Source organism: Natrix helvetica, assembly GCF_964273705.1.
Source record: "Natrix helvetica genome assembly, chromosome: W".
Lineage (NCBI taxonomy): Eukaryota > Metazoa > Chordata > Lepidosauria > Squamata > Natricidae > Natrix > Natrix helvetica.
The window spans coordinates 29,995,652-30,064,269 of record NC_138555.1 but is presented as its reverse complement, the minus strand read 5'-3'; the positions used below and the strand labels follow the sequence as shown (position 1 = coordinate 30,064,269).

Genomic DNA, 68,618 nt, shown 5'->3' with positions numbered 1-68,618 from the left:
TGGCCTCCTCTAGCAAGCTATTCAGAACAAGTTTGCTCACTCACCCCCGCCCATCCAGAAGCTGCTCGATCGCTCGCTTCCCCCGCCCATCTGCACTATGCTAGCCCTGGCAACTCACTGATTGGCTGGCTCACCAATCGCCCCGCCCGCCTCTAAGAGCCCTATCTAAACCCAGTTAACTTTTTTTCTGCTTGGCTTTCTATAGATAGGGCTCTTAGAGGTGGGCGGGACGATTGGTGAGCCAGCCAATCAGTGAGAGCAGGGCTAGCATAGTGCGGACAGGCGGGGGGAGCGAGTGATCAAAGGGAGGCCATTTCGCCTCCCTTCGCTCCCACTTTGTCTTGATGAGGTCGCTGCAGCTGCGGGCACGGACGGACGGAGGAAGCCAGAGTGGTGGGGAAGCCCGAGCGGGGCGGGCGAACAAGAGAGCTGCCTGATCCTCCATTGCTCGCCCACTCGCCCGCCCGGGCCACTTTGGCTACCTCTGTCCGTCCGTGCCCGAAAGTTGCAGTGACCTCATCAAGACAAAGTGGGAGGCGAAGGGGCCTCGGTGCCCTGCCTGATCCTCCTTCGCTCGCTCGCTATTTTGCCTGCATGGGTTGCCTCGACGGAAGCCCTTTACTGGCGGCCGGACCTCCCCTCCCCGGGGCGACAGCACATCCATGATCACCATCCCAGTAACGCTGCGGCCGCTCGGCCTGCGAAGAGAGGGAGGGAGTAAGAGTGAAGGGTGAGGGAGAGCAGCAGGGGCTCTCTGCAGGGGCTCTGCATTCCCCTCCCCACCGGAGCCTTCCCAGAGGAGGTGGGGCTGGGGAATGTGGGGTGGGGAGGCGCTGTCTGGGGTGGGACTAGATGACCTTTGGGGGTCCCAACCGGCCCTTCTGACTCTGGAGACCAGAAGCAAGCAAACACACACACACACACAGAGCAAAAGTGTCTGGTTTTGAATATAATCCTCCCTAGTGCTTGGGGAAAAAATAAGAGGAACATTTGTATATACATTTTTAATTAACTTGGAAAGAAAATTGCTAAAATCACTTTTAGTTGTGTTCTGCATTAAGAATTCATGCAGTAGCATTTCTTGTTGAATTAGCAGAGTAATATTTACAACAGCCAGCTAAGATAGCTTTATCTGTCTTATAATGTGAGTGGGTAGAGGATTTAGGCATAAGTGCAATGTTTGCCTGTGATTATATAATAAATTCACAGCTTTTACATTTGAATTAGATGCCATTCAATTCATGTTTAACCTATACTTGATATACTTGTATTCAATAAATAAGGTGTTAATTATGTCAATGGAAGAGATAGGAAACTGCATTAGTGATATATATGTCAATGCGTTGATTTGTACTAAAAATGTTTAGTTTAAAGAAGTTATAAGGAATCACAAATATGAGTGTGGAAAATGTAACGTAGTTGTGGATGACCCTTTGCATGAGTTGTATTGGGAAAAATAAATAAATAAATAAATAAATAAATAAATAAAAAATAATAATAAATGATTCCCCAAAGAGGTAAAAGGCTACATTTTGCTAGAGTTATTCTTCCAAACTGTTGAGGAGGGGGATTGGACTCCATTGTCTATATTTCCCTTTCCATCCCCATGGTTCTTTAGTGAAAATTATAACCCAAGAACATATAGATCTGCTAAAATGTTCCCATTCTCACTTTCCAAATTGGGAATCCCTAGGTACCATGCAATAATCTCATCAAATAATTCAAGCAAATGTTGGTGACATTGAACTGAAGCCAAAGTTCAAGAAATTGTACCAAGAGTTTTAGTTACAGAAAGAAATTTCTGATCGCTATCCTGCACTATGGACAGTGGTTAAGAAGCTCCTTGTTGCATTTCCAACATCATATTTGGTGGAACATGGCTTCAGTGTGGTCTCCAAGCAAAGAAAATGACTCCAGATTACTGAATGTGGTGATTTAAGACTCCTGCTAAGTGACTTAAAACCAGACATTGGGAAACTGGTATCACTTCATCAAGCCCATCCATCACATTAAGAATTTACTGAACAGTGAAGTAGTTACTAAATTTTGCTAAGTTTACTAAGTTACTAGTTACTAAGGTTCTTGATAAATGACTATCAGACTTTGAAAACCTGGTATCACTGGATCATGTTCAACAATTTTGTTGAATTAACTAACTACAAAGATTTTCAAATTGGATTTTGAATAAATGTGCAATTAATTGTTACAGTTTTGAGTTTTACTGTTACTATCTTTATTCCTTCATGCAAACCACCCAGTCACATGACTCCCCCAGCCACGCCCATCAAGCCACGCCCACAGAACCGGTCGTAAAAAAAATTGAATTCCACCACTGGGTGGGGGGCACTGAGGATCAGTCTGTAGCACCAAGGGGGCGGTGGACTGAAAAAGTTTGGGAACCACTGAGGTAGACCATAACCTACTACTAGATAAAGTAGAAGAATGTGGGTTGGACAGCATCACCACCAGATGGATTCGTAACTGGCTGACCAACCGCACTCAACGTGTAGTCCTCAATGGAACTGCATCTACATGGAGGGAAGTATGCAGTGGAGTACCCCAAGGCTCTGTTTAGGCCCAGTACTCTTCAAAATCTTCATCAATTATTTGGATGAGGGAATAAATGGGGAACTCATCAAATTTGCAGATGACACCAAGCTGGCAGGAATAGCGAAAACTCCAGAAGATAGGCTTAAGATACAGAAGGGTCTTGACAAATCTGAACATTGGGCACTATCTAATAAAATGAAATTCAATGGTGAAAAGAGTAAGGTTCTACATTTAGGCAACAAAAACGGAATGCACAGGTATAGTTTGGATGATACCTTGCTCAGTAGTAGTAACTGTGAAAGGGATCTTGGAGTCCTAGTGGACAACCATTTAAATATGAGCCAGCAGTGTGCAGCAGCTGCCAAAAAAGCCAACACAGTTCTAGGCTGCATAAATAGAGGGATAGAATCAAGATCACGTGAAGTGTTAATACCACTTTATAATGCCTTGGTAAGGCCACACTTGGAATACTGCATTCAGTTCTGGTCGCCACGATGTAAAAAAGATGTGGAGACTCTAGAAAGAGTGCAGAGAAGAGCAACAAAGATGATTAGGGGACTGGAGAGTAAAACATATGAAGAACGGTTGCAGGAACTGGCTATGTCTAGTTTAATGAAAAGAAGGACTAGGGGAGACATGATAGCAGTGTTCCAATATCTCAGGGGTTGCTACAAAGAAGAGGGAGTCAAACTGTTCTCCAAGGCACCTGAGGGTAGAACAAGAAGCAATGGGTGGAAACTAATCAAGGAGAGAAGCAACTTAGAACTGAGGAGAAATTAATCAGTGGAACAGTTTGCCTCCAGAAGTTGTGATTGCCCCAACACTGGAAGTCTTTAAGAAGATGTTGGATAGCTATTTTTCTGAAACGGTATAGGATTTCCTGCCTAGGCAGGGGGTTGGACTAGAAGACCTCCAAGGTCCCTTCCAACTCTACTATTGTATTGTATTGTATTGACTTGGTTATACTTTCCCAAATATTCCATTATATTGATGATTTGTCTTATATTACTTTTCATTTGTCTCCCCTGTATAAAACCAGACTGATCATTGTGAATCGTTTGTTGCGCAATTGGCATTAACCTGTTTACCAATATTTTAGCAAAAAAATTATAATCTGTATTAAGTAATGAAATAGGCCTGTAGTTTTTTGGCTGGGTAGGATACTGATCTTCTTTTGGAATCAATGAAATAAAAGCTGTTTTCCAGGATGGTGGAACCCTGCCTTCCATTTGGATTTTATTAAATAGTTCCCTAAGAGGTTCCATCATTTCTAGTTGTAACTTTTTATAATAAACTGCTGTCAAGCCATCTCTGCCAGGAGCTTTACCGATTTTTAACTGCTTAATTGCCAGGAAGATTTCCTCTGTAGTTAGAAGTTGATTCAATCTTCCCCTTGCTCATCTGTAAGGATAGGAATTTTCTCTTTCTCCAAATATCGGTCTATATCTGACCCTTGTATTTTGTCACCAGCATACAATCTGGTGTAAAATTCTAAAAAAGTCTTTTTAATCATATCCTGTTGAAAAACCTCTTTCCTTTTGTATTCTACTTTCTCTATATTACGAGATCTTTGTTTTTTCCTTAGCATATATGTTAACCATCTACCTGGTTTATTGGCATTGCAAAAAGTGTTATGTTTAGCATATAGAAGATTAGTGGCTATCTGGTCTGACATTAACATATTAAACTGCCCTCACAATAAAGTAATTACCTCTTTTGTCTTCTTATCATCTGGTTTAGACATTAACTCCTGCTCTTTCTTTTTTAATCTCTTCCTCTAATTCCCTTTGTTTCTCCTTTTGTCTGCGCCTATAAATATTATTCAAATTTATTAGAACACCTCTCATGTATGCTTTACTTGCGTCCCAAACCATTTCCATAAATATCCCCTTATGCATATTAAAAGCAAAATATTCTTTCAATAGTTTTTTACATTCCGTAACATTTTTCTCATATCTAAATAGATTTTTATTTAATCTCCAAAACCTCCTAGGCCGGTCTCCATATTCAAATTCCATCCAAACTGGGTTGTGATCTGTTAAAGTTATCGGGTATATCTTAGTCTTCTTCACCCTGGAAAAAAAGTCATTTTTAATTAGTATAAAATCAATTCTGGAAGAGGATTGATGCCTATCAGAAAAGAAAGTGAAATCCCGTTCTTTAACATTCCGTTCTCTCCAGATATCTCTCAGTTCAAAGTCATCCATCAAATCAAAAAAGGATTTAGGTAATCTTGTTCGTGTTTGGGTATTTTGCAGAAGCCTCTTCTTTTCTTGAACGGGATCCAGTACTCCATTCCAATCGCCCAGTAAAATGCAGGATCTGTAACCCCATTGTGTTAATTTAGTGTGAAGCTACGAAATGCGATCCCAGTCTTGCGTTCATCAAGTATTTCTGATCCTATGTTCTAATGTGTGTTTCTTGTAAGCAAATTACATCATTTTTAAAATGTTTCAAATAGTGAAATATTTTTTTCCTTTTTTGTGGTGAGTTTAAGCCATTGACATTCCAAGTTAGAAATTTAGTTGTCATCTTCAGCACACTGAAGCTTTTTAAGTGCTGCCTGGAAATCTTGCTGGGATTTCACCTTCGGTCTAGCTGCTGGACACATCTTTAAAGGCACTTGCAATTTTCCCCTCCAAGACAACTGCCTGTTCTTTTAGTGCATTTTGTAAATTATTTTGTAGAGCCTCCAGTTTGTGTTTGTATTTCCACCGGAGGTAGTAAAAACTGCAACTTTTGCGACTGTGCTGGCGAGCTGCCAGCACTTTTTGAAACATTGAATTTTAACATGAAATGTTATAATAAAAATTAATTTGAATTTTTTTTTAATTTAGAATATTTTGCATAAAATGAAGTAATAATAGTTATAGTCAAATAAATGATTAACAATGATAATATTGTATACATATATATATTAGATTGATAATATATCGAACAGGCTCAAGCTTAATCCCTCCAAGACTGAGTGGCTGTGGTTTGTGCATCACGTACCATCTTTGATGATTGGGGGAGAAATTTTTGCCCCCTCAGAGAGGGCCCACAATCTGGGAGATCTCCTGGATACGCGGCTTAGTTTAGAAGAACATCTTACAGCCGTGACCAGGGGGGCCTTTTACCAGGTTCGCCTAGTACGTCAGTTGCTCCCCTTCCTGGATCGGGATGCCCTGTGCACAGTCACTAACGCCCTCATCCTTTCTCACCTGGCCTACTGTAATGTTCTCTACATGGGGCTGCCCTTGAAGAGCACCCAGAGGCTCCAGCTGGTCCAGAATGCGGCCGCACGGGTTGTCATGGGGGTACCTAGGTGCTCCCATGTTACACCCCTTTTAGGAGGCCTGCACTGGTTGCCGGTTGTTTTCCGGGTGCGATTCAAGGTGTTAATTATGATCTTTAAAGCGCTCCATGGCTTAGGCCCAGGGTACTTGCGAGACCGCCTACTGCCACCGGTAGCCTCCCACCATCCAGTACGATCCCACAGGGTTGGCCTCCTCAGGGTGCTGTCGGCCAGGCAGTGTCGGCTGGCGACCCTCAGGGGGAGTGCCTTCTCTGTGAGAGCGCCTTCCCTTTGGAATGAGCTGCTCCCGGAGCTTCGCATAACCCCCAACCTCCGGTCCTTCCAGCGCGCCCTAAAAAGTTGGCTTTTTCAGCAAGCAAGCCTGGCCTGAATAGAATAAAATAAATTATTAATTTTAAATTGTAAATTTTAATTTACCTAAATTTGATGAAAATTGTCAATTGAAGGTTATTGGATTTCCTATTTAATCTTTTTAAACTTTTGTCATATGTGTTTTTATGTTGTACGCTGCCCTGAGTCCTTTGGGAGAAGGGCGGCATATAAGTCCAATGAAAGCAAACCAAACCAAACCAATAATATGAGATTTTATATAATTTGTAAGTGAGGACTATGGAGAGGATGCACAAAGTTTTGTAACCAAAAAGAAAACAATTTTATAAAATATGGGACTTATCAATTGTTAGACAAAAAATATGGAAGTGAAATATGCTAGATAATTTTATAAAGATGTATTACTACTGGATGGATTTAGGATGATGTAATGAAATGCCATAATATAAATGTATTCAAAATTTAGAATATCTCACATACAATGAAATAATAATGGTTATAGTCAAACAAATCTTTAACAATGATAATAATTATATACATATATATCAGATTGATAATACGAGATTCCATATAAATTGAAAGTGAAGACTATGGTGAGGCTGCACAAAAGTTTTGTAACCAATCGACACAGTGTACGAAACTGGAAGATGGTTTTATGTTTTATGTTTGTCTGTGCTTGTTTGTTTAAAAAAATTATTTAAAAAAGCACAATGACTATATATATATGTATGCATATATGTTATATGTATGTAACTTTTTTGTTACATTTTTTATTAAAAAGGAGGAGAATACAGGTTAAAATTAAATATGTATATTGAAAAGGAATTATAAATACCATCAACATAAAATGGAGAGCCTCGTAGTCTCTCTTGGTTGTGCTTTTCCACAGTCACCATTTCTTTGTATGGACATAGATATCTCTGAGTTGTTGTTTTTTTTATGATGCCTCCGAAGAAACCACCTGGGAAACCAGGATCTGCCCCAGCATCTTCAACATCCAGGCCTATTGGACAGCAGTCACTAACATCGTTTCTACAACCTAAAGCCCCTGAAGAGGAATCAGTAACTCATCAGCTGCTCCAAAAGATTTTAAAAGGGCAGGATGAACTGAAAAATCAATTGAGATAAATGAATGAACAACTCAGAGAAAATCAAAACCAAACTGCACAAAACAAACAAAGATTGGACGTTCTGGAGGAGGGAACAACTGAGATGAGGGGGGAGGTGACGGTGGTCCAGAGAGGAAATTTAGAACTTGAGAACCACATGATAAAAAATGGAATTTGAAAGGATGTCTTTTTTCCTTAGATTTCAAAACGTAATTGAGACTGACAATGAAGACTTGAAGGAGATCATGACAACAATGTTAGCTGAATATATTAAAAAAGACAAACAGCAGTTAGGATGGGATATTGACTTGGTTTATAGAGTTAATTCAGCTTATGCTAGAACACACAATGTTCCAAGAGAGGTTCATATTAAATTTCTTAGAAAGGCTACAAGAGATGAGATTCTGGGGGCACAAAGGGGACAAACATTAAAATATAAGGACAAAGAGATAGCCATCCGGAAACAAATCCCGAAGAAAGTAAGAGATAAGAGGAAAAATATTCACTACTAGCAAAAAAATTATTTGATAAGGGATTTTGGTTCCGGTGGCTTTTGCCAGAAGGTATGTTGATTTTCTGGGAGGGCACCAGAGTTAGAATTAATATAATTATGGAGGCGGAGGCCTTCATGGAAAAAAACAAAGCTCTCCTGGACAAAGCGGACAGTACACAAGAGATGAAGGAGGGAGGGGCCGATGCTTTGCTGGCAGGCGGGGGGGAGGAGGCAACAATGAGAAAACTCAGATCACAAAAGTAAGTTAGAAAAAACATTGCAATTGCTGATACAATGAATCCTTTTGTTAGATACAAAGTAAATGATTGAAATTATTGAGAGATATAATGTAAAAATAAGCTGTCAAGATCTAGTTAAGCAATAACATTTTGTTTATCATTTTCTAAAAGTTATGAGACTTGGGGGGAATACCATTTCCTGCACAATGTAGCTGTCAAAATTTGTACCCATACCCTTTACCCCTTTCCTTAAAATTTTGTAAAACCAATAAAAAATAATTTCAAAAAAAAACATAAAATGGAGCTTGCTCAGAAGCTGAAATACACCAAGTTAATGAGATGAAGAGTGGGAAGTAGAGGAGAGAGGTAAGGGAAGAAGAGAGGGATAGGAGAGAGGGCGGGGGGGAGAGGAGGAGAGAAAGGAGGAGTGGTAAGGGGAGGGAGGAGAAGGAGAGAGGAAGGGGAAGTAGGGGAGGGAAGGATGACAGAGGGAAGAAAGGAGGTAGGGAGGGGGAGGAGAGACGGAGAAGAAAGTGATGGATAAGGTACAAATATGGTGTATGGAGAGCAGAATTGGTTTTTGGAAGTTGTTGGTAAGATGAATTGATGTAAACATTTAATAATACAATATGATGTTGGTTATGTAATAGTATACATGTGATTATATGTTATGAAAATGAAAAAAATTAAAACTTTATATATAAAAAAGAAAGACTGGGCCAATCTACTTGTGTTTCCCCAAAAATAAGAACCTGTCTTATATATTTTTGGCACCAAAAAAGGCACCCGGTCTTATTTTCGGTGGGGGGGGGGTCGTCCACTGACTCACCTCCCTTGCCTGCGTCGCCCCCAGCCTCCCTTTTGCTTTAATAAACCTTCAGGAACGTCTTTGGCTTCGGATAGTTGCAGCCAGGCCTCGCACCTCTCAGCCCATTTCTTCTGCAGCCAGCAGGTCTTTCCTGAAGGCCTCTATGGCTGATAACAGAGCTCCAGATCAATCCAGAGCTCTGTTATTGGCTACAGAGGCCTTCAGGAAAGACTTGCTGGCTGCAACAAAAGAAATGGGCTGAGGTGTGCGAGGCCTGGCTGCAACTATGTGAAGGTAAATAGTAGGGCACCTCCACTCCCCCTTCACCACCCTAGTTTAATTTTTACCCATGCACCCTCGAGTGGGCGGGGTCTTAATTAGGGCTTATTTGGGGGGTAGGGCTTATATTGGGCACACATCAGAGGTGGGTTTCTCCCGGTTTGGCCCGGTTCGGCTGAACCAGTAGTGGAATTGTGGCATGGGTCGCAGAACCAGCAGCAACCCAAACTCACCACACCCCTGAACCAGTTCCCCAATCTCCTTTTTTTAAAATATTTTTTTTAAATAAACAAAAACATAAAACACATACAACTTTCTTCCATTTAATATAGTGTGTCGTTTGGTTACAAGATTTTGTGTGTCCTTTCCATGGTTACCACTTGCAATTATATATCAAATCACAAATTGTTCATTAGATAAACATAAGTACATTATTTTTTATTTTTTTATTTATTAAAATTTTTAATAAATTTTACAATTATCACCCCCCCTTACCCTCCCCTCTTCCCACCCTCTCTCCCCCCGACCTCCCAGAGCAAAATACAGGGTATAAACATTTAACAACCATATGCTAACATAAGCTAACTAATTTTAACATGTTACTATTCTTGTGCTTTAACTCCCCCTTTATTAAACTAACTTTGAATAAATTGTAATGTTCTTTATGCCTTCATTCATAAGCTAACTGAAATTTTTTAGTCCGGTATTTGTTTTGAATATAGTCAATCCATCTTCTCCAGTCCAGCTTGTACTTCTCATCTGAATGGTCCTTCAGATACGCTGAGATTTTGGCCATCTCTGCTAAGTTTACTACTTTTAACGTCCATTCTTGGATAGTAGGCAACTCTTCCTTTTTCCAGTATTGCGCCACCAACAATCTTGCTGCCGTCGTTAGGTTCAAGATCAGATTAGTCTCTATGACAGTACAGTCTGAAACTATGCCTAACAAAAACAACTGGGGTGTGAACTTTATCCTCTTTTTCAAAATATTTTGACTAACCCACCATATTTTTATCCAAAATGCTTTAACTTTTTTACAAGTCCACCAAATATGGTAGTACATGGCACCAGCACAGTCACATCTCCAACATTTAGATTGTTGGTTCGGATACATACAGGCTAGCCTTTTTGGATCTAAATGCCATCTGTACAACATCTTGTAGAAATTCTCTCTCAAGTTCTGAGCTTGTGTAAATTTTACATTTCTTACCCAAATCTCTTCCCATGTTTCCATCATTATTGGTTCTTCAAAATTTTGTGCCCATTTTATCATACAATCTTTAACTAATTCTGTTTCTGAGTCTATTTCTATCAATACATTATACAACCTTTTTATGTGCATTTGACCCTGGTCCCTGATTTGTTTTATCAAGTTATCCTCATTTTGAATAATACCGGATTTCTGGTCTTTTTTCCATCTAGCCTGTAACTGACCATACTGGAACCAGGTTTGAATTACCCTTTCATCTCTTAATGTATTCAAAGATTTCAACTGCGGTGCACCTCTATCCATACTAAGGAGTTCTGCATATGTAGTTTGATCTTGTTTTTGTTCTATACTTATATTCTCTATAGCATGTCTGGGCACCCCCCACATAGGTATTTTGTCGTTTAACCTATATTGATATTTTTTCCAAACACGCAGTAAGGCATTCCTTAAAATATGACTTTTAAATAACTTGTCGGCCTTCTTGTCGTATATTAAATAAGCATGCCAGCCATATACCAAATCATAACCCTCAATATTCAATATTCTATCCTCTGTTAGGTTAATCCAATTGCTAATTGTCGCTAAAACTGCTGCTTCATAGTATAATTTTAAGTTAGGCATTTTTAAGCCTCCTCTTTCACGTATATCTTGCATTATTTTAAGTTTTATTCTTGGTTTCTTTCCTGCCCAAACAAAGTTGTCAATACCTTTCTGCCATTCTTCCAAATTTGCGTCTTTTTTAAGTATTGGTATCTGTTGTGGCCCAGCAGGCGCCGTTGCTGCTGCCACCAGACTCCGAGAGTGAGGGTCCCTATGAGTCGGCTCCAGAGGAGGTGGGGGACCCTGGACAGGGTTCCGACGCTGAGCAGGGATCGGAGAGTCTGGTCGGCCACCAGGAGGCGCCTGAGGCATGGAGCAGCAGTGAGAGCCAGAGGAGCGGGGCTCCCGATGCCATGCCTTGGAGCAGCAGGGAGGAGTCACGAGACAGTGAGTCAGAACTGAGCAGGGAGTTCCTGGACGCTCGTTACCGCTGCGCCCATAGACGCAAGGAGCGTGGGCGTAATTATCGGCGATAAGAGCTCTCAGCTGCTGATCAGGAGGCTCCTCTCCAGGTTATAAAAAGGGTTGACTGTGCATACGCCCTTTGCAGCAGTCAACAGATGACTTATGCCAGAAGTTCTAGTCTGGAATTCTAGCAAGCTGGATAGCTGCTTTCGTGTTTTGTTTTTGTGAGTTTTGTCTTGGTGGTTTACTGCCACGGAACCTTCTGTTTGTTTGTGCAATAAACCTTGTTCCCTTGTACTGTTCCGGAGTGTGTTCTGTGTGGGCAAAGGAGGAAGGGGGGTCAGAACAGGTATCATTTGAAAGAGGAACAGAAACTTAGGCAAAACATTCATTTTGACTGCTGCTATCCTTACCAGCAAAGACAATTGTAGTTTTTTTCCAATTATTCATTTCTCTCTGTATTTTATGCCATAATGGTTCATAATTGTACTTATATCATTTCCCATTTGAGGTTGTAATATAAATTCCTAAATATTTAACCTTTTTTACTATCTCACATCCTGTTACTCATTCTAATTCTTTTTTTTTTTTTTTGGTTTGTAGTCATATTTTTAGCTATCATCTTTGTCTTCCCTAGATTTACTTTGAACCCAGATACTTGACCATATTGGTTAATTATGTTCATTAGACCTATAACTGATTCCCCCGGCTGACTTAAAGTTACAACCAAGTCATCCGCAAATGCTCTCACTCTATATTCGTAGTGCCTAATCTTAATTCCTTGTAGTTCGTCAGACCCACGTATTCTGTTCAATAACAATTCCAGGGTTAAGATAAACAATAATGGAGACAAGGGACACCCCTGTCTTGTTCATTTTTCAATTTTAAAAGATTCTGTTAAGCCTCCATTACCATATTTTTCGCCTTATAAGATGCACTTTTTTACTCCAAAAAAGAGGGTAAAAATCTGAGTGCGTCTTGTAAGCCGAATGTAGCCACTGGGTCATCTGAAAATGGGGCAGGCAAAGAGGGGGCTGCAGAGATCGTGATGGCTGGAAAGGAGAGAGGTTTCGCTTTCAGAGCTCCCACTCGGCTGGGCTCCCGAGAGGGCTTAGGCAGTGGTGGCGGTGGCAGCGGCTCCTCACATTGCTGGGGCGCTGCTTTAAGCTGCCCTCCTCCTGCAAACGAAAGGTGCCTCAAGGCTTTGGCTCCTGAGACCGGTGCGCTGCCATCCAAAATGCTGGTACCACGATCGCTGCAGCGCCCGCTTTACCTGCCGCTTCTCGGGCAGTTCCAGGCGGCAGAGATCGTAGTAATAGCATTTTGGATGGCAGCGTACCGATCTCAGGAGCGAAAGCCTTTGAATCAAGTTTGATTGTGTCCCATCTACCGTTCTCCACCCCCAACCCCAAATCTCTCCGGATCTGGAGAGATTTGGGGTTGGGGGTGGAGAACGCTAGATGGGACACAATCAAACTTGATTCAAAGGCTTTCGCTCCTGAGATCGGTGCGCTGCCATTCAAAATCGCTGCAGCGCCCGCTTTACCTGCCGCTTCTCGGGCGGTTCCAGGCGGCAGAGATCGTAGTAATAGCATTTTGGATGGCAGCGCACCGATCTCAGGAGCGAAAGCCTTTGAATCAAGTTTGATTGTGTCCCATCTAGCGTTCTCCACCCCCAACCCCAAATCTCTCCGGATCCGGAGAGCTATCCAGAAGTGAGCACCTGTGTAAATAACTTTTCTCTTATCAGTCCTGGCTGAGCCAGTAACCTTGGAGAGCAACCTTTTCCAAACATTCATTCAAACAAAAAATAGAAACAAAGTTTCAAAGCCTCTAGGTGGCAGTGTTACTTATCCAAAACTTTCCCTCTCTGTACTGCCTTATTAAGAGAAAATAAAAAATAAAAAGCCAAATGAGAAAAAGGAAAATAGTACAATGAACTTTAAACTGCTGTATATAAAAAAAGACTCTTAAACAGTGGAACAGTAGAACTTAGTTATCAAACAGTCCAAAAAATAAAAGGCAGAAAAATGGAAAAGAAAAAAGCCCGCTCCATTTAACACTACGCTAAATAGAAAGTCCAGTCAGGCTTCCGACAATAAAAAGGAGAAAAAAACCTTACACTTTGACTGTAGCCTTATATTCGCCGCTTACTCTCTCTCATCAGTCTTTATTTTAGATTAGTTCTCTTCATTTAGGATGTTCTCATAAATCAGAAAAAAGGTAAAAATCTCACCATGAATGACACACTCTCTCCTGCACTTTCACTTCTGAAGCTGTCAGCAGTTTCACCAGATTTAATGGCTGCTTCCTAGCCGCTGGCAAGAGGGCTATTTCTGGATCACCAGAGACTTTGTGGGTGTCTCTGGAATCAGCAGGATATGCCCCTTCCTATCACCGTCTCTTCGGGAGGGTTTAGGTCCAGTTGGACCATCCTGCAGCTGGAATTTCGGCAGCAGTACCGGAGCCCCGAGATTGATCGTCGTGTCACTGCGATGTCAGCTTCCGGAATCCCAATCCCCAATCTCTTATGCTGTTGCAGTGAACCAGTACTGACCGGTATAGGAACCCACCCCTGGTGCACATGTAGAAATCAAGCTAAGACTTACTTTCTGAATAGGTCGTATTTTCAGGGAAACACGGTATTCATAAGCAAAGAGACTCCAAATAAGCAACACAATAGGCAAGCCAAAGTTGACAAGATTAGCTCAGACAAACACCTAGGATTTGCACTTCCTCTTTTGCCTTTAGATCCAGTCTTGACCCCTACATGACCCCATAGGAATCTGGCAAGAGCCATTAAAATATTAAAGGTCACATTCTTACAAAGGAACAGGCATCTCAATCACAAAGCCCCAAAGAATGTATAAAAACCCACCTACTCTCAACCCCATTTTGTCAGCCACCCCAAAAACATGCTGCTGTCACTAGTTTCTGGCTATTCTGACTTTGGTGAGCAACTGCCTCAACCAAAGAAGTGAAGCTCTGGAGAGAAAGGAAGCAGAAGTGGATGTCTTAATTGCCCAGGCAGCCGCCTGATGCGTTTTGTGGCAGGCCTTTTCAGCTCGCTTGTCCTCCACCTTGAGCCCTTCAAGAAGGTCAGGGGGAAGGACAGAGGAGGATGTGAGCATGGCCACAAAGGGGGCAACTTCAACAAGTTCTCCAAGCTAGCATCTAAAGTGTACAGCTTCCTGTCACTACCACTAGGGGTGGCAAGGGTGCCCGGCTGCACCCACTCTTTCTGCATTACATTTAGGAATAACTTTGGAACAGGAACTATTGAGGTTAAACCGGCTCCTCAAAGAGACCCTCACTGAGGTCCGAGGGATCTGGAGGAGGTTGCTCAGGGACAGAAGAACCCAATCGGGTTGAGGCTTTGGCCTTACCCAATATACTCTTGAAATTGGCTTGTTTAAATAAACCTGCGAATGCAGGTTTGTCAGGGATGGTTCCTTCATCCCCCGAAAACTCGGGTTCCTGCCCTGGGAGAATGTCCTCCTTCCAATCTGAATTGGAAACAGATACCATCGAAAAGAGAACAGAAAACATGGAAAAAATAAAAGTAGAGGTGCCCTGACGATTGCGCGGTGCCCCGCCTGCCGCCCACACCCTCCTGCCTCCAATAGCCTGCCGGGCAGTATGCGCCCGGGCAACCCCAGGACCCCTGAAACTGCACTGGTGAACCAGAATCCAACCAATATTATTTAACTCACCAAGCCTGCTCTCTGGGGGAAAAGGAGAAAAGGAAAAAGGAAGAAAAAAGGTACTCAAAAAACAAAAAGAAGAGTCCAAGTAATCTGCAGAGGACTGAGAGAAATAGAAACGCGTCCACTGGGCTTGAACTGAATTGAAAAAAAACTGGCAGTCAAGGCAACCAGAGGCGTGGCTAAAGTTTCAATTCAGTCCTGGGCAGATTGACTGAGTTTAACCCATTATTGGACTCTCCAAGCAGCGTACAGGAAAAAGGAAAAGTGCTCCAACCACAGAGGGATGGTTTTGGAGAACACCCTTTAAAATATGTGAAAGCTTCCCACAGGGCATCAATGTTCTTATAACTGCACTCAGCAATTATCAGCAAAGAATCAAGGATAAGGCTGATTACTAAACTGGATGACCACATTGATTTAATGCAGTTGCCAAAGAAGCTCTAAAACAATGATCAGCTATTGCAGAATCTAGGAATAAAGCCATATTTGGATAGAGTTTAAATTGTATGCCCTTTTTTCCTGCCCTTAGTTGGTTTCTCACCCTGGGTTATGAAAGGGACGTGAACTGTGTTTTTATAATGGTCTGATCTGGTCTTGGAATCTCTGCTTTCAGCTGTGCTGGCTTCAGCCTGCTTCAAAGGGAGCCTGAGTAAAATTAATCCATAATCATCTTCCTTTAGCAAATTATTTTTACTTTCAGGGAATTACTTCATTTGGGCTTCTGAGCTGTATTAAGAATCTCTTTACCCATCCCACAGTTGGGAAATGAAACCTGATAAACATGGAAATCTGCCTTCAAGCTAATATTCTGGGGGAAAGGTAGTTAAATGCCAGATTGTGACTTAAGTTTCTCCCTAGGCTTAGAGCAGTGGTTCCGGGCGGTGGGATGACTTAGGGGGGTGCTAAGTGGCAAAGGGGGGCGGCAGTGGGGCACTAAGAGGATGAGAAAAAAAAGATCATGTATTGTGTTGGCTGCAGAGGGCGTCGTCCCTAGGTTGGTAGCTTCCCTTTAGCTAATTGTCAGATGGAAAGGAGAAACTTGCCGAGCAGAAGATGGACTGTTTAAAGCCCATCGGCACGGGCAGAAGGACGAAATTACCCAAACAAACCTGGAAATAGCTGCGAGTTTCCCTTTAAGCAACGTCACCACCCGCCCCTCCAATCACTGCCTTCCTCCCAGGAGAGGGGTGCACGCTGCTTCAATCGCCCGCCCCCCAACACCGCCGGCATCTTAACCGACCGGCTTGGCTTGTGAAAAGGTTTTTTCTTTTTAATGGTCGGTGTGTGGGGAGATTGTACACGGTGTTGTTAGGGGGGAAAAAACCCCACCAATCGAATTCTAGTTGAGTTTGCGAGAGAGCTCTTTGCCACTGGTTTAAAAAACGGTCACATATTTCGTGCCATCCTTTTCCTTTGCATGGAGACGCTGCTGGGTAAAAGTAACTGGGGGGAGGGGGTGATGAGCAGAAGTACTGTTGCTCCCTTTTGGTGGTGTGGATTTTGGTTAGAGAGGTTTGGATTACCAGCAGGAGGGAACTCGCATTGCAATCTTCCATTTCTACCCTTGGAAATACCGGTGTTGTTAAACTCATGGGAGCTTTCTTTGATATAGGTATAGTGTTCTGACCCCCCCGCTCTCGTATACCAAGTCACTCCGACACAAAGTCTCTTCAAGATGTTTATTGACATACAGGTTCAACCTTGGCAGCAATCCAGCCTGCCAAGGTCAAGATAGCACTTTGGGCAGCAATCCAGCTACAGCGACACCCCTTGGCAGCAATCCAGCTACCAAGCTCCAGATAACCACCTTAGCAGCACTCCTGCCTGCCAAGGTCCAGGGAACAGATTGGCAGCAATCCAGGTAAACCCTTTGGCAGCAATCCAGCCTGCCAAAGTACGACACAGATCTGAGAGCTTCTCCAACTCCAATGATCAGTTGATTCCTGCAAAGGGTGTGTCCACAAGCAGTCCCTTTATAGTCTGGAGAGGAGTCTAATGATCAGCAGCTGAGAGCAATTACCTCCTGTAATTGCTCAATTGCTCCTTACGCTGGGTAGCACGCCAGTAACGAGCATCTAATAGCTCACTGCTGATGTCTGACTCACTGTCCCGTGACTCCTCCCCACTGCTCCAAGGCATGACATCAGGAGCCCCCTTCCTTTGGCTTTCACCACTGCTCCATGCCTCAGGCGCCTCCTGGTGGCCAACCAGCCTCTCTGTGCCCTACTCAGAGTCGGAACCCTGTCCAGGGTCCTCCACATCCTCCTGAGCCGACTCAGAGGGACCCTCGCTGTCAGAGTCTGGTGGCAACTCCAACGGCTCCTGCTGGGCCACAACAGTATAGTATACTGTTCTGACCCCCCTCTTCCCCCGCAATCACAGACACACTCCGAGCCAAAGATACTTCACGAGGTTTATTGCACAGACAGACAGATCCTTGGCAGCAATCCAACACAACTCGACCTTCAGAACCCTCCGGCACTGATACGCAATAGCAGGTATCCAGCCTGCCACGCTCACAAGACTGTACTCCCACAATAGTTCCTGCATTGACTTCTGCAAAAAGGTGTGTGCACAAACAGTCCTTTTATAGTCTGAAGAGGAGTCTAATTTTCATCAGCTGAGCGCAATTACCTCCTGTAACTGCGCAATTGCTCCTGACGCCGCTTAGCGCACTGGTAACGAGCATTTAATAACTCACTGCTGATGTCTGACTCGCTGTCCCGTGACTCCTCCCCACTGCTCCAAGGCATGACATCAGGAGCACCCTCCCTTTGGCTTTCACCACTGCTCCATGCCTCAGGCGCCTCCTGGTGGCCGACCAGCCTCTCTGATCCCTGCTCAGAGTCAGAACCCTGCCCAGGGTACTCCACATCCTCCAGAGCTGACTCATAGGGACCCTCGCTGTCGGAGTCTGGTGGCAGCTCCAACGGCTCCTGCTGGGCCACAACAGTATACTATATGTATATACTACTATAGTATAGGTCAGGAGACCCCAAATTTGGCAACTTTAAGACTTGTGGACTTCAACTCCCACAATTCTCCAGCCAGCATAGCTGGGAGTTGAAGTCCATAGCTGTCTGGAGAATTCTGGGAGTTGAAGTCCACAAGTCTTAAAGTTGCCAAGTTTGAAGACCTCTGGTATAGGTTCTCCTGCTTGAGCAGGGGGCTGGACCAGAAGACCTCCAAGGTCCCTTCCAGCTCATTTGTTCTAATCTAAAGTTTATTAAAGCTCCACTCAATGCTGGCTGCAGGTGGATTTTCTTTTAGGATATATGTTTAGTTTTTGAAATATCCCCATTCCCATCCTCTCTCCTTGCGGAATTACTGGTTTTGAATAGTTGGTTCGGCGAGCAGAAGTTTAGCCATTGAAACCACGTGACTTCCGGTTCCAGCGGCTGATCGCGACGGGCAAGCTTTGCTTGCCCCACGCTCTCCTGGTGGGCCCCTCACTCCTTGGGGGGCACAGGACGCCTCGTAGAGGCTCCTGCCGAAGGGGCGGCACCGTGGGGATCCCCTGAGTCGGTGGCGGCCGGGGGGGGGGGCGCATCGCCCTAGGCACCAGGAAGCATGATGGGGAGGCGCTCCGGCACCTTCGTGAGGAGGCTGCTGGAAGAATGAGCAATCCGAAGGACGCAGTTGCGGTGCGGTGAGGTGGAAACTTCTCCCCATTCCTTTATTTGCTTTTAAAGAAACTGCCAGCTATACCTAAAACTGCTTTCAACTTTGTTTGGAGAAGCGTGGCTGGAGGGAGGGGGATTCCCCCCCCCTCGGACAGGCGGCTGTAAACTGTATTTGCTCTCAGCCCTGGAGGAGGAGGAGAGAGAGAGCCAACCAATGACTCCACGCTCATAGCAAGGGCTAATTTTGGATCATTACCCTACAAATGAAATGATGATCTGAAAACTTTTGGAACTTTGAAAACTTTCTTGTATGCCTCTTAACCCCGAAGCTGGCAGGGCAAGATGGCACACTTCCGTTGTCTTTATAAACACTGAAAACTGACTCCACCTACAGAACTTCAGGCTTCCTGTCTTTGTCTCCGTGCTACTCAGACAAATCTCTTATTGGTTTGAACTCCCTGGAATAAGGACTCTAATACCAGAAACTGTGATCAGGAAAATCTCCTTCTGCCCGGACCTTTAGTCTCTTGAACTCTCTTGGTGGTTTCCCCTCCCTGATTGCTCTCTCTCTGTATTGACTTTGAACTCTTTATTGCTCATACAATGCCACCTAAAAAACCACCCCCGGGGAAGCTGGGCTTTGCTTCCTCTGCCCCGACATCTGCAACATCCAGTCCCAGTACACAATCAACGATAACATCCCTGATGCAGCCTAAAACTACTGAGACGGACTTTCAACAAATGTTTCAACAAATCTTAAAGGGACAAGAGGAGATAAAAAGTCAACTGATGCAGATGAAAGAAGAGCTTAAAGAGAACCAGGACCAGACCAGTAAAAATTCACAGAGACTGGATCTTTTGGAGGGGGGGACGGCTGAGATGAGGGGAGAGATGGAAGGGGTGCAGAGGGGGAACAAAGAACTTGAGATCCACCAGATGAAAACAGAATTTGAAAGAATGTCTTTTTTTCTTAGATTTCAAAATGTGGTTGAGACAGATGATGAAGATTTAAGGGACATTATGACAAACATCTTGGCTGAATACATTCAGAAAGAGAAGCAACAGATGGGGTGGGAATTAGACCTGGTTTATAGAGGAAATTCAGCATATGCTAGAACACACAATGTACCCAGGGAAGTACACATTAAGTTTCTTAGAAAGACTACAAGAGGTGAAATTCTGAGTGCACAAAGGGGGCAAGTTTTGAAATACCAAGATAGAGAAATAACCATTCTGAAACAGATCCCCAAGAAAGTGAGGGAGAAAAGAAAAAATTATTCGCAATTAGCGAAGAAACTTTACCAGAAGGGGGTGTGGTTCAGATGGCTGATGCCTGAAGGTATGCTAATATTCTGGGAGGATACAAGAGTTAGAATTAACACAACCATAGAGGCTCAGGCCTTTATGGAAAAAAACAAAGCACTCCTAGATAAACCAGATGATCTTACAACAGACATACAGGACACGGGAGGGGCTGGAGCTCTGCTGGCGGGGGGAGAAGGGGCAACACCAAGGAAACTCAGATCACAAAAATGAACAAGAAAATTTGCTTGATATAAATTGATTGAAACTACTATATGAATTTATATGCTGACTAAATATTGTTATTTTGTACTGAATTTTGTTTAAATGTATACCATGAGTATGGGGGGAGGGGACACCTGCCGCATATTGCAACTGCCAAAATTTGTAACCTTTTCCAGCACCCTTTTCCTTTTTATTTCCAAAAAACCAATAAAACTTTGTTTTTTAAAAAAAGAAGAAACCACGTAAGCATTTAAAGGCAGAATGTTTGTGTTGTGCAAAATAATTGGCAATCTGAAGGAGATAAGATTATATTGTATGCCTTTGTATGTGTGGATATGTGCACACATAAATTTTGCAGCAGGGTTAACAATGACCAGAGCACCTCTTGGTTAGCATAGCCAATAAGAAACTTGGCCAATAATATTAAGGCAAGTATGAGCAGTTATCTGTCCATGGTTGCTTAAAAAAAATGACACCAGAGTTTTTTGCCATTTTTGGATGGGGACTGGATGAAAACAGTAATAAAAATCTTAAAATTGAGATTTTTTTAAAAAAAAGGAAAAATAGATTGTACTTCAGTTTTGCTTAGATGTGTGATGTGGGTCAACCATTTTTGATATTTAGACCACCAAATCTTAAAGACTATGCAGATGGTTTGGAAGGGGTTAGTAGTAAGGTGACCAACTTTTTTACAATGAAAAGGGGGACAAATAAATTGGAAAAAATATATCGTAAATAAAAGAAATATTTTATTCATTGCAACAATAATACACTAAAATATGATATATGCATAATAAAAAACATTTGCAACATTTTATATTGTAATTATGCTTACATGCCTGTTAATTATTATTTAAATGAGTACTTTTCCATTGAATTAATATTTTTTGTCAATGTATCATCTTCTAACAATATATTGGAAATATCTGAACAAGAAATATCCTTCATATTGAATTTTACGGCAAGTGCTGCAGCTAGAGTATCAACATTCAATCTCAATTTCTCACTTGTCGAAAAATCATTGGCAATTGAAAAAAACTCTTTCAACTGCTGCATTAGTTCCAGGGCAGCACAACGTAAATTGAACAAGTATAAATAAATGTTCACATGGAATATGTTCATTTTTGAAATGGCTGAAAATATCCACCCATCTTTTATCAATTTCAACATGTTGATTTTCCCATTGTATTAATTTTTCAGAATTTAAATATACATTCAGTCTTCTAATTTCTTCAAAGAGACAATTGTCATCTATTTTAATGTCTAGCATTTCTTTAGATAAAAATTCAACACAAGATTCAATATCTGTTCAATATACTTGTGATGAAGTAAAAAAAAACACCATTTAAAAACTGTTTAATAAAACGTGAATTGTACTTACCTCTGTATAATTGAATATTCACTGAGAAAGAAATAATTACCGTGAGTCATTCAATTGCCGACGTGCCGTGAGTCTACTGCGTGCGTATGTGCCGTGTGGTGTTTCGGTAAGAAGTAAACAAAGCCACTTGCACGCGGTGCGCTCTCTCAAGGTCTCTCGTGCGGAGCGCATGCGTCTCATAATCGCGTCTTATACCGCACTGTACCGAGTCTTGACGAATTGTCATGTCAAATACAAATACGTCACATAACGCACAACAGATTAGTCTTCAAATATCGAAAAGGAGGACATGTAGGAGGACACTTTTCGAGGGAGGACAGAACTTACAAAAGAAGGACTGTCCTCCCTAAAGGAGGACAGTTGGTCACCTTATTAATAGCAAAGCTAGTGTTGATAATGTGGAAATTAATGAAACTGAAAATTACAATGATGTTATTGCAGGGATGTGACTATCCAGCTAAAGTTGTTTCTCTGACATTCTAAGACTTATATGTCTGAGTGATATCAGGATCTTCTTTTGATGGAAATTCCAGATTGGGTGATAAATCCATTTTCAGATACTGAGGAAGTTGGGGTAGTGGAGGAACAACTCATAGAGCTGCAAAATGACATTGAGCTGAAGCCAAAGTTTAAGAAATCGTACCAAGAGTTTTGGTTACAGAAAGAAATTTCTGATCGCTATCCTGCACTATGGACAGTGGTTAAGAAGCTCCTTGTTGCATTTCCAACATCATATTTGGTGGAACGTGGCTTCAATGTGGTCATCCAACTTCTCTCCAAGCAAAGAAATCGACTCCAGATTACTGAACGTGGTGATTTAAGACTCCTGCTAAGTGACTTAAAACCAGACATTGGGAAACTGGTATCACTTCATCAAGCCCATCCATCACATTAAGAATTTACTAAACAGTGAAGTAGTTACTAAATTTTACTAAGTTTACTAAGTTACTAGTTACTAAGGTTTTTGATAAATGACTATCAGACTTTGAAAACCTGGTATCACTGGATCATGTTCAACAATTTTTTTGAATTAACATTAACTAAAAAGGTTTTTAAATTGGATTTTGAATAAATGTGCAATTAATTGTTGCAGTTTTGAATTTTACTGTTACTATCTTCCTTCCATCGTGCAAACCGCCCAGTCATATGACCCACCCAGCCACGCCCACCAAGCCACACCCACAGAACCGGTAGTAAAAAAAAATTAATTCCACCACTGGGTGGGGGGCACTGAGGATCAGTTTGTAGCACCAAGTGGGTGGTGGACTGAAAAAGTTTGGGAACCACTGGCTTAGAGGCAATAATTCCCTCTCAATAAGAATTGTGAGCCTATTGCAAGAATGCATTGCCAATTTGGTCTAGTGATTAAGGTGCTGGCTTAGAACTCAAGAGATCATGAGTTCTAGTCCCGCCTTAGGCATGAAAGCCGGCTGGGTGACTTTGGGCCAATCACCAGGAGATTGTGAGTTTAAGTCCTGCATTATGCATGAAAGCCAGCTGGGTGACTCTGGGCCAGTCATTCTCTGAACCCAACCCATCTCACAGGGTTGTTGTTGTGGGGAAAATAGGAGGAAGGAGGAGCATTAAGGTATGTTCGCTGCCTTATTTATAAAAAATAATAAAGGTAGGATAAAAATCTAATCTAATAAATTAGAAAAACAACAACATAAGGCTAGTGAAATAGCTTCTAAATCCTGATTTGCTGGTTTTGTACAACTGCTCACAGAATGTCTTAAATGTTTCAGAATGATTGGATAGAAATAAAACACCCAAGCCTTAGCGTTAACCCTTAACCACAGACATACTATTTTGGCTACGCTATTATAGACATGAGGTCATAATGACCTCAGTAGCAAAAAGACATGTTTTCATGTCTTCCATGGTTGGATCTAAAAATTGATGTATAGAGCAGTAAAGCAAAAAATGTATTGATCTCTATCAAACCCACATCACACAGGTCACTTTTTGTTTCTCCATTCTTGAACTTCAATCTTTCTTCTCTAATTTTTACATTGGTCCACTGAATGATGGCGCTAATAATTTCTTTAGAAAATAATAATTTCCAAATTTCTAGGGGAATAGGTGAATTCTAGCTGCTGGCCATAGTCCAGGTAATTGCACAACAATATTGTGAGTAACAGTTCTGGATCTAATGCTTCCAAAAGGTGCAGAAGACCATTTGAATTTGTTCTTGCCATATAAATTATTGCATGATGTAGATTGTACCTGGTCATCAATTTCATTGGGAGCTTCATCATCGCTGATGTCAGAATTGGTGGCGGGGCTCCTCATTGGCCATTACAAAATTTTCATCACAATCCGATTCCACTTCACTCAGATCACTCTTTGCTTCTCCATACCATTTTAGAACAGTTTCTTTGAAGTTTGTGTCACCAAATTACACTCTTCTTGGTGGAAAACATGGCCCCAACATTATACAAAAAATATGTTAACAAAGATCTGCGGTCAAAACAACCAAAACTCAAATTCAAATGCCTCTACAGAAAAAACCAAATAACTGATGCAAGTGTGATGCTGTATACACTCTTATTGGTGGGAAAACAAAAGCTATTCGCAACCGGAATGGTCCATTTCTAAAAACAGGGGTGTTCTGAACATTTTGGAAAACTGTTGCAGTCACTATTATTATTTATTTTATTTATTACATTTATAAACCGCTCCCTCTCCCTGAAGGGACTGGGGGGGGTGTACAACACACAGCTAAAAACCACATACAAAATACAATATCGGATACCCATAAAACAAAACAATATAAAACCGTTCTAAAACAAAAATTAAAAGCATCTAAAAAATCTATCCCCAGGGATTAAAATACCGGCCAGAAGTGTTGGAAATTAAAACTACGGTTAGGCCAGGCCGGCTAAATGGAACAGGTGGGTCTTTAATTTCTTGTGGAAGGAGCGGAGATCGCTAGTTGTTCTAATATCGGGGGGGAGGTCATTCCAGAGGGTCGGGCCCATCACAGAGAAGGACCTACTCCTGGGCGCCGCCCGCTGGCATTGTCTGGTGGACAGCACCCGGAGGAGCCACTCTCTGTGAGAGCGAATTGGTCGCAGGGATGTATGGGGTAGGATGCGCTCCCGCAGATAACTAGGTCCTGTGCCATGGAGCGCTTTGAAGATGATAGTCAGCACCTTGAAATGCACCCGAAAAACCACAGGTAGCCAGTGCAGCCCGCACAGGAGAGGTGTTACATGGGACTACCTAGTACATCCCATAATTGCCCGCGTGGCCGCATTCTGGACCAGCTGCAGTCTTCGGGTGCATCTCAAGGGAAGCCCCATGTAGAGAGCATTGCAATAGTCCAGACGGGACGTCACCGTCGCATGAGTGACTGAGCGAAGGGTGTCCCGATCCAATAGGGGGCGCAATTGGCGCACCAGGCAAACCTGGTGGAACGCCCCCCTAGCCACGGCTGTCACATGGTCATCCATCGACAGCCGGGCATCCAGGAGGACGCCCAAATTGCGTGCCCGCTCCACGGGGGCCAGTTGTTCGCCCCCAATGGCCAGTGATGGAACCCACTGGTTGAATCGGGGCGCCGGTAACCACAGCCACTCCGTCTTGGAGGGGTTGAGTTTGAGTCTGTTGCTTCCCATCCAGACCCGTACGGCCTCCAGGCACCGAGACATCACTTCGACGGCCTCATTGGGGTGGTTCGGGGTGGAGATGTACAGCTGAGTATCATCAGCGTACAGATGGTACTCGACCCCAAAACCACGAATGATCTCACCCAGCGGCTTCATATACATGTTGAACAGGAGAGGCGAGAGGACCGACCCCTGTGGCACCCCACAAGTGAGCGGCCTCAGGGTCGACCTCTGCTCCCCTGCCAGCATGCATTGCGTCCGGTCGGAGAGGTAGGAGGAGAACCACCGCAAAACGGTGCCCCTCACCCCCAGCCCCTCCAGTCGATGCAATAGGATACCATGGTTGATGGTATCAAAAGCCGCTGAGAGGTCTAATAGGACCAGGATGGAGGAGCAACCCCCATCCCTGGCCCTCCAGAGATCATCCACCAACGCGACCAAGGCCGTCTCCGTGCTGTGACTGGGCCGGAAACCGGACTGGCGCGGGTCTAGATAGTCAATTTCCTCCAGGTGGCGTGGGAGCTGTTGCACCACTACACTCTCTACAACCTTCGCAAGAGACGGGACGGTAATTAGCTAACTCAGTTGGATCCAGAAAAGGCTTCTTGAGTAAGGGCCTCACCACCGCCTCTTTCAAGACGGCTGGCAAGGACCCCTCACTCAATGAAGCGTTCACTAGCTCCTGGAGCCAGCCTCGTGTAACCTCCCAGGCTGCCAGTATAAGCCAGGAGGGACACGGGTCCAGTAAACATGTAGTGGCTCGCAGTCGCCCACGCAACCTGTCCATATCATCGGCGGCAACAGAGTCAAACTCCTCCCAGAATGGTCCCTCAAGACTCGGCTCTGACGTCCCCTCTAGACTACTGAGGGGGACCCATCCACTCCGGATTTGAGCAATTTTGTCCTGCAGATATTCCCCAAATTCCTCTGCTCTACCCTGCAGAGGGGCTTCCCGCGGCCTCTGTGAAAGGAGGGAGCGGGTCACCCGAAACAGGGCAGCAGGGCGGTTATCTGCGGACGCAATAAGAGTGGCACAGTATCGACGTTTGGCCACTCTTAATGCCACTAGGTAAGTCCGTAAATAGGCTCTTACCTGTGTTCGGTCCGATTCGGAGCATGAAGATCTCCATCTGCTTTCTAGGCATCTCTTGTGGCGTTTCATCACCCTTAGCTCCTCAGTAAACCAAGGGGCCAGGGTGGCTCGCTGCCGCAGGAGAGGCTGCAAAGGCGCAACCCGGTCCAAGGCCCCGGCAGCCGCACTATTCCATGCGGCCACCAGGTCCTCCATCCGGGAGCGGGTCAGGGCTACAGGAAGTGGCCCAAGCTCCGTCTGGAACCTATCCGGTTCCATCAGGCGCCTGGGGCGGAACCATTTAGGACATTCTGGTTCCGCCTCCCCGCGGTGGGGGGTAGCGCCAGGGAAGTCGAGCCGGAGAAGTGAGTGATCTGACCATGACAGGGGCGTAATGACTAATTCCCCTATTCCCAGATCACTCGTCCACTGGCCAGAGACAAAAATAAGGTTCAGAGTGTGGCCACCCTCGTGTGTGGGGCCCTGAATTATTTGGGTCAGGTCCATGGCTGTCATGGAAGCCATGAACTCCCGAGCTACCTCGGATGATTCACCTATCGACAGCAGGTTGAAATCCCCCATAACCAATAGTTTGGGGGTCTCAACCGCCATCTCTGCGATCATCTCGAGGAGCTCGGGCAGGGCCGCTGATGCATAGCGAGGAGCCAAGTATACAATCAGCAAGCCCAACTGTTTCCCTGGGCCCCACCTCACGCACAGAGACTCACACCCGGATATCTGTGGCACAGTGAACTCTCTCGGCTCCAGTCCCTCCCTTATAATCACCGCTACCCCACCACCGCTACTCAGGGCCCGCGGCTGATGGAATGCACGGTAGCCTGGTGGGCACATTTCCACAAGGGGTAGACCCCCCTCGTGGCCCAACTAGGTCTCCATTATCCCTGCGAGGTCCGACACCCCCTCCGAGATCAAATCATTAATGAGGGGGGCCTTATTGACAACGGACCTCGCGTTGCATAACATCAGCCTCAGGCCCTGGCTCTGTAGACCCTGGCCACCTAGAGTGCGGGGGTTGGGACAAATGACCGGTCGTGTCCAACGACCATGGTCACCCAACCGGTTACAGAATCTTCGTCTATCCACGCACCCACCCCTCCCTACGACCGTTAAGATGGGAAGACCCTCTAATGGAATGTCATTCTTCTCCCCCCCTCCCCAACTCCGCTCACTCCCCTATTAACCATACCTGTCCGCCTGGCCCTAACCCCTTTCTTGGCCTGATTAGCCCCCTCCCCCACCCTGGAACCCCCTAAAAAATTTAAATAACATTTAGATAAAACTTTTGTTAAAAACCCCCTGAGTCTCCGCTTCCTCCACCTCTCTAGATTGATAAATCCGTCATCAAGGTGGGCCCTCGAAAGGGCGGAGGGCCATACCTGCGAGAGGGGGGACTCCCACAGTAGAAGCAGGTCTGACCTCGGATATATGACAATTATGGCTTAAGCAGGGCCTGGGGTCCATTTTAGGTGCTGTAGATGTTTGAGTCCAGTGCAGTGTAGCAGGCCAGGGCTTGGGTGCGGGTGGTAGATTATCAGGTGTCAGAAACCACAATTCTTGGTGGGGGAATGGAGGGCTGGTCAGATCTTCAAATGGGGCTGGTGGATGGTCCGCGTTGGGCAACAAGAGGCAGATGGTCTGTGGGTGATAAGCAGGGGTGGATAGTCAATAAAACCCCTTCATGTTCGGCATCTCCCAGCCGCCGCTCTGAGCCGCTCCGAGCCTAAGCACCGCTCCCGCTGGCCTCCAGCACCAGCTTCCAACGCCCCCGGCCGGCTTTTAACCTCCCCGCAGCTCTGTGGTTATGGGTTAATTAGCTAAACTGGGAACTGCCCAAGGAATTTATATTATTTCCCTTGCTCTAATCTACCAACTACCCTCCTGTAGAAGAAGGAAAAAATACACCTCCACCACTTCAATACTTTTATTTATATCACACACACACACACACACACACACACACACTGTACACGCCTAACGTTTCCCTTCCCCCTTGCACTGTATATTTCCCCTCTGTATTTCTCTTAATACAGACTCTCTCTGGACAACAGAGCCAGCCATAGTTCTCCCCTCCCCCCCCCAGTTCCTGCTTGCACACGGTCCCTGGCCTAACGGTGTCCCAGAGCTTCCACCTTTTGCCACAGGAAGTTAACATGTCTGAACTGTGGGTGTGTGTCTCTGGCAAAAGCACCACCTCCTCCTTCACAACTGATGTGCCCCTGGAGGTGCCTGGCATGGCAATCCAATGGTTGAGAAGGTAGAGGCAGGTTTGGTGGAAATTTAACATTTCTTAGGCCCCACCCCTTACATACAGTTGTCCAAAGATGCTGGTTGGCTTTCAATCCCAGCCATTGTCCTTAATCATGTGGTTCAGTTCAATTATGAATTTGCCCTCCTTGTATTTCTGGCTAATCTTAAAGGCCTGTTCCTGTAGAAGAAGAGGAGGAGGAGGAGGAGGAGGAGGAGGAGGAGGAGGAGGAGGAGGAGGAGGAGGAAAGGAAGGAAGGAAGGAAGGAAGGAAGGAAGGAAGGAAGGAAGGAAGGAAGGAAGGAAGGAAGGAAGGAAGGAAGGAACGATACGGGTGGAAGCCAGCTATTAGTGGTGCAGTTGTTTTAGGGAGGGAGATGAAGAGGAGGGCACAAAGCAGGCGACTCACATATTTCCATCCAAGGGTGGTCTTGCAATTTTCACAGTATATATCAGCTACAGCATGCAGGCCCGTCAGCAGAACACGTTCCTCTGTTGGGCCACATCCAACATTCACTCTGTATGGAGCCAAAAGAAAACACAGTGTCATCTAAGTTTTAACAGGGCACATACTGTACGTCCCACTCATTTTCCTAGTATGAGTTCTACTTTGCCTTGAAATCACTGACAAGAAATCAATCAAGGGATGAAATGAAATGAAATCAATGGAATTGTTCTTAGGAGCTTGACCCATTGCTGCCAGAACAATGGTTCTATTCCCTTTGTGGGTGCTTGACACAGCCCAGGGTTGGGTTGGTCTTCAAGTGGGGAAAAAGGTGGGATTTGATTTGATTTCTCCAGTTCTTTTAGGTTGGTTTGGAAGCACAACAGGATAAGATCAAGCCCAAAACTTTCTCACAAACTGGATATGAAGATGGAGATTATTCCAGGATTTGAATTGTGTCCAGCTTCAGAGTCACTTAGTGGCTTCAGAAGCACAACCCAATGAGAGAGGTCAGCTAACAACTCCCATGTGAAAAGGAGGGCCAGGGTTTCTGTTCTGGGGTCTACTAAGGTCTTTTGAAGTACAGTGCCACAGAGACAGGCTGGAGCTGAGGAGAAAGGAGACCAAAAATAGTTTCTAACCTTATGGTGAAAGTCAATTGTGCAATGCACAGTCGCAAACAAGAGCCTGCATATTAGGAGAGGGTCTGGTTAACCTCCAGGCTGTGGCTCTGCTATCAAAATAGCAAAATCTTATGAATACCTAGTTTGGGTGTCGGCAACCCACAGCTCCAGAGTCGCAGGTGGCTCTTTGGGCCCTCTGTTGCAGCTCCCTGTCCCATCACTAGCTGGCCCCGCCCCTCACCCTCCCCTCCCAGTCACTTCTCAGCTGGCCTGAGAAGGTAAGGGCAATGATGGGGGATGGAGAAGCGACCAGGGCTTTATTCTCCGGTGCCTTACTCTTTCTGGAGCTTCTTTGGCCCTTGTTGGTGCTGGGCATGCCTTGGTCGCTTGGGGGAGATGTGCAACCTGCTCTCTGCCCCAAGACACTGGCCTGACGCTGGCCTCACTAACACAAGGGCTGGTGGGGTGGGAATGGAATCCAAGAGGAGGGGATGACGGAAAGGGGGATGGGTCTGCAGCGCCCAGCCACAGCTTTAAGAAGCTCGGGGCAGCAGGAAAAGGGGGCTGGCCCCTCCCACCCCGGGGTCAGGCTTGGAAAAAGCCGGAGGGCCCTCGCCAAAGACGCTCACTCATCAGCCGGTCTCCCCCTCTCTCTGTAGCTCTCTCTCTCTGTGTCTTTCTCTACATCTGTGTGTGTGCGTACGTGCATGTGTGTGTGTGTGTGTGTGTGTGTCTGTATCTCTCTTGCTCCCTGTCTCTGTGTCTCTTCTCTCTCTCAGAAAGCCGGTGAGCTCTCCTTGGGGCTCTTCACTACTCCTTTTCTTTCTTCTTTTTGGAAATTCGGGCTGGCTGAGGAACGAGCGCAAGCCATGGTGGAGGCTTCTCTGCTCCTCGTCTTCCTCTCGTGACCCCCCTGGCCAGCAGCGGGTCTCCCCAGTCATGTGCACACTCCCGGCCCCACCACAGCCAGCCAGGGGGTTGCGAGAGGAGAAGGTGGAGGAGGAGGAGGGAAGCCCTTACCACAGATTGCGCTCATTCCTCAGCCAGCAAAGATTTCCAAAAAGAAGAAAGAAAAGGAGTAGCGAAGAGCCCCAAGGAGAGCTCGCTGGGCTTTCCAAGAGAGCGAGAAGCTCCCTTTCTTCTTGGCAACTTTTTGGAAATCTGGGCTGGCTGAGGAACGTGTGAGGGGTGCGGTGGAGGCTTCCCTCCTCTTCCTCCTCCTTCTCCTCTGGTGCGCACCCTCCCAGCCCCACCACAGCCGGTCAGGGGGTCACAAGAGGAGAAGAAGGGTCACCAGAGCCTTAGTGCAGGAGCAAAGCAGCTCTGTACTTGCCTTCGCGCCACATTTGTGCTCAAGACAGCCTTCGCATCCTGCTGCTTCGGGCTGGAGCTGGCGCCCACACAGAGAGAGGGGGAGAGAGAGAGACACACACAGAGTTTGATACAGAGAGAGGGAGGGGGAGAGAGAAAGACATACACAGAGATACAGAGAGGGGGAAGAGAGAGGAGACAGAGAGATACAGACAGAGGGGAGAGGGGGGAGAGAGAGACAGAGACAGAGATACAGGGGGAAAACAGATGGGAGAGAGAGACACAGAGAGAGATAGAGGGGGGGAGAGGGGGGTGTTAGATTCGGGCAACGAGAGAACAGACTCCGGACACGTAGTGACTTAACAGCTCTTTATTATTAGTAGTAGTGATCCAGCTTGCTCTGTGGTCTGAGGGTTCCCATTTTATAGGGATCGGGTACGCCTCTCGACCAATCAGAGCGATACCTGTTTCCCGCCGTAGCGGCGGACCAGAGAGGAGACTTGCCGTGATATATGTTAATATCTAACACCCCTCCCCTCTTAGATGGAGCATTCCGGTTAGTTACATAGTCTTTCAAATAAGTGGGTGTTTGTCTCACCCGGGTGGAACGCCGTAGTTCGGGTTGAACGGGAGTGGTTGCAGGATAGGTTTCGCCTGTTCTTTCAGCTTCGAGTTCGGGGGTCTGCAGGCTTTCATTGCTTAGGCGTAGTTCCGGTTCGCGATTGACCGCTGGTTCTAACCTTGGCTCAATGGTGTCGTTTTCCTCCGTGTTTGGGCTCTCGGATGGTTGACTTTGTGCTGGCAGATAGTTTTCGTTCTCGGTTCGTAGGTCTGAGTGTGCCAGACGACCCCGTAGTTGATCTATGTGCCTTTTCCAATTCCGTCCATCTTCTAGCTCCAGCAAATATGAACGTGGACCCGTGATGCCAATTACCTTTGCCGGCATCCACAATGTTCCCCCTGCATAGTTGTGGGCGTATACTGAATCCCCTATGCTAAAATTCCGAATTTTGCTTGTAGAGTCTGGGGGCGATGTGGCAGAGTAATTTGGGTGAAGACGGTCCAGGTGAGACCGTAGACGGCGGCCCATGAGTAGTTCAGCGGGGCTCCTACCCGTCGTTGCACTGGGGGTAATATGCTGAATTAAGAGGTAATGATCAATGCGTGTTTGCCAATCACCTGGACCCATCCTAGCGAGGGCCTCTTTTGCGGATCGCACCATTCTCTCCGCCTGTCCGTTCGATGCCGGATGGAATGGCGCGACGAGGGCATGCCGAATTCCCTGACCTGCTAAGTACGTTTCAAATTGCATGGCCGTGAACTGGGGCCCGTTATTGGGACCAGGAGGTCGGGCAGGCCATGAGTGGCGAAAAGTCGCCGTAGTACCTTAATGACTGCCTCTGCTGTAGTTGAAGTCATTAGGACTACTTCTAGCCATTTGGAGTATGCATCCACAACTATAAGAAAGGTCTGACCTTGGACTGGCCCTGCGAAATCGATGTGTATTCGCGACCAGGGTGCTTTAGGCCTCTCCCATTCTGTGGCGGGTGCTTCAGGGGGTGCTGGTCTAGATTCTTGGCACGGATCACAAGTGGCCACCCATTCCTCTATCTCTTTGTCCATGTTTGGCCACCAAACGTAACTTCTTGCTAACGCCTTCATTCTAACGATCCCCGGATGCCCAACATGTAACGCTTCTAACACATTTCTACGTAACGCATAAGGAATAACGACTCGATCCCCCCACAATAAACAACCTTGTAACACTGAAAGTTCATCCCGTTTTGCCCAAAACAGATTGAATTCCGGGCCCACGTTTCCCTTCGGCCACCCCCTCCAAACCCAGGTTTGAACTTGCTTTATTACATTGTCCCTAGAAGAGAATCTGGCAACGTCGCAGGAAGAGACCGGTCCTGAGTCCAAACAGTCAATTAACAGAACCGGTACCTCGGGAGTGGGGTCTGGCAAAATATCCGGGAGTGGGCAACGGCTGAGTGCGTCTGCATGTCCTAGAGTGGAGCCCGGTCGATGTATCAGCTTGTATGAGTACGCAGCCAGGAAAACAGTCCACCTGGTCATGCGTGGAGAAAGGGAGACTGGTGTGGGGCGGTTTCCCGCCAAGAGTCCCAACAGCGGTTTATGATCTGTAATTAGTTCGAAATTGCGGCCGTAGAGGTATTCGTGGAAACGTTTAACTCCAGCCACTGCAGCTAACGCTTCCCTGTCCATCTGGCTGTAATTCCTCTCGGCCGACGAAAGAGTCCTGGAGTAGAATGCGATGGGTGCTTCGTTCCCGTTTGGCATCCTGTGGCTGAGGACTGCGCCGACGCCGAATGGGGATGCATCGCAGGTCAATACCAGTGGTAGCGTCTGGCTGTATTGCACTAGCAGCGAGTCGGTGGTGAGCAGGCGCTTGACTGCGGCAAAAGCTGCTGCTTCGGATCGTCCCCATCTCCATGTTGCGTTCTTTTGGAGTAGTCGATGTAATGGCTCAGCAACGGTCACCTTCTGTCTCAGAAAAACGCTGTAGAAGTTAAGTAGTCCGAGGAAGGCCTGCAACTCGGTCTGATTTCGTGGTGTGGGGGCGTCCTGGATCGCCTTAATTTTTTTTGAAGTGGGGTGTATTCCCTGACCATCGATTCTATATCCCAGGAATTCTACACTAGGCACGTTAATTTGGCATTTCTCTTTTTTGAGGTGGAGACCCTTCTCTCTGATTCTGGCCAAAACAGTTCTGAGTCTTTTTAATAGTTGCTCCTCGTTTGCAGCGGACACCAAGATGTCGTCGAAATAGGGGACGACTCCAGGTATCCCTTGCAAAAGCCGTTCCATGACGCTCTGGAACAGGCCAGGGGCAATACTCACACCGAATTGTAGCCGGTTGCATTTGAATGCTCCTCTGTGCGTCACTATAGTTTGGGCCTCCGCTGTGGCGCTATCCACGGGCAATTGCTGGTAAGCTTGTGCCATGTCTAGTTTAGCAAATATTTTTCCTGGCCCCAACGAATGCAATAAGTGTTGTACTACTGGCACAGGATATGCGCTTTGTTGTAGCGCGACATTAATTGTGCATTTATAGTCCGCGCAGATGCGGACTGACCCGTTTGGTTTGACTGGGGTCACAATGGGAGTTTCCCAGCGCGCGTGATCCACCGGCTCAAGGATTCCTTGCTCTACTAATTTATCGATCTCTTTATCTATTTTTGGGCGGAGTGCAAAAGGCACTCGTCTCGGTTTGAGTCGGATTGGCCCCACTTTTGGGTCTAAATTGAATGAGATAGGTTTACCCACATACTTACCAAGACCGGGGCTGAACACATCCTCGAACTCCTTAAATATCTGTTCAGCGCTGCTGTACTCCACTGCGTTGATCCCGGTGACTTCTAACCCCAGGGCTTCAAACCAATCTAGTCCTAGAAGGTTCTGTAACGGCGTGCTGGCAATGGTCACGGGCAGCTGGGCTACGATGTCCTTGAAATGAATTTGGAATGTACCTTGGCCCACGATGGCGACTCGGTTCCCTTGGTAGTCTCGTAGTAGAATGTCTGGTGCACGTAGTTGGCTCTTTCTGAGGCTAGGGATAGCCTTTTACATGGAGGCCCATGAAATGATCGTCAGGGACGATCCTGTGTCAACTTCCAGCTCGCAAGGAGAGCCCTCCAAGAGGACTGTGACTTTCAGCTTTTTAGGCCGCTTGGTGCGGACCTGACTTATTGTGGTGAGATAGGTTCGCAATTCCTCTCTCTGGGTCAACTCTATCTCTGCATCAGTATCCTGGCAATACTCTCGTTGAGCGTCCTGGTAGAACGCTCTTTCAGCTCTTTGTGTGTAATCTCTCTGGGAATACGCCCTTTCAGCTCTTTGGGAATTTTCTCTCTGGGTAAACTCTCATGTGTTTCTCTCTGGGCACCCTTTTTGATTTCGCCAAGCCCCTGGGTTGGACTTCTGTTGGCGGTACATTGGAGGCTGCCGTGAGGAGGCAGGGACTTCGCTCCGGCACACTCGTGCGATGTGCCCAAGTTTATCGCAGTGCGAACAAACAACGTTCCTGAAGCGACAGGTAGACCGGGGGTGGTTCCCTCCGCAGCTTGCGCAGGGTGGCAAACGGAAACCGGATCTCCCCCCAGGCCTCATGTGACTGCTCCGCATCAGGTGACTTTCCTCGAACTCGGGATCCTCGAAATCTGGATTGGTGTCCTCATAGTGGACTCTGGCGTGTCTGGGTGCTGGCTGGCTCGCGTTGAACCCGCGTTGTATGGTTTCCGATGATCTTTCCGCTGATTCGGACGCCCTTGCTTCGTTTAGCGCTATTTGTAGGGTTAAATTTGGATTTGCCAACAGTCTTTTTTGTAGCGAAATGTCCCTTAACCCACAAACAAGTCTTGCCAGGATATGCTTGTCCAGATCCCTGAACTCGCAGTGAGTCGCTGCTTTACGTAGGGCTGCAACATATTGGTTGATTGATTCTCCCGCCTTCTGGTTCCGCGTGTTGAATTCCTGGCGGCAAACGTGGCGGGAAGGTTTTGGCGCGTAATGAGTTTGCAGCGTCTGTTGTAGCGCCGCCCATGATACCGCTTGTATCGGTGTAGGCTCGGAGAGGTCTCTGGCCGTGTTGAAAACTTCTCGCCCACAGTAGCTGAGGAAAATGTTCTTCTTTCGGGAATCGGTTATTCCCGTGTATTCGTTTGCTTCGAGAAAACACTCGAAACGAATCATGTATGCCTCCCATTGGTCGTTCATCGGGTCGAACGGAGCGGGAAGAGTGTGCATCGCCATCTTCTCTGCGTTGAATTTGCCGCGCTGCGATGGCCTGAGATGGCTGCCGGAATTTCTGCCAAATTCCTGGGCTGGATCGAATCCTGGGATTCTGGAGGTAGCTTTCTTCGTCCTATCTGTCTCTCGATCCCATCCTCGTCGCCAATGTTAGATTCGGGCAACGAGAGAACAGACTCCGGACACGTAGTGACTTAACAGCTCTTTATTAGTAGTAGTAGTGATCCAGCTTGCTCTGTGGTCTGAGGGTTCCCCTTTTATAGGGATCGGGTACGCCTCTCGACCAATCAGAGCGATACCTGTTTCCCGCCGTAGCGGCGGACCAGAGAGGAGACTTGCCGTGATATATGTTAATATCTAACAGGGGGAGACACACACAGAGAGAGACGGAGAGAGGGGGGAGATAGAGAAGAGAGACAGACAGAGAGAAGGGAGGGAAAGACAGAGAGAGAGCGCGATACAGAAGGGGGAGACACAGAGAGAGAAAGAGATACAGAGAGGGGGGAGAGAGAGACACACACAGAGAGATACAGAGGGAAGAGGGGGGAGAGAGAGATATGTCAAAAGGGGTTTGTGGTTCTCGGTGTTTTTTAACAAGGGTTATCTGCCCTAATGACCGGCTGGGTAGGTGTGGTGTTGTGGATGCCAGGCAATAGAGAGCTGATAGACGGAGAGAACAGCTACGCATTTAAAGAGATGATTGGATTCAAGTGATCGTAATCAGGCTCCTCTCAAGGCTATTTAAGGAGGGACTTTCCGACAGTTGTTTTGCAGGAATCAACTGATCATTAGAGTTGGAGACGCTCTCAAATCTGTGTCGTACCTCGGCAGGCTGGATTGCTGCCAAAGTGTTCTGTGTACCTGGATTACTGCCAAGGTTTAAACTGTATGTAAATAAAACATCTTGCAGAGACCTTGTTTCGGAGTGATTTGGTATATGAGAAGGGGGGAGTCAGAACAGATTGATTCCTGCCCCAAACGAAGCTCCATTAAGCTGCAATGGAGCGACTACAGGCTGAAAATGCCCAGTTGGCTCAACAGATTGCTTTGCTGGTTGGTCAGGTCTCTCAGCTCCAGGGGCTTGCTAACCCTTCCCCCCCCCCCCCAGCCAAGGAGGAAATGCCCAGTGGCTACACCAGACAAGTTCGATGGCAAACAAGCTATGTTTGCAGCGTTCTTGGGACAATGCCAGCTGTTTATCAGCTTGAGAGCGGAGGACTTTCCCACCGACCGGACGAAGGTAGGATTTATTATCAGTTTGCTCTCAGGCACAGCAGCTCGTTGGGCTACTCCATTGCTATCTCAGCCTAGCCCTTTCCTGGATGATTTCCAGGGTTTTTGTAACCATCTCGGGCTGATGTATGATGATCCCATTAAAGGGAAAACAGCCACTATACTACTCAAGTTGCTGCAGCAGGGCCGTGGCTCCTTGCAGGATTATCTCAGCGAATTATGTCAGTTATGCGGCCCAGGTACCCAGCTCGCCAAAGGTGGACCTGCCGCCGGGTTTAGCGGAGTTCGCGGATGTCTTCAGCGAACAGGAGGCGGATCAACTGCCGCCACACCAGCCTTATGACTGTCCCATCGACCTGGTACCTGATGCGAAACTCCCTACAGGTCATCTGTACTCCATGTCCGAGCCAGAGTTGTCCGCATTGCGGGACGTTCTTGACAAGAACCTCACCCGGGGGTTTATCCGGCCTTCATCCTCGCCCTTGTCTGCCCCAGTTTTGTTCGTGAAAAAGAAGACTGGGGATCTGAGACTCTGTTGCAATTACCGGCGCCTGAATGCCATCACGGTACGTAACCGTTACCCGCTGCCCCTGATTCCTGAGTTGTTGGAGCGGCTCCGGGAGGCAACGGTGTTCACAAAACTGGACTTGCATGGTGCTTACAACCTGGTCCGAGTCAGGGCGGGGGACGAATGGAAGACGGCCTTTGGCACCCGGTAGGGACATTTCGAGTACACAGTCATGCCGTTCGGGTTGACCAATGCCCCGGCAGTCTTCCAACACTTCATGAATGACAACTTCCGGGACCTTTTGGATCAGTTTGTCGTCATTTACCTGGACAACATCTTGATCTACTCGACATCCCGGAGGGATCATCAACATCACTTGCGTCTGGTCTTGCAGCAACTCTGAGAACATTGTTTATTTGCCAAGCTGGAGAAGTGTCAGTTCTGGCAGACTACTATCGAGTTCCTGGGGCACCGTATCTCCCCTGAAGGAATTGCGATGGAGCCGGGCAAGGTGGAGGCGCTACGTAGTTGGCAACCTCCCCGACGTATGAAGGATGTTCAGAAATTCCTCAGGTTTGCCAACTATTACCAGACCTTCATTCCCAGCTTTGCTTTCTTGACCGCGCCCCTCACTCGGCTCCTGCAAAAGAAAGTGCCGTTTTGCTGGGGGCCCACGGAGCAACAGGCATTCGTGGCCCTGAAGCGTGCTTTTATGAGGGAGCCAATCCTGAAGCACCCTGATCCCCATTGTCCATTTGTAGTGGAGGCGGATGCGTCTGACATCATGGTGGGGGCGGTGTTACTGCAGGCTCACGCCCCTGATGCTTACTACTACCACACGTCCCTTGTGCTTACTACTCTCGGAAACTCAATCCTTCCGAGCGCAATTACACCATCTGGAGTTGTTGGCTATCAAGGTGGCGTTCGAGGCCTGGAGGCATCACCTGGAGGGGGCCAGGCATCAGGTCGAGATCCGGACGGACCATCGGAATTTAGAGTTTTTGACCACGCCGCGTAAACTGAACTAACGCCAGATCCGGTGGTCTCTGTTCTTTGCCCGGTTCAATTTTAAAGTGACGTACATTCCTAGTGCGCTGAATCAAAGGGTGGATGCCCTGTCTAGGAAACTGGAGTACTCTGACCCTGCAGACTCACTTCCACCCCGGACTGTTCTACCCGTCGATTCCTTCACTGCAGTTCATGAACCCGTGGACTTATGGTCTCTGATACGGGATGCGCAGTGGGACGACGAGTGGGTGGAACAACAGCGTGCAGAGGTAGGGCCGGCTTCCCCGTGGACCTTGGACGATGACCTTTTGAGGTATCAGGACTGGCTCTATGTGCCTGCAGGGCCCCTCCATGGACTGGTTCTCTCCCAGTGTCATGACACTCCAGCAGCGGGACATTTTGGCCTTTTCAAGACATTGCACCTGGTCTCCCATACTTTCTGGTGGCCCCACTTGCGACATGACGTGCAGATGTACTGCAGTGTCGACAGGCCAAGTCAGCAACGGGAGCTCCTCCAGGCTTGTTGCAGCCATTGCTGACCCCGGACAGACCCTGGGGGGCCGTGTCCATGGACTTCTTGACGGAACTGCCTCCGTCTTCAGGTTTTACCACGGTCCTCGTGGTGGTGGACATGCTCACCAAGCTGGTGCATTTCATCCCCTGTCAGAGATTGCCGACAGCCCGTGCCACCACCCGCATGTTCATCCAGCACGTGTTCTGGCTGCACGGCCTACCTGACCGGGTCGTATCAGATCGTGGGACACAATTCACGGCCCAGTTCTGGAAAGGGCTGATGGTGGCTCTAGATGTCCAGGTTTGTTTGTCCTCGGCACACCATCCCGAAACCGATGGGTGGACGGAGAAGGTGATTGGGATTTTGAAACAATATCTGCGCTGCTTCGTGAATCAGCAGCAGAACAACTGGGCGGAGTACCTGGCCGTGGCAGAGTTCGCGTTTAACAACTCTCAGCACACCTCCACACGGACAACGCCCTTCATGGCTAATGTCGGGTACCACCCTCGCTTTTTCCCTCTCACCCCAGTGGACTCTCCAGTCCCCGCAGAGCAGGACTTCCTCTCTGAGCTCCAGGCGGTCCACCAAGTGGTGTGCCGCTATCTGAATCAGGCAAAGGAGGACTACAAAAGGGTAGCAGATAAGTCTCGACGTGCGGTGCCGGAGTTGGCTGTGGGAGATCGCGTGTGGCTGTCCATGCAGCATCTTCCGTCCCACCGGCCGACTAAGAAGTTGGACCACCGGTATCTTGGGCCGTTCCCCTATCGGCTGACCCTCCCACACTCGATGCGAGTGCACCTGGTGTTCCATCGCTCGCTCCTGATCCCTGAGCGTTCGGCTTGTCCTCTCCGCCAACCCTCTTCCCCCCAGCTGTCATCGCGTGAGGTGGACACGCGGCCACCGCACAAAGTGATCCGGATCCATGACTCGAGATGGCTCAAGGGACGGTTCCAGTATTTGGTAGACTGGACGGACGAGGGGTCGGACGGGGGGACCTGGACCGATGTGATGGCTGTGCATGCCCCTGCTCTGGTGTGAGCCTATCATGCGCAATATCCCTCGAGGCCACATCCCGAGCGTCAGACCTGAGGGCAGGGCCCTGCGGTGCGGGATAGTGTTGTGGCCCAGCAGAATCCGTTGGAGCTGCCACCAGACTCCGACAGCGAGGGTCCCTATGAGTTGGCTGTGGAGGATGTGGAGGACCCTGGACAGGGTTCCGACTCCGAGCAGGGATCAGAGAGGCTGGTTGGCCACCAAGAGGCGCCTGAGGCATGGAGCAGTGGTGAAAGCCAAAGGGAGTGTGCTCCTGATGTCATGCCTTGGAGCAGTGGGGAGGAGACAAGGGAGTGGTTTCTGGATGCCAGGCAACGGAGAGCTGATAGACGGAGAGAACAGCTACGCATTTACAAGAGATGATTGGATTCAGGTGATTGTAATCAGGCTCCTCTCAAGGCTATTTGAGGCTATGGGCGAGGCGTAGCTTTAGGGGGTTTTTATCCAAATTTTTAATTCGTCTTTTAGGGGGTTCTAGGGTGGGGGGAGAGGCTAGTCAGGCTGAGGGAGGGACCAGTGCCAAGCCGGAGGGTGGAGTTAGCAAGGAAGTGAGCGAAGCCGTTAAGGGGGGGGAGCAGCAATACTCCAGAAGAGGGTTTTTCCATTCCAACGGTCGTGGGGAGGGGCGGGTGCGAGGGTAGACAGAGATCTCATCACCGGTGGGGAGACCGTGGTCGTTGGTTACGGCCGATCATATGTCCCAACCCCCGCAATCTAAGTGGTCAGGACCTACAGAGCCAGGGCCTGAGACTGATGTTATGCAATGCCAGGTCTGTTGCCAACAAAGCCCCCCTCATTAACGACTTGGTGTCGGAGGAGGAGCCGGACCTGGCAGGAATTGCGGAGACCTGGCTGGGCCATGAGGGAGGTCTCCCTCTCGTGGAAATGTGCCCGCCAGGTTACCGAGCATTTCATCAGTCACGGGCACTAGGCAGGGGTGGTGGGGTAGCGGTCATTGTGAGGGAAGGTCTTGAGCCGAGAGAGACCACTGTGCCACAGATAACCGGTTGTGAGTCCCTGTGCGTGAAGTGGGGCCCAGGGAGGCAGTTGGGCTTGCTGATTGTATACCTGGCTCCTCGCTATGCATCAGCAGCCCTGCCCGAGCTCCTCGAGGTGATCGCCGAGATGGCAGTTGAAACCCCCAGACTGTTGGTCATGGGAGACTTTAACTTGCCATCGGTAGGGGAGTCATCCGAGGTAGCTCGGGAGTTCATGGCCTCCATGACAGCCATGGACCTGACCCAAATAATTCAGGGCCCTACACATGAGGGAGGACACACACTGAATCTTATCTTTGTCTCTGGCCGGTGGAGGAGTGATCTGGGAGTAGGGGATTTAGCCATCACACCCCTGTCATGGTCAGATCACTCACTTCTCCGGCTCGACTTTCCAGCCGCTACTCCCCACCGCAGGGAGGCGGAACCGGAATGTCCAAGATGGTTCCGCCCCAGGCGCCTGATGGAACCTGACAGATTCCAGACGGAGCTCGGGCCATTTCCTGTAGCCTTGTTCCGCAACCGGATGGAGGACCTAGTGGCTGCATGGAATAGTGCGGCCACTGGGGTGTTGGACCGGGTTGCGCCTTTGCAGCCTCTCTTGCGGCAGCGAACCACCCAGGCTCCTTGGTTCACTGAGGAGCTGAGGGTGATGAAGCGCCACAAGAGACGCCTAGAGAGCAGATGGAGATCGTCACGCTCTGAATCTGACCGAACACAGGTGAGAGCCCATTTACAGACTTACCTAGTGGCATTAAGAGTGGCCAAGCGTCAGTATTGTGCCACTCTTATTGCGTCCGCAGATAACCGCCCTGCCACCCTGTTTGGGGTAACCCGCTCCCTCCTTCAACAGAGGCCGCGGGAAGCGCCTTTGCAGGGTAGAGCAGAGGAATTTGGGGAGTATCTGCAGGACAAAATCGCTCAGATTCGAAGCGAGTTGGTCCCTACTAGTGGTCTGGAGGGGACGTCGGAGGCGGGTCTTGAGGTTCCATTCTGGGATGAGTTTGACTCTGTTACTTCCGACGATATGGACAGGTTGCGTAGGCTACTGCGAGCCACCACATGTTTACTGGACCCGTGTCCCTCCTGGCTTGTACTGGCATCCTGGGAGGTCACACGAGGCTGGCTCCAGGAGTTAGTCAACGATTCTTTGAGTGAGGGGTTCCTGCCGGCCGTCCTGAAAGAGGCGGTGGTGAGGCCCCTCCTCAAGAAGCCTTCCCTGGACCCAGCTTTGTTAGCCAACTACCGTCCCATCTCCAACCTTTGCTTTCTGGCGAAGGTTGTAGAGAGTGTGGTGGCACAACAGTTTCCACGCCACTTGGAGGAAACTGATTATCTGGACCCGCACCAGTCTGGTTTCCGGCCCGGCCACAGCACGGAGACGGCATTGGTCGCGTTGGTGGATGATCTCTGGAGGGCCAGAGATGGGGGCTGCTCCCCCATCCTGGTCCTATTAGACCTCTCAGCGGCTTTTGATACCATCGACCATGGTATCCTATTGCATCGACTGGAGGGGTTGGGGGTGAGGGGCACCGTTTTGCGGTGGTTCTCCTCCTACCTCTCTGGCCAAGCGCAATTTGTATTGGCAGGGGGGCAGAGGTCGACCTCGAGGCCACTCACTTGTGGGGTGCCACAAGGGTCAGTCCTCTCGCCTCTCCTGTTCAATGCATATATGAAGCCACTGGGCGAGATCATTCGTGGGTTTGGGGTAGATTGCCATCTGTACGCGGATGACACCCAGCTGTACATCTCTACCCCAAACCACCCCAATGATGCCATCGAAGTGATGTCCCGGTGTCTGGAAGCCGTACGGATCTGGATGGGAAGTAACAGACTCAAGCTCAACCCGTCGAAGACTGAGTGGCTGTGGCTACCGGTGCCCCGGTTCAACCAGCTTACTCCATCACTGGCCATTGGCGGCGAACATCTGGCCCCCGTGGATCGGGTACGCAATTTGGGCGTCCTTCTAGATACCCGGCTGTCAATGGACGACCATGTGACAGCCGTGGCCAGGGGGGCGTTTCACCAGGTTCGCCTGGCGCGCCAATTGTGTCCCCTATTGAATCGGAGTGCACTTCGCACAGTCACTCATGCGCTTGTGACGTCCCGGCTAGACTACTGCAATGCTCTCTACATGGGGCTCCCCTTGAGATGCACCCGAAGGCTGCAGTTGGTTCAGAATGCGGCCGCGCGGGTAGTTTCGGGAGTCCTTAGATACTCCCACGTAACACCTCTCCTGTGCGAGCTACACTGGCTGCCTGTGGCTTTTCGGGTGATTTCAAGGTGTTGATTATCATCTTCAAAGCGCTCCATGGCACAGGACCTAGCTATTTGCGGGATCGTATCCTGCCCCATACATCCCTTCGGCCGACACCCAGGGGAAGGGCCTTCTCTGTGATGGGCCCGACCCTCTGGAATGACCTTCCCCCTGACATTAGAACGACTACGGACCTCCGCTCCTTCCGCCGGAAACTCAAAACCCACCTGTTTCATCTAGCCGGCCTGGCCTAATTCCACCTTTCCCTCCTCAGTTTGTATTTTTAAATTTTATGATTTGGTTTTAAGGTTTAATGTTTTTAATTCTTATAAATTTGTACAGGGGATATTTAATGCAATTTTAGTTATGTATATTATCGAGTGTATGGTTTTTTAAATTTGTACCTGTACACCGCCCCGAGTCCCTTCGGGGAGAGGGGGCGGTCTAGAAGTTTAATAAATTAAATTAATTAATTATTTAAGGAGGGACTTTCCGACAGTTGTTTTGCAGGAATCAACTGATCATTAGAGTTGGAGACGCTTTCAAATCTGTGTCATACCTCGGCAGGCTGGATTGCTGCCAAGCTGGTATCTGGTATCTGGACCTCGGCAGGCTGGATTGCTGCCAATGTGTTATCTGGACCTCGGCAGGCTGGATTGCTGCCAAAGTGTTCTCTGTACCTGGATTACTGCCAAGGTTTAAACTGTATGTAAATAAAACATCTTGCAGAGACCTTGTTACGCCTTTTATGTCTTTGAATTTTATCTAAATGCCCCCCATTCCTGCTGGGTTGACTGTTTTGGAAAAAGGAGATTTGCCTATTAGGTTATCTTTTACTGAAACCTATTCCCCACCTTCTCTCATTCTACTATCTTAATAGCTTAATTGCTTCTGCTTTCCTTTGTTTCAGCTAAGATTCAATGAAAATGAGAGATTGTCTCTTCTGCTGGTCCTTCAAGCCCCAGAAAGCTATGGACGCCCCAAAGGAACCATGGTAGAGGAAGGACTTCAGTGTGAGATCTTTTCTTTCAGGTAGTTATATTTTCCTCAATAGAGGATTATTTGGTTGAATGAATTCATCTCTGCTGTGGATATGAGTACTGACTAAATACTACCTCAATCAATCTTTATTACGGTCACAGACCAACAAATAAAAACATTCAAAAAATAACAGTAAAAAATATAAATAAAAGACAGACAGAATAATATATTGCAATTGGTAGTGGATTAACAGTTGGCAGCTAAAGTTTGCCTAATTTTACATACAGCATAGCAGAATTTGGCCACATTCAGAGAAACTACTTCATACCAATCTGATAACAGTAGTTGCACATAAAAAAGATCAGTATTTATCGGCTAAGGTGTTATGAATTGAGTCGGTGAGTCCTTACAGAAGATGCAGTATAGCAGGACAAGAGGAGTTACCAGCTCAATAGGCATTCAGACATAGAATTAGGATATAGCAAGGACCTGCTGCTCTTCTGATGGTAAACTAAAACTCCCATCTCATCTGTCCTGGCCTCAGATGATCGCACTTAACAAAAGGGTCCCCAACCCCTGGGGCCACAGTCTACTACCGGGCCGTGGCCTATTTGGAATTGGGCCACGTGAGTGGCTGGCTGGAGTGCGCATGCACAGCTCAACTTTCGTAAGCAGTGGGCTGGTGGGTATTCACACTTGTGTGTGCCAGCCTGCCACTTGTGCAGAGGCTGTGTGCATGCACGTGCCTGGCCCACCACTCACATGGCCCAGTTCCCTTCTTCCCCTCCAGATGGGCGGCCAGGTTGCAAAGGTTAGGGGCGGCCAACTTAATATAGCTAAAGGTCCTATGAGAGGGAAAACCTATGTGCAACATATTTAATTTTTCTTCCAAAATATGCTCCTCCTTTGTGACTCTCACACAGAGTTGAACAGGTATGCCCGTCCTTGGCTTCCTTGAAAAGACTGTAACAAAAAAGAGAACAGGGCATAGATCAAAAACAAAATACTTTCCTGCCCCTATTAAACAAATGCCTCCCACCAACCCTGAATACTTACCAGTTACCATATTTCTCCTCCTTGCCACCCATGAAATTGAATTTAATGATTAATCAGCTGCAGCTGAGACCTGTTGCCCTTGAGAACTAGGGTGGAGGTGGCAGAGAAGTCTAGGCAGGCCTCTCTGAAAGAACTAATTGCCTTCTATAAACCTCCCACCCACCCACCCACCCCATGCCCTTCTCCTCATCCCTTTCCTTTTTCTAGCCCCAAATAATGTCCCATTTTTTACTGCCCAGACAATTCTACAGCATCAGTAAGGTGGCTCTGGAAAGAGACATGAAGTTGCAGTTGGCGGCGGCGGCGGCGGCTTGGAGCCCCCCCCCCCCCCTTTTGCCTGTTTTTAACTGCATTATTCCCAGAGGAGAAGCTTCCAGATTTAAATTGTTTTTTGCTTCGGAGGTGGTGATTTCTCCAAATAAACCATGCCTGTCAGAGTTTGGTTTGCTTAATCTATATTAATCTATAATCCACAATCCCAGGCCTCTGTATTTAACTTACAACATTAATATTGCTATGTTAGGGTAAAAATGTTTAAGACATTCTTTGACCCTGATCCTGAAATGACTTACAGGTAGTCCTCATCTTATGACCACAATTGAGACTAGTGAATCACTGTGAGTCATGTGGCTGTTAAGCGAATCTGGCTTCCCCCATTGACTTTGCTTGTCAGAAGCCAACTGGGAAGGCTCAAATTTTGATGACGTGACCATGGGGATGCTGCAGCAGTTGTAACTGCAAGGTTCAGTTGTAAGTCACTTTTTCAGTGCTGCTGTAACTTCAAATGGTCACTAAATGAATGGTTGTTAAGTTGAGGACTACCTGTACTTACTTGTGGCGGGACTGACAAATTTTAAAGGAACACAGAAAATTCATAGTAGTAATCTCACAGTGGGGTATAAGCAGAGGTGGACGTCACATAATGTAACAACCAGTTCGCCCAGCACCAAAAATGTGCTGGCCTTCCACGCATATGCACAGCTTCCTAAGCACTGCAATATAGGATGGGATACCGGTCCGAACCGGCAGCAGCCCACCACTGGGTATAAGATAAGGAAATATGTCTGTCCTTTTTTTGGTGTCTTTCTGTATTATGTTCTTTGGTAATAAACCGCTTTATATTTTTCTTTCTTTTTTAAAAAATGAGCTAACCAAGGCACAGCAGCCCCTTTTGCTTGGACGCTGTGATCTTCTCTGGAGGAGTGTAGCAGGGGTATCCCATTCCCATTTTTGTACCTTGGAGATGAGGTTCTCGTGATTAGCCAGGTGGGCCTGGCAATGCACACAACTGTAGCGACGGTGACAGTTGTCCACATAGGCCTGAAAAGTTTTGGGCTTGGACAGCCTCACCATTGTGGTGGGAGTCACACCTGGAGAAAAGCTGCAGGAGAGTTGTGGAGAACCAAACAGCTCCTGGAGGAGGCACTGGAGTAGGGCAGATGAAACCCCTTAAAAAGAGGATGAGGCAGATCACCAACTTATAGAGAACCTGTCAGAAGTGATAGCTTACAGACCTAGAGTCAGAATGCCAAGATTTTGTTTCTTAGCTCTGAGAACTGGTCAGGTTCTGTGTAACCAGTCTGGTATCTAAATAAAACAATACCACATGCTTTCAAAAATAAGGCTATTGGGGACCCTTTAATGAGAGAGAAATGAGAATAGAGAAAAAGATGAGACAAGTTGAAGTATCTTGGTTTCCTTTTATTATAACAATCATGTGCACTTTATATTTACTTATTTTTAGAACTATTGAACAGGAAGCTTGAAATATACATGTAGAAGAAGATGAGGTGGATATAGAGGGTGAAAAAGTTGATGATAGGGCTGGGATGATAGCCATATACTGAAATTTTGTGTCTGTGTTCTGTGTCAGAAGTAAATGGCAAGATTTTTACTTCAAGTCCAGAAAGGGACAGCTGTTGAGTAATAGGCCAAATTTCATATTTCCATATAAATCGTAGGGCCACTCCATGCAAACTTTTTCCTGTTTTTTTTTTAAAATGTCCTAAAGTGTGAACTTTAGAATAAGAATAAAGGATATGGAAAGAAAAGTTGGAGGTGCAAATCACCCCCCCATTTTTTTACTAAAACTTTTGAAATAGTAGCACCACAAACTTGACAAAGCCGTTTGACTGATGGACAGAGAAAAGAGAGAAATCTACATGCTCAGAGAGACTAAGGGAGGGTTAAAACCAGCTTTGATAAACAGTGCCATGGTTATGACTCGTTTGGCTACCAATCGATATTGTGCTGGAAACTATCCTCCAGGGACAAAACACAACCCCGGCTGCTCAATACATAAAAGATGTCACATGATCCCGAATTAGTGACTCTTGAAAATGGATCCCTCTCTACAGCATTTCCTGTGGGATTAGAGGAGATACGGGACATCGAGAAGGGAAGAGATAAATCCCCTGCTGAAATAACAAAAGGAACATGAGGTTATCCTAGGAAATGCCCTCTTTGCGTGGTGAGGAGGAGTACAATAATTGGAATCCTCTGAAAAGGTTCCCGCCGGAATCCTTCTCTTCTCTCTCCAGCTATTCAGATCTGTTCGCCTTTCAAGGGGGTCAGGGGGTCACTCACTGGAAATCAGCGCCCACAAGCATCCATTGCATCCCCCCTCCCTCCATTCTTGCAGGAGGATATATCCACAACACCGTGCGTGTTTTTATACGCAGAGGGACAGATACGCACCACCAGCCTTTTGTGGGGAAGACGCATCCACGGACGCCGCTGTTTGTCTGAAGCCCCCGTCTCACCTGTTGGAAGAACAACCGCGAAGCACCCCCGCGTTGGATGGTGCCTCGATGCAGCTTCTGGGGAGGGGAGTCGCCCCACCTACAGACCTGCAGCCCCCCCACCCCTTGCGAAGAGCCCCAGCTGGGAGTCTAGACTTTCTCTTGTTTAAAAACCCATGCAGTGAAACAAAGGTGTCTCCTCCCCTCCCCCCTTTTTTTCCTCCCCTCTCCCTCCCTCCTTTCTGCAGGCTTCCCCCTCCACTCCTTCCTCTTTCCGCCCAGCCAATCGGGGAGGCCATGCAAATAAACTGCAGAGCTGATAAAAGGGGAGGGGACATGCATGCGAGTGCGGAGTATGCGCTTGGTTCGGCAGGACGTGGGGGCAGGGACGGGAGGCGCGGCTGGAGAGATGGTGTGGCTGGGTGGTGCGGCGCTCATGGGCTGGCTCTGAAGCCGATGGGCCTCTGGGCTTCTGGGCCTGTGCAGAGCGCCTTTGCCTGTGGTGGGGCACCTTTTTTCTCTTTGGAAACGGGGTCAAGAGGAATAGTTGGGGAGGTTAGTCTTTTTACAGTGAAAGTGGCATCTTGTAGGTCAGCGGTCACCAACTCTCAGTGCGGTGCTTCTGCTGAGCCTCCTTTTTGGTCAGATCCATTTTGAACTGAGCCCAGCTGTTTTGCCAACTCTTTCTCATGGTGGCTGCTTAGCTCCAACAACTGCTTCCTGTTGGGGGCCTAAGAAGCCCAGGTGGGTGAGGAGGGGATGGGAAGGGAGGGGCGAGTAGAGGCTGGCAAGGTGCCCCTTGACTTGAGTGACATTGAGTTGGCCCACCCAGTCACATGAACATCTAGCCATACCCACCCAGCCGGTCATTAGGCAGATCATATTAGTGGTCTGTGGAATTTAAAGTTATGAATTTAGTGGTCCCTGAGGTCCAAAAGGTTGGTGACCCCTGTTGTAGATGGCCCTAATAAACTTTGATCAAAGTAGCCTGGATTAAAAATTTTATGGTCGAGCAGGATCTGAACCTGCATGTAATGAGTTTGGTCCAACAAGTTGGCTAATGCCAGAAAAATAAACCATGTTGCAGTGAAACCAAGTCCAATGTTGCTGATTAGATGAATATATGCATTTAATATGATAGCCTTCTGTGTTTGGCAGATTTTGAACTGATGAAAGAGAGGATTCTGCAAACAAGACTATGCTGAAATTGACTTTTCGGCTGGTAAATAATGCTTTTTAAAATTCCAGATATTGAAATGTAAATAATGTAAGCACCATCATCATTGCTATAGTAGTAGTTCTTCCCCTAAGACATTTTATCTTATGGGGGTGTCTTATTGAATTCTGGAGTTGCAAACGCTTGTTGTTAGTCGCAAAGTCGTGTCTGACCCATCTGACCCCATGGACAACGTTCCTCCAGGCCTTCCTGTCCTCTACCATCCTCCAGAGTCAGTGGTGGATTCCGGATCCCGGTGCTACTGGTACGGTGCAATGGGGCCTGGCATCCACCACATGAATGCACGCAGCGCACACACACACATGCACAGTGTGCGCATGCGTACTTACTGCCTGTGACACTCTGTGACGCCTCCGCGATGCTCCAGCTGCTCAGCGGAGCATCGCACAGGCGCTGTATGCTCCGTGGGCATGCGCAGAAGCCCTGAAGCGCTCAAATACAAGTAAGGAGAGCGGGCGGGCGGGTGGGCCCTCCGGAGTACCCTACCAGAATGGTACCCAGTGCTCCCAGCAGGCACCGGTATGCCCATACCGGTCGTAACCCATCACTGCCCAGAGTCCATTTAAGCTCACACTGACTGCTTCAGTGACTCCATCCAGCCACCTCATTCTCTGTCATACCATTCTTCTTTAGCCCTCAATTGTTCCCAGCATTAGGCTCTTCTCCAGTGCAAACACTACATTACAGTAAAAAGGAGGGGGAGGGATTGTATATCTTGGGATCTGAACAATTATTCTGTGCTTGAGTATTTTGGAAAACCACTGCAAGCCAACAGAGACAATATTGGCCTGGGAGGGGAAGGCAGTCATTGTTCACTTCCTCATTGTGGGTCAGGGTTAGATGTCTCGAGAAAGGAAAATGTCTGGCGTACTGCAACAAAATAGCCTAGAATAAAAGTTTTATGGTTGAGCAGGATGTCAATCTGCACATAATGAGTTCAGCTCCATAAGTTGGCTAGCTCACCAACCTACCCTTTCCATCCAGGGTAAGGACAACCATCATCTGCATACCCCTTTTGTGGGGAGCCCTGGCTTACGAACAAACCTATGATTTTAACTACAGCACCCGAAAATGAGCTTGCCCCTATGACAACTTATGAACTCTATACATTCAAGGTCAGACCTACTACTACTGCGAGAGTCCCCCCTCTTGCAGGTATGGCCCTCAGACCTTTCAAGGGCCCACCTTGATGACGGGTTTGTTAACCCAGAGAGGTGGAGGAAGCGGAAATTAAGGGGGTTTTTAATCAATCGTTTTTTAACAGTTTTAAGGGGTTCCAGGGCAGGGGGGAAGGGGATTCAGGCCAGGAGGGAAAGTAGAGCCAGGCAAACAGGTGTGGTCGGGAGGGGAGGGAGCGGAGTGGGGGAGGAGGGGGAAAATAGCATTCCAGTACAGGGCTCTGTCATACCAACAGTCGTGGGGACGGGTGGGTGCGAGGACAGACTAAGAACCTGCAGTCGGTTGGGAGACCGTGGTTGTTGGTTACACCCGGTCGCTTGTACCAACCCCTGCACTCTAGGTGGCCAGGATCTACAGAGCCAGGGCCTGAGGCTGATGTTATGCAATGCAAGGTCCGTTGTTAACAAGGCCCCCCTCATTAATTATCTGATCTTGGAGGGGGAGCCAGACCTCGCAGGAATAACAGAGACCTGGTTGGGCCACGAGGGAGGTGTACCCCTCATGGACATGTGCCCACCAGGCTATCGAGCATTCCACCAGCCACGGGCCCAGGGTAGGGGCGGTGGGGTAGCGGTAATTATCTGGGAAGACCTGGAGCCGAGATAGTTCACTGTGCCACAGACATCCGGGTTTGAATCTCTTGTCGTGAGATGGGGCCCAGGGAGACAGTTGGGCCTGCTGATTGTATACCTGGCTCCTCGCTATACATCAGCGGCCCTGCCTGAGCTCCTCGAGCTGATCGCAACGGCAGCCATGGACCTGACTCAATTAATTCAGGGTCCCACACACGAGGGAGGCCACACACTGGATCTTGTTTTTGTCTCTGACCAGTGGACGAGTGATCTGGGAATAGGGGACTTAGCCATTACTCCCCTGTCATGGTCAGACCACTCACTTCTCCGACTTGACTTCCCTGGTGCTACCCCCCGCCGCGGGGAGGCGGAACCGGAATATCCTAGATGGTTCCGCCCCAGGCGCCTGATGGAACCGGACAGGTTCCAGACGGAGCTTGGGCCACCTCCTGTAGACCTGACCCGCCCCCGGATAGAGGACCTAGTAGCCGCCTGGAATAATGCGGCCGCCGGGGCCTTAGACCGGGTGGCGCCTTTGCGGCCTCTCCTGCGGCAACGAACCACCCTGGCCCCTTGGTTTACCGAGGAGCTAAGGGTGATGAAACGCCACAAGAGACGCCTAGAGAGCCGATGGAGATCCTCCCGTTCCGAACTTGACCGAACACAGGTACGAACCTACTTAAGGACATACCTTGTGGCAATAAGAGCGGCCAAACGTCGACATTGTGCCGCCCTTATTGCGTCCGCAGATCACCGCCCTGCCGCCCTGTTTCGGGTGACCCGCTCTCTTCTATCGCAGAGGCCGCGGGAAGCCCCTCTACAGGGCAGGGCAGAGGAATTTGGGAAATATCTGCAGGATAAAATCGCTCAAATCCGGAGGGAATGGGTCCCTCTCAGTGGGCTAGGGGGGACGCCCGAGGCGAGTCTTGAGAGACCATCCTGGGAAGAGTTTGACTCTGTTGCCATCGAAGATTTGGACAGGTTGCGTGGGCGACTACGAGCTACCACATGTTCATTGGACCCGTGCCCCTCCTGGCTTGTACTGGCATCCTGGGAGGTTACACGAGACTGGGTCTTGGGACTAGTGAACGCTTCATTGGGTGAGGGGTCCTTACCGGCCGCCTTGAAAGAGGCGGTTGTGAGACCCTTACTCAAGAAGCCTTCCCTGGACCCAACGGAGCTAGCCAATTATCGTCCTGTCTCCAACCTTCCCTTTTTAGCGAAGGTTGTAGAGAGTGTGGTGGCCCAACAGTTCCCACGTCACCTGGAGGAAAAAGATTATCTAGACCCGCGCCAGTCCGGCTTCCGACCCGGGCACAGCACAGAGACAGCCTTGGTCGCGTTGGTAGATGTTCTCTGGAGGGCCAGGGATAGGGGTTGTTCCTCTATCCTGGTCCTATTAGATCTCTCAGTGGCTTTTGATACCATTGACCATGGTATCCTACTGCACCGGCTGGAGGGGCTGGGAGTAAGGGGCACCGTTTTACGGTGGTTCTGCTCCTACCTGTCCGACCGGACGCAACGTGTGTTGGCAGGGGAGCAGAGGTCGACCCTGAGGCCTCTCACCTGTGGGGTGCCGCAGGGGTCGGTCCTCTCGCCTCTCCTGTTCAACTCATATATGAAGCCGCTGGGTGAGATCATTCGTGGTTTTGGGGTGGGATATCATCTGTACACTGATGATACGCAGCTGTGCATTTCCACCCCGAACCACCCCAACGAGGCCGTCAAAATGATGTCCCGGTGTTTGGAAGCCGTACGGGTCTGGATGGGTGAAAACAGACTCAAGCTCAACCCCTCCAAGACGGAGTGGCTGTGGCTTCCGGCCCCCCGGTTCAACCAGATGATCCCATCTCTGGCCATTGGGGGCGAGCAACTGGCCCCCATGGAGCGGGCGCGCAATTTGGGCGTCCTCCTGGATGCCCGGCTGTCCATGGATGACCATGTGGCAGCCGTGGCAAGGGGGGCGTTCCACCAGGTTCGCCTGGTGCGCCAAATGCGCCCCCTATTGGACCGGGATGCCCTTCGCACAGTCACTCACGCGCTGGTGACGTCCCGCCTAGACTACTGCAATGCTCTCTACATGGGGCTCCCCTTGAGATGCACCCGAAGACTACAGTTGGTCCAGAATGCAGCCGCGCGGGTGATTATGGGGAGTACTAGATACTCCCATATAGTACCTCTCCTGCACGAGCTGCACTGGCTCCCTGTGGTCTATCGGGTGCGTTTCAAGGTGTTGATTACCATCTTCAAAGCGCTCCATGGCACAGGACCTAGCTACTTGCGGGATCGCATCCTGCCCCATACATCCCTACGACCAATTCGCTCTCACAGAGAGGGACGTCTCCGGGTGCCGTCCACTAAGCAGTGCCAGAGGGCGGCGCCCAGGAGCAGGGCCTTCTCTGTGATGGGCCCAGCCCTCTGGAATGACCTCCCCCCCGACATTAGGATTACTACCGACCTCCGCTCCTTCCGTTCAAAACTCAAGACCCACCTTTTTCAACTAGCCGGCCTGGCTCAATTATAGTTCCATCTTTATCCTCCTGGCAATCTTTTAAATTTGTAATTTTATATTGGGGTATTTTAATTTTATTATGACTATTCCTATGTATTGTACTATGCGATTTTGACACCTCCTCCGTGAAATGTTTTAATTGTATAATATATGTTTTTATTTATTGTACGCCGCCCCGAGTCCCTTTGTGGAGAGGGAGCGGCTAACAAATCTAATAAAATTCAAAATTCAAATTCAAATAATGCCAAAAAAATAACCATGTTGCAGTGCAACCAAGTCCAATGCTGCTGATTAGATTAATATATGCATTTGGGCATCAATTGTAATGGTCACTGTCAGGGAAAAAAAACGCCCTGATATCTGAGATCAATGGACCGTGGCTGATTCCCTTCCGCATATCTTTTGAGATATTGAGAAAAGTAAAAGTCTTTAAGAATTCTAATTAATAAACAAACTTTTAATAATAAAATAATAAAAGTAAATGAAACAGAAAATAACTAATGGTTACATTTTGATAATGAAAGTTACGTCTGCCAAAGTTGGCTGCCGAACAAAGAAGAGAGGAATTTTGGAATGTGTAACGCGTGCGCAATAAATCACTTTTAGATAACATTTTGTTTTATGACCTGCGCAATAAAGCTTTCTTAGTTTAACTCTTGAGTGTTAATTCAGGCAGTTCAGGCCTAGCAAACTTTTTAAAATCGTGACACCCCTTCTTTTGCTAGTCTGGGCTGACATCATCAAATCATCAATTAAGGCACATCTTCTTTCGCAGATACTCGTGTTGATTTGCGGCGAGTGGTTTGTTAAGCATGTCTGCGATCTGATCATGTGTAGAAACATATTGCAATTTAACAAAACCTTGCTTAACTAATTGCTTTGTGTTTTGATAACGAATGTCAATGTGTCTGGACCTAGAACCTGTAAAATGTGACTCAGAAATATAGACAACAGATACATTATCTTCCATCACGGTGATTGGTCGAATCGGACGTGTCCAGATATCTGTGATCAAAGCATCAAACCACGTTAGAGAATTACAAGCATCTGAAACACAAGCATATTCAGCTTCAGTAGATGAACATGAAACAAAACTCTGTTTTCTCACTTGCCAGTAAACAGGACAACCATTTAGGAACATCATGTAACCAGAAGTGCTTTTGCGTGACTTCTTGTCGCTCGCCCAGTCGGAATCAACAAAACAAATCAACTTTGGTTGATCAGTGTGTGTTGGTTCTAGCAATAACTTCATGTGTTTAGTGTGTTTTAGGTATTTCAACAACTTCTTAATGCATGACCAATGAAATTGTGTTGCCTTACCTACGTGTCGTGATAAAAGATTAACACTAAGTGCGATGTCAGGTCTGGTCCAACTACTAATGTATAATAGTGAACCAATGACTGAACGATAGAGTGTTTGATCCTCGAACTCAGGACTTGGTTCATGTGTTAAGTTGTGAAAATCTGTTTGCATGGGTGTCTTTGTTGTGCTAGCATCTTTCATGTTGCAATGATGTAGAATGTGGTCAATTTTCTCCTCTTGTGAAAGACTAAACCCCTTCTGTGTCTTTTCAATTTGAACACCTAAATAAGTGCTAATGTGTCCTAAAGATTTTAGTGTGAAGTATCTCTGCAAACTTTTAGCAAAAATCTCACTCATTTTCTTATTTGGACCAATATAAACAATATCATCAACATAAACAAGAATTATCTCATATGCATTGTTAGATCTTTTTGTGAACACGCATTCATCAGTTTCGGACTTAATAAAGCCCATTGAATTTAGTTTGTCAGTAAGACATAAATACCACATTAAACCTGACTGTTTCAGACCATAAAGACTTTTGTTCAGGAACCAGGTATCCCCTTCTTGCTTTCGGAATCCTGGAGGGCTTCTCACGTAGATCTCTTCATCTAGGTCTGCATGTAGATAAGCTGTGTCCACATCAAATTGGAAAACTTCTAAACCAAGAATAGTTGCAGTGGTTAAGGCAATTTTTACACTTTCAGTTCTGACTGTTGGTGAGTAAGTGTTTGTGTAGTCCTCAGGATAACGTTGAGCGAAACCCTGAGCTACCAGTCTGGCTTTGTATAAAGACTCACCATTTGGTTTCTTCTTGATTCTGTAGACCCATCGGGTGCCAATGACTTTCTTGTTTGCTGGAGGTTTTGCAGGTGTGAATACATTAAGTTTCTTTAAACTGTCCATTTCATCCTGCATTGCATCATACCATTTGTCTTGTTCTGAATCAGGAAGCTGTTTGATTTGTGTGAATGTCTCTGGAGGAAGAGTAACGTTGCAAATCAAAGGTAATGGTGATTTTGTCAGTTGCCATGAATAACGTTGTGGAGGGATTCCTTTTGTGGCCCTCTTGGAGCGTCTAGGAACATCAGTCCAGTCTTCTTCTTCTTCTTCATCATCATCCTCGTCCTCACGTTCGTCGCTAGCATCAGCATCCGCGGCTTGCGAAGACGGAACATCAGGTTGTGAAGAACTGGTAGAAGGAACATCTGCCTGCAAATTGTCATCAGGCTGCGTGGCATCTGGAACACCATCTCTAGGAAAATAAACTTCAGGATCATTGGAATGAATCCTGGACCAGTCAATGTCTTCCTCAAAATTAGCAGATTGTGAAATGACAATCACATGTTTAGTATCAATGAATTTGTACCATTTTGAATTATCATCAATACCCATAAATCTCAGTCTCTTTGCTACTGTACCTCCCTTTCTCCTTTGACTTAAGGGAGTGTTTACCATAGCATATGAACCAAAAATATGGAGGTTCTTGAGATCAGGCTTGTAGCCATACAGCATGTAGAAAGGAGTTTGATTGATTACACTGCTCCAAGTACGGTTGACAATGTAATTTGCATATTTGATTGCTTCACCCCAGTATGCGTTACTGAGATTGGCATCTTCTAGAAGACAACGCATCATGGTTTGTAGAACCCCTTGTCTTCTTTCTACGACTCCGTTATGAGCCGGTGTATATGGAGCAGATGTCTGATGAAGAATTCCATTCTTACGCATCCAGTCCTGGAAACGCTGAGACATGAATTCTGCACCACGGTCACTCTGGATTCTGGCGATGCGAACTTGGTATTGTGTAGAAACAAATGCTGCAAAGTCTTTAAAGATCTGAAAGGTCTCAGATTTCTCTCTCATAGGATATACAAATCCATATCTAGAATGATTATCTACAATTGTTAAAAAATACTTTCTGCCACCAAGTGTTGGTGGGAAAGGACCCACTATGTCAGTGTGTACCAAACCAAAAATGCGTGTTGACAGGCGTGTAGCGTGTTTGGGAATTGCAGCCGTCTTGGATTTAGCCTTTTTGCAAACCGCACAATCCAAAAACACCTTACACCCCTTTAGATCCCAACCTTTTGCGAACTCCGGCATCTTTCTAAGAACACGGAAACTGGCATGCCCCAATCTTCTGTGCCACTTGTGAATACACCTGGAATGCAAAGGTTTACCAGTTAGTGAATTCTCAACATTAACAGTTTCATGAGGACCCTCAGGCTTGCTCTGAGCAATCTGTTTCTGTTTTCTTTGTTTGTTGGCTTTAGGAGCCTTTGGCACAGTAACGCTTTCTCTCTCTGGGACAACTCTCTCTGGGTCTGCGTTGTGCCTTTTTGGAGTTTGCATACTTGCCTGTGCTTGCCCTTTAGGCTTTGGCTTTAAGTAATGAACACCACCAATCAGCATGGTTTCAGCAACAATATCACCATCTTTAACTAAGTAACTTGCTTTTTCGAGGTGGTGAACCTGGAACTTTAACTCTCTAGACAAGTGACTTTGACTAAGCAAATTACTGGTTGCTGAAGGTATGTAATAAACATCAGGGATGTGTGTATCGAGCTCTTCAATGTAAACAGTTCCTTTTCCCATAACCTTACAAGTGTGGTTGGTGAAGGAATACAGTTCTCGATACTCGGGCTCTGGTTCGCCCATCTCTGTGAAAAGTTCCCTTCTGTGGGTAACGTGCACAGCTGCTCCACTATCTAAAGTCCACAAAAGACGTCTGTCGAACTTTGGATCAGGTTGTGGAACGTTGGTTATGGCCAGTGTCGCAAGTGGAGCTTGTGAATCACGCCTTGGACCACGACGACCTTGTCTTCCGCCTCTACCTCTGCCTCTGGAATCTGTTCCTCTGGGCTGGTACGTGGCGGGAGCTGGAACTCGTTGGGGACAATCCCAGGTGTCATGTCCCACACGGTTGCAGGTGTAGCATTTTGGCATCCTTGGAGCGTAGCCTCTTCCTCGGAAGGGACGTCTGACTGGAGCCTTTGGTGCTGGAGGCCGTTGCAGATGTGGGGTAGCTAACCTGATAGCTTCGTCTTCCACTAAAAGTCTGCAAACGTGGTTAACTGTGCGTTGAGCAATAGGCACGTAGTTAATCTTTGCAACAGCATCTTTCCATTCATAATTCAATGAGTTAATGATGATGCTAATCATTTGGATATCATCGATTACATGGCCATTTTGTCTCAATTCACTTCTCATTCTTTTCAGTTTGGTCAAATGTCCACCAATTCGTTCACCAGGTTTCAACTTCGAACCATGGAACTCAGACATGAGCAAACATGAGGATTCAATTGAAACGGGCCTGTAGCAATCTTCCCAAATAGCCCATATTTCTTGGGCAGTTGCATCAGGTGGAAAGATACCTTGGATCTCAATTTCCATTGACATGAGTAAAGTCGTGATTGCTCTGTTTTCGAGGTCTCTTATTGCAGGTGTCCAGGGTTGACGGGGAGGATTAAAAACCATGGAATATGTGCCTTCTCTTCGAAGCAAGAGCGCAATTTCACTGACCCAGGCTTTATAATTCTCTCCTGACTCCTTTAATTTGGACTCACCAGTCAAGGGGGTGACTGTGAATACCTGCTGAGGAATGATTTGTTGCTCTGGTTGCAAAGCTGGTTGTTGAACCAGGGGATGCTGGGGTTGCATCATTGGCCTTTGCGTGGCAACATCAAATTGGCTTCCTCGAATTCGCCTTTGGCTTTGCCTTTTTTCATCTAGGGAGAATTCCGCACCGCCAGGGGGTGTTGAAGACTTAACCTTTGATGGCAAAGTTTGGGCTTCTGTAAAACTCATAGATAGATCTCTAAAAATCTGGTCCAATTGCTTTATCTTTTGTTGTAATAATTTTTCTCCGCCAGCAGATGGCAGTGCAGCTTCACTTTTTGGCTGCCTCTCCTTTCTATACGTATGCGGAAGTTCAATGGGCTCAAAGGGACCACGTGACCTCGGTGACGTGTACATGTCTCTTTGTTCTAATTGACCAATGAACTCTGTGGGGTGTGTCTTAGGCTGTTGTCTTGAAGACAAGATGGCGTCCTCAGACATTTTGGGAGTGGGGGAGCTTCTCCTACTTCGCCTTATCTCTTCAAAACACGCTCTCGCCTCCCTAGCATATTTTTCAAACAGCTTTATTTGATCAAGATAGCTTTGCATTTCTTGCTCATCATCTGGGGGAATTTCATAAAATCTGCTTTCTGCGTGGGAGGATTTTTCCTGTGCCGGCAGTTGCCATTCATCAATCGTTTGATAATCTGCGAGGGTCTGGGAATGGAGTGGCTCTGGCAGAGTGGGAAGTTTTGGCTTGGCCCCCAAAAATTCATAATCTCCTGGAGATATTTTAGAAGGAGGAACCACTGACCTCGTTTCGTGGATGTCGCGTCCTGTAGCTCCTTCTCCCATATTTGTAATCCTGCCCCACACATCCCTACGACCAATTCGCTCACACAGAGAGGGACTTCTCCGGGTGCCGTCCGCCAAACAGTGCCGGGGGGCGACACCCAGGAGCAGAGCCTTCTCTGTGATGGGCCCAGCCCTGTGGAATGACCTCCCCCGTGACATCAGGATTACTTCCGATCTCCGCTCCTTCCGTGTACAGCTGAAGACCCACCTCTTTCAATTATCTGGCCTGGCTCAATCGTAATTTCTCTTATTCCTCCTAACTGTTTTTTAAATTGTCTTTTAAACGTTAAATTTTTAATTGCATATTGGGTTCTTACAATTGGGGTATTTTAATGTTGATTTTTAACTGTCTATATGATGTAATTTGTTACCTCCTCCGTGTCCGTGTCCGTGTATGTGTATGTGTGTTTTGTATGTATGTCTATGTGCTTTTTATGCATCCTCTATGTTTTATATGCTCCATTGTACGCCGCCCCGAGTCCTACTTGGAAAGGGAGCGGCTAATAAATTCAAACTTATTATTATTATTATTATTGGCTCGGCACCTGAAGGAATTTGTTGTTCCTGAAGCACGTTTTGATCTTGCTTCTCTGTGTCCGAGGGAGCCTCCTTGTCAGAGGAAGCTGATCCATCTGTGCTCGCCCCGTCTTTCTTTTTCTTTTTTTTCGACATTGCTAATTAGGCTTAGTCGGTTATCTTAAGATAGCGCGAAGAGAAAATACAGCCATAAATTGTAGCCATCTCAGCTGGTATCATCAAAACCAAAACTCTGCTACCAAGTTGTCAGGGAAAAAAAACGCCCTGATATCTGAGATCAATGGACCGTGGCTGATTCCCTTCCGCATATCTTTTGAGATATTGAGAAAAGTAAAAGTCTTTAAGAATTCTAATTAATAAACAAACTTTTAATAATAAAATAATAAAAGTAAAGGAAACAGAAAATAACTAATGGTTACATTTTGATAATGAAAGTTACGTCTGCCAAAGTTGGCTGCCGAACAAAGAAGAGAGGAATTTTGGAATGTGTAACGCGTGCGCAATAAATCACTTTTAGATAACATTTTGTTTTATGACCTGCGCAATAAAGCTTTCTTAGTTTAACTCTTGAGTGTCAATTCAGGCAGTTCAGGCCTAGCAAACTTTTTAACATCATGACAGTCACAAACTGTTTTATCAGCTGCATAAAATGACTTCTTAAAAAGTGGATAGGCAGCTTATGACCAGAGCCAGTTTGGTCTAGTACAGCGGTTCTCAACCTGTGGGTCGCTACCCCTTTGGGGGTCGAATGACCTTTTCACAGGGGTCGCCTAAGACCATCGGAAAACACATATTTTTGATGGTCTTAGGAACTGAGACACCGCTCCTCTATTCGTCTCCAGGCGGGTCTGCCCACATGCAGATACGCCCACATACGAGTACCCGGCGTGATTACATCATCGCACCAACCCAGCGTGATGACATCATCACGCCTACTCTGTTAAAAGCAGCTACTGTGTTGAAAGCAGCAGTACTGGAGGTAAAATGACACTTCATGAATTATAATTACTGGGTAAATGTAAAATCATGTACTGTAAAATCATCAACTACTGCAAAAAAAAAAAAATCTGTACTATGGGAACTTAATCTGGATGCTGATCGGTCTTTTTATATTCAGCTGTGGTTGATGTGAATACTGCCCCCTTGTGATAGTAACACGTATGTAAAAAAAAACACAGGTAAATCATAGGAAACTTTAATGAATTGTATTGACTGAACTATGCCATGTATCATCTTTTGTATTATTAAAGCTATTGTTATATATTATTTTCATTAGCAAACAATCCCATGACAGTGGATCGTGCATAGAGAAAAATGTTAGGAAAAGAAAATATAGTGAGGATTTTATACAGTATGGTTTTACCTCAATAATTACAGCAGGAATTGAGAAACTGCAATGTGTTATTTGTTGTGAAGTTCTATCAGCCGAATCTATGAAGCCGAACAAACTAAAACGCCATTTTGATAGCAAGCATCCGAGCTTTGTCGGCAAGGATACCAACTATTTTAGAAGCAAAGCTGATGGACTCAAGAAAGTCACACTTGACACTGGTGGCAAGTACCACAAACAAAACGTAGCAGCTGTTGAAGCATCATATTTGGTGGGACCCAGAATTGCCAGAGCTATAAAACCTTGCACCATTGCTGAGGATTTACTGTTGCCAGCGGCCAAAGACATTGTTTGAGTTATGATCAGAGATGAATTTGTTACGAAATTACAAAATTACAGTTATGAAGTAGCAACAGAAATAATGTTATGGTTGGGGGTCACCACAACATGAGGAACTGTATTAAAGCGTCAGGGCATTGGGAAGGTTGAGAACCACTGGTCTAGTGGTTAAGACTCTAGACTAGAAACCAGCAGATCCTCAGGTCTAGTCCCACCTTAGACATAAAAGCCAGTTGGGTGATCTTGGGCCAGTCACTCTCTCTCAGCCCAGCCCACCTCACAGGCTTGTAGTGGGGGAAATAGGAGGAGGAAAGTGTGTGGAATATATTTGCTGTCTTCAGTTATTTGTAAAAGTAATAAAGGTGGGAAGCAAATAAACAAAATGGTCTGAGTCCAGACAGAGAAATGTGCATTTTACCCATGTCCAGCTTGTAAGAGTTAGAACACAGCACATCATAATGCTATGCAAAACATGAATGAATGCCCACTTATCAAGAGACAACATGATCTAATCAGTATGGCTGTAACCCTATTCTAACCAGCAACTGCTGATTCTTGCACAGAGGAAGATAGATATTGTACATTCAGCAATTATTTTGTCCTTGGATTTGATAATGTTGCAGAAAATGACAGGCATTAGACTTCTCAGGATACAGGAAAAGTTTATTTGGCAGCCAGGTTCAGAAACGTTAGCCCATGGCTAACGTTGTGAATTTCTGAACAATCTTTCTTATTGATGCACACATTCTTATACATTCTCAAAGACAGTGTAACACGGAAACACTTAACTCATTTCTTATTGGTTACCTTGAGGAAAAAGCCTTATAAGGAGATGGGGGTCTTACTTCTCCTTTTCTTACAGGTATGGACTATGTGCCATTAACGAACTTTAAGTGAACCTTGTGGTTTTGGACTTTTGACATAGGGACATTTGCTGGAACATGTTGTGGTTGAAGGCTGATGACATTTCCCTGTCCCTTTAAGCAAGCTTCTAACTGTCCCTTTTATGCCACGTCTTCATTCTTATATTTTAATCCATATTTTATTCTACTTTATTTCCCCCCTTCTAGACTCTATTAATACCCACAATTGAGTCTAGCCTGTTAGATTAACAATATAAGCATGCAGGATACAGATTAGCGAAAAAGCAAGGATACAAGCAATACACATATCTTCCAAAATCACTTTCTCTACTTCTAAGAGTGCAATTTGAATATCATCTTCTTTAAGGGTATGTGGGATTAGGCTTTTTATTTAACATTAACTACTTTTCAGCCTGTGTTTCTTTTACAGACCTTGTTTAAGCAAGGGTATTATGCAAGGGAGGAAGGCTAAACTTGCAATTCCACATAATAAAAGAAATAGCATTTGCTTGATCCAACCTGTTCCCGGTAGCCAAGAGAACCACACATCTGTTCCTTGTACTTTTTGACCAATAGAGGAAGCTCAGACTCGTAGTTCTTGGACCACCCCCCAGACTTCCCCTGATCTATTCATATAGAAACAGCAAGCTTTTCTCACATAAGAAGAAGACTCCATTTTCCCCTACACACACTCCTATGTTCATAGAAAAGGCATGGGCTCGGAGGTTCTTTTTTTTTAAAAAAAAAAGTTTTATTGGTTTTTTCAAGTATTTTGGGGAAAAGGGTACATAAATGTGGAGAAAAATTTTGACAGCTACATCATACGGAAGGTGGTACTTCCCCGGGGTCTTACATCTCTCTCTTATTTTATATATATCAAAATATCATTATTACATACATATTAGCACTTTAGGTTTACTTCAAATTCTTTAACATCTTCAACCATACTTTATATCACTTCTAACCATTTCATTGTATTAACAATTGCAATGTGTTTTTAAATCATTTCTGTGACCTAAGTCTCATTGCTTTCTCTTCTCCCCTGTCTGTTGGCTGAGCCATGGCTCCTCCCCCCTTCATGTCTTGTGCACTGTCTCTTATTTCGTCTAGGAGGTTCTTGTGTTTTTCCATGAAGGCTTCTGCCTCCACTACTGTATTAATTCTCACTCTACCCCCCTCCCAGAAAATCAACAAGCCTTCTGGAATTAACCACCTGAACCAGATATTTTTTCCATATAATTTTTTAGCTAGAAAGAAGAATTACTTCCTCTTATCTCTTATTCTTTTCGGTATCTGTTTCATAATGGTTATTTCTTTGTCTTTATATCTTAAAGGTTCCCCCCTTTGAACTCCTAGAATCTCATCTCTTGTAGTCTTTCTAAAAAATTTAACATGAACTTCCCTTGGAACATTGTGTGTTCAAGCATATGCTGAGTTAATTCTATATATCAAATCCATATCCCACCCTAGCTGTTGTTTATCTCTTTTAATATAATCTGCTAGCATTGTTATCATAATCTCCCTTAAGTCTTCACCCTCCATTTCAGGTATGTTTTGAAATCTAAGAAAAAGAGACATCCTTTCAAATTCCATTTTTTCCATATAATTCTCAATCCCAGCATTTTTTTTGTAAAGCCTTCATCTCTTCTCCCACCCCCATAGCACTCTCCTCCAGAGCATTTATTTTCTGGCTATTTTGTAAAGTCTGTTGTTTATTCTCTCTGAGTTCTTCCCGTAAGTCCACCAGCTGTTTTTTTTATTTCATCCTGTCCCTTTAAGAGTGTCTGGAACATTTGTTGAAACATTTCTTCAGACTGCTGTTCCCCCTCGGAGGCTTTTGGTTGTAAAAAGGAAGATAGTTGTGTTTGTTGTGGAACAGGACTTGAAACAGAAGAAGATGGAGCCGAGGCTGGTTTAGGAATGGGGGCCTTTTTCGCAGGCATTGTGAAGTTCAGAGAAAGTTTATAAGTCTAGACAGAAAAGATGGCATCTATAGGAGCGCACTGTCAGGCGAGGTCTACAGGCAGGCAAGATCCAGTGTGGGATATCAATCTTCAATACAGCTCCCCTCTAGTTGTAGTCAATTTTTCCCAATCCAAGGAAGATTGTATAAAGAGATTCCTCTAGGGTTCACCAGGGTTTTATAGTTCCAACCCAGAAGATTTTTCAAAGACAACAGTTCATTTGTAACGGCAACAAAAACGGGGGAAGAAGTGCCATTTTGGCTCAGCCCTCTCAGGGGATCGGAGAACAATCATTCAAAAAGTTTCCATTCATAGTTTATTAGGTCAGTTCACTTTCTTTCTTTCACAATTGTTCAAGAGAGTCATTACCCCATTGCTTGAAAGAAGTGAATATCAAAGAGTATTTTCCCAATTCTCTCTCTCTCCTCCGAGAGGGAGATCGTTTAAAGCCGCTTTTCCGAGAGGGGTGGAAGAAAGACCCCCCTCTCCAATCTTAACACTTTGCCGAGATCAAAGTGTCTTAAGAAAGCTGCTAATCCTTGTTTACTTAATTGTTCAAAGAAGTAAGAAAAAGACCCCGGGGGAATTCCCCCCTCACCGCATTTCTGCTGTTGCCTTCACATGGAGTGTTTTCTTCCGATCTCCTCAGGACAAAGGCGCGCATGGCAAGCGCCCCCCCCCCAAGCCTCCCGGTGCCTAGGGCAAAGCTGGCAGCCCCCCTGCTCCAGCAAGCCGCCCCCTCAGCAGGACGCCCCTAAAAGGCACCCTGTGCCCCCCCGTGAGTCAGGGGGGGCCACCAGGACGGCGAGCGGCGGACAGCATGTCCGTCGTCCACAGAAACCAGAAGTGGAATGGCTCGGAGGTTCTTTTCATTAGTCCAGACCTGTAAGGTTCCTGCCAAGTACATACCAGTTAGGGGCTGAATTGGGACTTCTTGGTTAGAGTCCATTTGCCTATCCCTGAGAACTGGTCCTTCAAAGAGATAGTGGGAACTGGTGTTTCCAGAGGGAAAATAACACAAAATCCCATGGTGGATTGTATTGAAAGCCAAATGGGAAGTCGGGGTGGCTGGAATGGCCTTGGGCACCTTCCAGTAGTCAGATTCCCCTCTCATCGGTAAAAACCGAGTGGGGGTGGGAGCGAGAAAGTGACCCTCTTTTGGAAGAGCTTGTGAGCAGAGGGAGACATGCTGCGAGTTAATTCCACATCTACAAGGGTTTTCCCGGGGGCAAGGTACATTTCAGATGGGCATTGTTCCTCTGATAGTGACCCCACAGGAATGCCAGGTTCCTGATATCGTTTGATGCACAAGGACTATCTTAGCTTTGTTGTTGTTGTTGTTTTCAAAGATCTTGCTCAACTGAAACAGCATGATAAGGTAAAGATCCAGCAGACAGATACAACCAGTATTTTTGACCCAGGGCAGGATCAGACTGATTGATTAAGCTTTGACCTAACTCCAGCACTCTTTATACTCCCCTTTTCTCAACTGTTGCAGGGGTCTGTTTTCCCTATGCTTTGCCCCTTTTTCTTACAGGGTTTGTCAAATAATTGACTTTAGGTGTTGGGATTGGCTTACGGTTCTGTCCCCAAGCATAAATGATGCATCGTTGGCGGAAGCAGACCTGTACCACATCCTGTAACTTGATTCCACCCTGTTCTTCGGGATTTATAGCATCCACGGATCTTTCTTCAAGAGCAAGGGGTGTTGCTCGGGTATTTTCGCAACATTCAAGACGTTATCACTTAACAAGCTCATTGCCAATAACAGCCAGAGCCACAAAAGGCTCATAATTGTCCCTCACGCAAAACCTCTCCTAACACAATTCTTTTAGCCCACTGAATCACCGCATCAGGGAGAAGGCAGGGGTTATATATAGTTTGAGGAAGGGCAATATGAGCTTTGGGCAATCCACAAAACCAAATCTTATTTGCTAAACATATCACCCACAATCCCAAAACTCCTATTATACTGCAAAGAACCCATTCCCAGGGTTCCTCAAACATAAGTGTCATCAGATGATTCGTTTTCCTCTTGATTGCAATTAATGATCTTAGCCTCAGCACCTGTCTTTCTCTGGAGGGGACAATTCCTGAGGGATGAATATGCAATACAACAAATAAGTACATTCACTAAAGCGAGAGATAGTACAGTTATGACTATGAATACTTGGCTTGCCATTTCCTGACAGGTGCTCAACCTTTCTAATACATCTTATATCTAATAAATGGAACGTTGTCTTCCTCCTCCAAATCTTCAGCCATACGTCAAGAAACCAGCTTCCAAGGGTGACTTCAGTAGGGCCTCTTCTGCCCCGTAATTCTGCCCATTGCCGGTAGGGCAGTTTTTAGGGGGCGTTTCTTTAAGCATATCACTAGAGGATGGGCTTCTTCCTGGTCTGCCTCCCAATACTCATCAGCGGCTGGCTTAACTCGAGTCCAGTGAATCCAAAACTTGGATTCCAACACTTTTACTGCGAGTGGAGAACACATGACCACAGTATATGGGCCCTTCCATCTAGGTTTCAAATTCTTCCCTTTCCAGTGTTTTACCACACTCTGTCCCCTATCTGAATATTATGACTGGAAGTTGTTAAAAATGGTGGGGGTAAGGGAGACACAATACTGTTGGATTACTTGTATTTACTTATTCAATTCTCCCACCATTTGATTCACCCATGAGGACCCCAGCTGTCCTAGGTCCCTTATGTGATTTTTCAAATTATGGCTTATAACCGGTGGCCGTCCAAACATCATTTCAAAAGGAGATAATTTAAGTTCTTTACATGGAGTACATCTCACAGACCAGAGAGTTAAGGGTAAGGCATCTATCCCTTTAAAGTGGGTTTCAAAATACACCTTATCTTTTCCTTAACAGTGCAATTCACACATTTGCTTAATTTCTTTCCTGAGGCCATTAAAAGACCTCTTTCCCTATAATCAGCAGTATTGATATGCAAAGTAGGGGAGGCATAAAGAGTCAGTTCAGATGTTCACCCTTTCATTCTTTGTCCTCTCTAATACACGGATTAAAGCCCATAATTCTGCTACTTGGGCACTAGTGCCTTTTGGGAGAGGTCCACTCTCAAAGACTTGGGCAAGGGAGACTACTGCATAGCCTGCATAATGTTCTCTCATAGTAATGAAGCTTGATCCATCAGTGAACAAGTTATAGTCTGCATATTTCAACGGCAGGTCAGTTAAGTCTGGACTGCATGAAAACTTATTATCAATGATTCTCATACAATTATACTCAATTTCGGGTCCTGGTATTGGCAAAAGGGTGGCAGGGTTTAGGGCATGTGTTTGCTTCAAGGTCACTTGTGGATTTTGAGTCAGGAGTGCCTGATATTTGTAAATGTCCCTTCATTTCTAAAATTCCTTGAATTGCGTGGCTAGTATAGATATTGGTAGGCTGTCTAAAAGTTAATTTATTAGCTTCCTCCATTAGGAGAGCTGTGGCGGCTAGAATTTTAGGCAATGTGGCCAGCCTTTTGCAACAGTCCAATTGTTTAGATAGATAAGCCACAAGTTGTTGCCAACTTCCTTTTTCTTATCAGAGCCTGAGATAATTCTGACATTAGGGCTTTTTACGCCTGTTTCTGCTTTAAACCTCAAGCAAGGGTTCTTCTTCTTTTCTTTTTTTTCCACCACCCTTCGTAGATGCGTAAGGAGGTTTGGCTAGAAGCGCAAAATTTGAAATCCTCATTCTGCAATATCCTGCTGCAGCTAAGAATTCTCGCAATTTGGCATACAGCTTCTTTTCACTCACATTCTATTACTCTTAAGTATTTAACTTGGGGCTTTTTGTCCCTGCCTTCCAGCATTTTTTTGCCTTGGGGCACGGTGTCCCTTGTCCATTAACAGATGAAGCAATTGATTGATTGGGGTTTTTTTCCCAACAAATCTCCTTCGTCTGTTCGGTTACTGGGATATTATCTACATATTGGAGTAGCACATTTCCATCTTCGCAAGGCTGAAAATTTTCTAGGTCTGAGGCAAAGACTTCACCAAAAAGGTAGGTGAATTTTTTTAAATCCTTGGAGAAACCTAGTCCAAGCAAACAGTTTTGAATTGTTTCTATGTATTTAAGATGGTGAAGAAGGCATAGGCAAACAGGCATGGCTAGAGGCTTCACTTGTATAATTATTGGTGCATGATGATACGCATGGCCTGGTGGATTCTTGAACCACCATTGCCATATCTCATCTGGGGGAGTGCCTCATCATTAGAGCCATTTTATCTTCCTCAAAGGACAGTGTAGCTCCCATTTTGCATAGGATATCATGACCCAAAAGAGGAACTGGGCATTCAAGCATGTCTTGGGACATTCTTGTAGCCAGTGGCCTTTTTTTTTTCTT

The 68,618-nt window shown here is 46.5% G+C and overlaps 1 protein-coding gene across 1 annotated transcript; it reads right to left on the bottom strand.

The window, feature by feature from the left end:
- Window positions 1-28,373: 28,373 nt before the first annotated feature.
- LOC309400346 (protein yippee-like 3) lies at window positions 28,374-46,666 on the bottom strand. The gene is made up of 4 exons (XM_081968778.1): window positions 46,501-46,666; window positions 45,128-45,171; window positions 28,917-29,025; window positions 28,374-28,688 (listed from the first exon to the last, which is right to left on the bottom strand). Exons 1-4 carry the CDS (start codon window positions 46,615-46,617, stop codon window positions 28,599-28,601), a joined length of 360 nt encoding a protein of 119 aa, XP_081824904.1. The 5' UTR covers window positions 46,618-46,666; the 3' UTR covers window positions 28,374-28,598.
- Between the last annotated feature and the right edge of the window lie 21,952 nt (window positions 46,667-68,618).

Bases quoted from the DNA above. Each gene is read 5' to 3' on its own strand.
- LOC309400346 (XM_081968778.1), bottom strand. From the start codon at position 46,617: ATGGTGAGGCTGTCCAAGCCCAAAACTTTTCAGGCCTATGTGGACAAC. The intron at 29,026-45,127 runs GTGAGAGTCACA...GGCTCCATACAG, and splicing joins GCATACCTGTTCAACTCTGT to AGTGAATGTTGGATGTGGCC. The intron at 28,689-28,916 runs GTGAGTCGCCTG...CTTCTTCTACAG, and splicing joins CCACCCTTGGATGGAAATAT to GAACAGGCCTTTAAGATTAG.